Below are 72,089 nucleotides of genomic sequence, written 5' to 3'. Positions count from 1 at the left end.
TGAAATAGGTCAGACAGAAAAAGGCAAATACTGTATGATATCACTCATGTGTGGAATCTAAAAAAGCAGAACTTATAAAAACAGAGAGTAAAATGGTGATTACTATGGGCTAGGGGTGAGGGTAATAGAAGAGAGTTTGTTTAAGGGTACAAACTGTCAACTAGAAGATAAATAAGTCCTCCAGATCTATGAAATCACAGTATAGTGATTATAGATAACAATACTAGATCATAAACATCAGACTTGCTAAGACAGTAGATCTTAATTATTCCCACCAAAAAAAAAAGAAATGATAATTATGTGATGTATTGGAGATGCTAACTAATGCTACAGTGGCAATTATACTGCAATATAAAAATGTATCAGATCAACATGTTATTTACCTGAAACTTACACAATGTTATAAATCAAATGTATTTCCATTTTTAAAAGCTTATTCCCATCTATGTGTACTTTATAGCCAATGAGGCCTCTTCCCAGTATTTGTGAACTGAAGCATATTATTGACAGGATGATACTATTCAAGATTACCATTTGCATTCATGTGTCAGGTCCATGTGTGATGGACACTTAAACCTTTACAATAATCCTTTGAGGCAGAAATTATTATCCACATTTTACAGGAAAATCCAGCGCTTAGAGAGAGTAAGTAAATGCCCAAAGCCTTGAGACAGAACTGAGAGTCAAAGAAACTGCAGTCTCTACCACATGTGAAGCTTCCCACATAGATAAGTATGTACCGTAGTGTTAACTAGCCCTAAGAGATAACTCAAAGATGTACATAGGCATATACAAAAGAGATTACCCAAAAACTGGTTAAGAACTTGGAGTCTGGAATCAGATAGATACAAGTCCAAATCCTGGCATCATCCTTCAGTAACTGTGCTACTTTGGCAAAGTTATTTAATTTCTGAAGCTTCAGTTTCTCACTTGTAAAATGGTAGTTTTGGAATATGCTTCACTACTTTATCAGGTTGTGGAGAGAATTAAATGAAAAATAAGTATAAAATGCTCAGTACAGGACCTGGAACCAACACACTCAATAAATACTAGAGATCATAATCTTTATTATTATTTTTATGTGGGCGTGGTAACATCTGATTAAAATTAATATCAAAATAACAAATGTTAAGATATTTTATTTCTTATAAGCTGGTTTGTAAGATACTCAGAAGAACAGTGACATCATCTTTAGTTTATTCCTGACCTTGATGTTAATATATCTGATTTTAACCTTTTTTCTTTCTTTAATCATCAAGATTTTTTTCTTAGATTTTTTTTTACATTTTACTTTACATTTTTCTTTTTTTTTTTTTAGTATAGGTGACACATAATGTCACATTAGTTTCAGGTGTACAACTTAGTGATTTGACAAGTTTATACCTTATGCTCTGTTCACCACGAGTGTAGCTCCCATCTGTTCCATTACATCTCTATTACTAACTATAGTCCTTATGCTGTGCCTTTTACTCCTGTGACTTATTCATTCTGTAACTGGAAGCTTGTACCCCTCCTCCTAATCATTAGTTTTTAAGAAACATTCTCTTTCTTTCCTGTCCTTTCCTAGAGCTCCTAGAAAAATACTTTGTTCTATTGATCAATGGAACAGAATAGAGAGCCCAGAAATTGACCCTCAACTCTATGGTCAACTAATCTTCGACAAAGCAGGAAAGAATGTCCAATGGGAAAAAGACAGTCTCTTCAACAAATGGTGTTGGGAAAATTGGACAGCCACATGCAGAAGAATGAAACTGGACCATTTCCTTACACCACACACAAAAATAGACTCAAAATGGTTGAAAGACCTAAATGTGAGACAGGAGTCCATCAAAATCCTAGAGGAGAACACAGGCAGCAGCCTCTTCGACCTCAGCCGCAGCAACTTCTTCCTAGAAACATCACCAAAGGCAAAAGAAGCAAGGGCAAAAATGAACTATTGGGACTTCATCAAGATAAAAAGCTTTTGCACAGCAAAGGAAACAGTCAACAAAACCAAAAGTCAACCGACAGAATGGGAGAAGATATTTGCAAATGACATATCAGATAAAGGGCTAGTATCCAAAATCTATAAAGAACTTATCGAACTCGGGCGCCTGGGTGGCTCAGTCGTTAAACGTCTGCCTTCGGCTCAGGTCATGATCCCGGGGTCCCAGGATCGAGTCCCACATCAGACTACCTGCTCGGCGGGAAGCCTGCTTCTCCCTCTCCCACTCCCCCTGCTTGTGTTCCTGCTCTCGCTATCTCTCTCTCTGTCAAATAAATAAAATCTTTAAAAAAAAAAAAAAAAAAGAACTTATCGAACTCAACACCCAAAGAACAAATGATCCAATCAAGAAATGGGCAGAAGACATGAACAGACATTTCTGCAAAGAAGACATCCAAATGGCCAACAGACACATGAAAAAGTGCTCAACATCGCTCGGCATCAGGGAAATCCAAATCAAAACCTCAATGAGATACCACCTCACATGAGTCAGAATGGCTAAAATTAACAAGTCAGGAAACGACAGATGTTGGCGAGGATGCAGAGAAAGGGGAACCCTCCTACACTGTTGGTGGGAATGCAAGCTGGTGCAGCCACTCTGGAAACAGTATGCAGGTTCCTCAAAAAGTTGAAAATAGAGATACCCTATGACCCAGCAATTGCACTACTGGGTGTTTACCCCGAAGATACAAATGTAGTGATCTGAAGGGGTACGTACACCCCAATGTTTATAGCAGCAATGTCCACAATAGCCAAACTGTGGAAAGAGCCAAGATGTCTATCGACAGATGAATGGATAAAGAAGATGTGGTATATATATATACAATGGAATATTATGCAACCATCAAAAAAAAACCACGAAATCTTGCCATTTGCAATGATGTGGATGGAACTAGAGGGTATTATGCTAAGCGAAATAAGTCAATCAGAGAAAGACATGTATCATATGATCTCACTGATATGAGGAATTCTTAATCTCAGGAAACAAACTGAGGGTTGCTGGAGTGGTAGGGGGTGGGAGGGATGGGGTAGCTGGGTGATAGACATTGGGGAGGATATGTGCTATGGTGAGCACTGTGAATTGTGTAAGACTGTTGAATCACAGACCTGTACCTCTGAAACAAATAATACATTATATGTTAAGAAAAAAGAAGAAGAAGAAGATCACAGGAAGGGAAAAATGAAGGGGGGGGAATCGGAGGGGGAGACGAACCATGAGAGACTATGGACTCTGAGAAACAAACTGAGGGTTCTAGAGGCAGGGGTGGGGAGATAGGTTAGCCCGGTGATGGTTATTAAAGAGGGTACATATTGAATGGAGCACTGGGTGTTGTATGTAAACAATGAATCATGGAACACTACATCAAAAACTAATGATGTAATGTATGGTGATTAACATAATAAAATAAAATTTAAAAAAAAGAAAAATACTTTGATTGTTTTGTCATGGTGACCTATTCTCAATTAACAATTTCACTCATATGTGGAATTTAAGAAACAAACAGAGGAATATCGGGGAAGGGAAGGAAAAATAAAATAAAAAAATAAAATTAAAATAAAATAAAATAAAAACAGAAAGGGAAGCAAACTGTAAGAGACTCTTAACTGTAGGAAACAGAGGATTGCTGGATGGAAGGTGAGTGGGGGATGGGGTAATTGGGTGATGGGCATTAAGGAGGGCACTTGATGTAATGAGCACTAGGTCGTATATGCAACTGATGAATCACTAAATTCTACCCCTGAAATTAATAACACACCAAATGTTAACGAAATTGAATTTAAACAAAAAGGTAAAAAAAAATAATTTCACTATTTTTAGATAGGTAAAAGTTTTTTCTTTCAATAACTTGCTTTTATTTCAAAAACGCTTCAATTAATTTTTACTCCTCTCATTATTTTCAAAAAATGGTTCAAGTACTTCAAATTCTTTTAAAACTATTGAATGAATATATTGCCAATAGTCTTTCTAGAATGCTTTCCAGAAGGAGTGAGAGTGACATTCCCAACGTAATGCATGAGAGTGACCTGCTCCCAGCACCCCTGACAATAATATATTAGAAGTAAAAACTGTTTCTAATTTCATAAGTGAAAAATTGCATCTTGTTTTTTTAACTTGTATTTTTTTGATATCAATAAGGTTGATTTTTTTCATAGTTTTTTTGGTCATTTTCATTTATTTGTGAATTACTTAATCAAGTTCTTTTCACGTTTCTATTTGGATTTAGTGATTTTTACATTGAGATTTCTAGGAGCACATTACATATTGCTCATATTAACAGGTAGTAGATGTCTTAAGAGCAGGCAAATTATAATATTGTTGTAGCCTTATAAAAAGTTTGAATGAGTAAAATGAGAAGCATCTGCATTAATGCACATAAATTCACAAACATATAGAGTGTGTTTACCATGAGGAAAGGACTATTCATGCCACATTCATTAAAAACACATTCTCTGCTCTCAGGAAACATCTAATCTAGTTGAATATTAAAAACATAACAGAATAAAGAGCAATAAGAGATGCAATATGAAAAATGCTAAATGAATGTTCAAGTAAGCAAGGTGTGCATCAGGAGAGAAAGTGATCATTGTAATTTGTGTCTCATGTGAGTCCTTCTATACAGGCGAGGTGGGACTTGAGTGATTTTGAATGAAAGGAAGAAATGAGAGCAAAGCAAATTAGAGGAAATCATGAGAAAAAGGTAGGGATCAAAATCCATATTGCTTTTCTAGGAAACTATGAATAGATACCCTTATACTGGAGGGGAAGACCTTTAATGTCTGTCTAAAGAGTTTGGATTTTAATAAGCTTTCATCATAGTTGCAAATATGAGACCTGGTTTAGCACTAATGCAGTATCAGCTATCATAAAGGTTTGTCTGAAGAATGTTAAAAATAAAACCTGTTTTATTGTTTCCCTGCTCTTTAGATCTGATTCTCAGATGAAAGATTCCCTCTCAATTCAGTGGGACATTTGGGGGCCAAATGTATCCAATAGTATTCGTATCAGTTTATTTGCAGCTGCAAAGATAAAAAAATTTGCCACAGAGTGGCTTGAATTCACAGATGAGCATTCTTCTCACAGGACAAGAAATCTAGAGATGGGGGAGGCACTTGGCAGTGGTTCCAAGGCCCAGCTATAGCAGAACCAGGATGTCGCTGATTCTCAAGTTTGTCACCTCACTGGCACAGTAAGGGAAAAGGGAATTGAGAATGGATGTTAAAATGGCCATCCTCATGTATGGTGATTAACATAACATAATAAAAAAAAAAAAATGGCCATCCTCAGGCTCTGTCGTAATGATACCACATGAAGAAAAAGCTCAAGACATAGAGGCTTCAGAGTTAGCCCTGCTAGGTCACAGAAGAGAAGAATATGGATAAGAATGCTCAATAACTCATATTAACAGCTTTCCCACTTGGGTTGAATAAAAAACAAGTTTAAGGATTCAAATCATTCCTGTAATATAGTTAAGTAGGAAGAGATTTCTAAATTACCAAAGCACCAAATATTTAAAGTCTAAGGTACCAAAGAGCTAAGAGATTCTTGAAACGTTTTTATTCTCTGTATTTGTAAGTGAGTTCAGTGCTGGCAGAACCCCATCACTGCCTACATTATTGATGGGGATATCTGCAAAGAAGCAGATGTTTTGCCAAGAAAGGGAATATGAATCATTGTATCTAATAAGATGAGAATCTTAGGAAACAGTCTACACAGCTCATGAGTGAAACCAGCAATTAATCTTGACATGTTTTGTAAAAGGTTTGGTTGCTTAACATTTCTCCCAAGTAATTTTTTTAAAGTTTGCTCTAGGCAAGAAGGTAAGAAGACTGACATGTGGGAAACTGAATTTTTCTTTCCTCCAAAGGCCAACTCTACCAGTTGTATATTGAAATATGAGGTGCATCATGATAGGAGATTAGACAGAGGCGTTCACCAAGTGTGCCCTCAGTCCCAACTTGCTAAAGGAAGTGATGAAGCGGCGCCATAAGAGACAAGAAGTCATGACGAATTTATTGCTCCATTCTGATATTGCATATGTATGCAAAGTTTTATTTATAAAGGTAATTTATGTGGCACTTGAGTTATGTGGTAATTGCCAGACATAGTGTCTAAAACTACATAATGTCACGCTGGAATGTAGACAGAAATTCTCTTGTATTGATCTACATATGAAAGCCCCACAAGAGATTATGCTACAATCAAAATGTATCATTTGATTTTCCATATACTTCCTTGAAGGAGAGAAAATGAAAACCTGATATTTCTAAAAGTCATTAATTATTGCTACTCCCATTTCGGTCTACATTTTGCTAAAAATAAATTATAAAATCTTATATCAATAATTCAATGTGGCTCTCTTATGTTCCTTTAATTCTAAGCTTTTAATGTATCTTAAAATGTTGATATTATTATTTAATACCTGCTCGATTCATATTTAACAAAAGTTCAAATGGATTAAGCTCAGTGTTGATCAGAAACCCAGGTTAAATGAAGTCAGAGTCACATTGTCTATATTTGATCTCAGAGCCAATATATTTGTTGACAACTTTTCAATGAAAATTTGTGTTTTAAAGAGAAGAAGGGAACAGCTTAGCAATTTGAAACCCAGAAGTCTGTTCTCTCTCTTTCATATCCAGTGAATAGATTCTTACAATGAATAATCTGCACCGTTTAATTGTTTCCATCATATTGAAATTTACACACACCACTTTCTTAAGTTTACATATTCATTCATAATCAACAAAGCACGACAACTAGAACCATCTCTAGATTTCCAAAGACAACAACAGGAAAACAAAAAAAGTATTTAGGGCCTGGAATTCCATAAATATCCTCATTATTTATTGTTTTCTTTTCTCCACGCTTGCTCCACCTCTGTTCTTCTCTGGACTTCACTCTTATTTACCCTCTCATTATTTCCAGCTGTTACTTCTCTGTAAAGCATTTCACAGACTTACACGCATTACATAAAATTCGAAGAGAAGGACATTTCCTAACATCTTCAGTTGTCAGATGCATGTGAATTTAAAACCATCATGAGATACTACTATATACCCACTAGAATGAACAAAAGAAAGATTGACAATATCAAATGTTGGAAGGATGTGGAAAAACTGGCGCTCTCATATTGTTTCCGGAGAATGTAAGCTAATACAACAATGAGTTTGGCAATTTATGATGGATTTAAACATAAACTTTTGATATGACCCATGTGTAACTTCGGATCCTCTAAGAAGCAGATGTTATGACCTCGTTTAGAGATGCAAGAAATTTGTTTGGGAAACACCTCGGAACAATGAAGGGATGGGATGCGGAGAAGGTGGGGATAGCCCTCAAACCATGATACAGGTCTGACACCTGTGAAAGAGAGGAGGGAGGAAGAAAGGATTGACAGAATCACTGCACAATTCCAAAAAAGCAGTCAAGAGTACTCAAGTCAAACTCACTGGTCGGAGAAGACCCACATCTTACAGCACGGGCTCTCTATAGTTCCCCTGCTGTGATGAGTCACTGGCCAGGAAGTGTGGAAAGGCGTTGAGTAGCATGGCTGCGGTGCAAACTTGGTGGTGCAAACAGAGGGCGACAACTAATGCTGTCTGTCACTATGCTTCTCACAGCAGGAGGCATGAATAGTAGTTTCAGGGCAGCCATGACCCAGCAATTTCAATCATAGATATTTACCCAAAAGAAATGAAAACTTATCCACAAAAAGATTTTGTATAATTTAATAGCTTCCTCCTCTATTCTTCTCCAACACTTTATGGATACTCCGAGAACTTACCAGCTTGCATTAATTGCCAATTATTATGAATCTAGTTCCGTTTCTTGAATGGGAAGTTCTTAAATCATCACTTTATTTTATATCTTTTACTCTCTAACTGCATTACACAGTAGTTCTGAATATGCATGCACAAAGACTTACACACAAGTGTTGACAGAATATTTATTCACATTAGCCAAAAACTGAAAATACATCCAAAAGACCTGTATAATGGGACATCCATACAATGCAATACTATTCAGCAATAAAACAAAACTAACTATGGGTATACATAAAGAAAGCAGAGAAGTGGTTGCTGCAGAGTCTGGAAGGAACTTTTTGGGATAATGATGTTCTATATTTTTGATGTGGTAGTAGTTACATAGGGAGATGCATTTTTCAAAATTCATTGAACTATACTTTTAAAATGGTACGTTTTATTATGTGGGAATTATATCTCAAAAGGCTGACACTTAAAAAGTAAACTAGAATTTTATAAAATAACGTTTTTTAATATTTGCTTTTCTGTAAATATAGAAGATTCAAGAGACTGGTTGTTCAAAAATGCAAAAGATAAACAAAATAGAAATGGATTATTTCTTTACCTTTGGCCATACATTAAACGAATAGTAGCATATGGTAACGCAGGTGTTTCCATCATAAGTGATATGATGAACAAATAATTGTATATTTAAAGCAATTTTTAAAACTATCAATACTCACCTCTTAAATATCAGGAAAAGTAAGGAAAGGCCACAGAAGTCCCTGATGTAAAACAGGTAAGTAAAATTCACAATTATATTTTTTGAAAATCCTAACATGGCAAAGAAACACACAAGTTACCTGTTTTATTCATGAGTTCAAGGAGTCCCACTTTTGACTATAACAAAACACCAAGAGGTACCTCATTCCCAGAGGAGACAGAGAAGAAGAGGGATATCGTGCAGGTGACTGGCTTTAAAAAGAAGTTCTTGCGAGAGTATTATTAACAAAGTCAGTGCTATGGTTGAAAATATAGTTATTTTCACAGGGAGGAAAATGCAGCAACAAGCCTTTGCTGGCAACTTTATCCCCAGTCAGCATTTTATCAATACTAACTGAAGGACAAATGAAAACCATAAAAAAATATGGTTATATGTGAAAAAAAAAAATAACAACTTGAAATCTACATCCCCCTGGATGTGGGTCAGAAGTACATTTCTAATGGAAATAAAAAATGAAAGTGCCTGGGGATGCCTGGGTGGCTCAGTCGGTTAATCGTCTGCCTTCAGCTCAGGTCATGATCCCTGGATCCTGGGATGGAGCCCTGCATCAGGCCCCCTGCTTGGCAGGGAGCCTGCTTGGCAGGTAGCCTGCTTCTCCCTGTCCTCCCTGCTTGTGCTCTCTCTCGCTGTCTCTGTTGCTATCTCTCTCTCTCTCTCTCAAATAAATAAATAAAATCTTAAAAAAAAAAAAAAAAAACAAAGAAAGAAAAGAAAAAATTGCCTGACCTAAAGAGTGGTCTATGTTAATAAGAAACTCTCTTTCATCCTCTGCCTAGCAGAGTATGAAACCACCAGTACAAACGAGGAACAGAAACCAATGGAAAGATTATCTATGAATATTTTCATTGAAATCATTATATTGAAATTATTACACGAACCATTCAAGCAAAAATGATTCTTCTTATACAAATGACTTAGATAGGGGCACCTGGGTGGCTTAGTCAGTTAAGCATCTGCCATTGGCTCAGGTCATGATCCCAGGGTCCTGGGATTGAGTCCTTCATCGGGCTCCTTGCTCAGCAGGGAGTCTGCTTCTCCCTCTCCTTTCGCCCCTCCCCCTGCTTGTGCTCTCTCTTGCTCTCTCTCTCTCTCTCATGAATAAATAAAATCTTTAAAAAAACAAAAACAAATGACTTAGTTAAAGAAAACTAGATTATAAAATATTTATCATAATAGATCATAATGTATATTTCTTTTTACCCTCAAAATTCCTAAAATTATAGCAAATATATAATAACTATCATTCATTAGCTTTGTAGTGAAAGACAGATTGAATAAAAATGCAAATTTTTTCTTGAATCACTACGTGTTTTTTTTTCCACTTCCCATTTCACTTAGTTCTATCAGAATCAGTGTACTTTTGTATTCTTTTTTTAATTAGAAAATTCACAGTTGTATATGTTTTTGCACATCCCCAAATAAAATAAAGTGACATATATTTGTTTATTCAACATTTATGAAGCAACTACTATGTGCAAAGAAATGTGCTACTCATTGAAGATAAAACAATATACTATATACAGACATCTTTTCTACCCTCATAGAGCTTAGACAATTAGAATAGTTAGAAAAAAATAAATAAATTGTAGTAAGTGCTATGAAGGAAAAACAATAATCTGAGGACAAAAATGCTAGAGAGTAGTCAAGAAGGTTTTCTAGAGGTGGACCATTTAAACAGAGATCCAAAGGAAGAGAGGGACCTATTCAGGTGATGAGAACTAGGGTGAATTTCCCTGGCAGAGGTGAGAACATCTACAAAACTTCTGGAGACAAAGGGCTCAGACCTTGCAACAAAGAAGAAAATTAGCTAGATTGTAACCTTGGAAATGAGGAAGAGAGTGTTGTTAGGCAAAGGCTGGATCACAGAGGGATTTTTCAGTCCTGGTCAGAAGTTCCAATGTAATTCTAAGTGCAGTGGAAAATCAATGGAGGACTTTTACAAGGAAAATGATGTGGTTTTGTTGACATTTTGATAAAGTCACTTTTCCAACCAAGTCAAAACTGGGTTGAAAGAGAGGAAAAGCCTGTGGAGGACACCCAATATTAGACTATTGCCGTCATTCAGGAGAGAAATAACAGAGGCCTGGGTTAAGGTGATAGTGGTGGAACTAGGGAAAAGAGAATGGGTCCATATCTGCTTTGTAAAGAGTAGAAGCAGGATTGCTACTAGATGAGTAGGGCATAGGACAAGAAAGAAATCAACATCAGCTTCTAGCATCTGGCTTCAACAACAAAATGGAGGATGGTACTATTTACTGAATCAGAAATGACTGGGAGAAGAAAATGGGCTTAGTGGGATAAAGAACCAAGATTTCCATTGTGGACATACAAAGTTCAAGGTGACTATAATACATTCAAAAAGAGATGATAAGTAGACAGTAGAATGCATGTGACACAGGTGAGGACTAGAGAAATAACATGTAGGAGTCATCAAAACAAACTGGTGCATCAGACTTAATGAGATCATCTATGATAGAACTGTAGAATAGAAAAGTGAACCCAGCAGTAAATGTAGATGAATGCCAATATTTGTAAGTTTGGTAAAGGAGAAACCAGCAAAAGGAACCGATAGAGAAGGGTCAGTTATGGAGGAAGAAAACGAAGAAAGAGGCATGTCCATGAAGGCATGTCCTCTAAGCCAACAAAAGATGATAAGTCAAGTAGGAAAATACTAAAGTGAAGACAAAGAGTCATCTAGAAATGGTAGAAAAGCAAGTCATCAGTGACAAAGAGTCATCTAGAAATGCTAGAAAAGCAAGTCATCAGTGACATTGACTAGAGCAGTTTCAGTGTAGTAGTGATGACTAAAATCATGAGAAGTGAATGAGAGGTGAAAAAAAAATAGAGACGTGTAGATAGCTCTTTTGAGAAGTTTATTCAGACTAGGAGAGAGACTTTAAAAATTTTTGCTGCAATGAGAAATATTACCACATGATTGAATGCTAGTGGTAATAATCTAGAAGGAAGTGAGAGAAAATAATGTGAGGAAAATTGTGCCATCAAAGGAATGAGGAACTTGAGGCAGAGGCTGCAGAAGATTTTCCTCCATTGTGACAGAAGTGAAGAAAGAGAACATGGATCCTAGCATAGGCGAGTTGTAGTTCTGGAGAAAGGAAGATTGACAATTAGTGTTTAATGATTTGTTTTTCTATATTTTCTGTCCAATTCTCCCGAAATGTTTAAATATTAATATTTAACTCATCCTGACTTGGAAGGTTAGCTAAAGGAACAGATTAAATAAGCCTCAAATATAGCACTCATCCTTCTCTGTGGTAACTCCCTAAAAAATTGTCTCTGAGTACAAATGAATCATTTTTATAGAAAGTTAATATATATGGGTCACAACTAATATGCTTAAAAACACATGAAGTCTTTCCAAAGAAAATTACAGACCTAAGAGAATACCATTTACTCCTTCCTCTCTATGCAAGAGAAACTTAGGGCATGTTAAAGCACAAACATATATTATAGTTATCTGTTTCGTATATCAGTTGAAGGAAGCACACATTTTTGTTATTACTTAGTTGAATCCACTTAGATGACATAATACTGCAAATATCTATGATTTTAGAAGTATGGATAAAAGGTCATGGCAAAACAAAAATCACATGTCTAATGTATAGGTGTGCTACCAATCAAGGGCTAAACCAATCCATTTTTCAAAAAGGCTTTTTTTCAGTCATCCACTGCTGTATAAAACAAGTAGGGCCACCCCTCAAAACCTTGGAACCTTAGGAGTCAAGGAATAAAGTTTTGGAAAGTGATGGAATTACCACAGGATAAAACTAGAATGAGTTTTTAAGATCATCTAATTTCATGGTTTTTATGATTCCTCCCCCCCCAATTTTTTTTTTATTTTCCAGTGAAATATCATGTGAAACAGATGAGAACTGTGCTCAGATTCTGATGCTAGGCCTATCCCACATACTCCTGGTAGCCCTCAATGAATCTCCAAAGAACCATAAAGCCCCAAGGAGACAGAGAGAGAGAGAACGAGAGACATAATAGATCTGGTTGGTGACAATGGCATTTGGATTTGCAGACTTCAACAACCCAGATTCTCAGGCTGACAGATCCACCATGGGAGTCAAGTCATCTTGAGAGACTCTCAATATTTATATTGGCTCTAGGACATTGACCCCAAGAACAATACCATAGTGTCTGGGATGACTCCCGCTCATAGAATGTGTCCTAGAGACCACATGATGGGTTCCTGTTGTGCTCTCCCATTGAGATAATCCTCCAAATTGTGAGAAACCCAAACCAGCTCGGAATGAGCGAGTAAGCCATGGACCATACGTCACACAAGCACTGTGCTTTGGCACAAGGCAGAGTGATATTAATGGGACTTTTTCTTCATACTTTTCATAGAAAATGGGAAGTGCAATTAAATGATAAGAAAATAATAGTTTTCATTTTATGTGGCATCTATATTAAAATATATAAAAATTTAAATATTTAAATAATACACCACATATGGAAAATGGTCTTGTATATGGCCATATTTGGAATATAAAATTCACTTTAAATCTATACCATAAAGAAAAATTACTGAATTTTTAAAATTGCTCTTCCCGTCAAAAGATGATCATTGAAGGAACTGATCCTACTAGTTGCGTCTGCGAAAAACAATTCTAACACAAGGATTACAGCATTTTATTCAAGACTAATGCAGCTTTTGCTATATTTTGTTACTGTATGGTCTACAGTATCTCCCTCCCTCCCTCTTACATACACACACAGACTCAAAAATATGGTCCTTCAGTGTGAGTGTGGTTTGCTTGCTGCGCTGATTCTTAGTGACAGGGGACTCTGCCCGCATGGTATGCTTCAAAATGTCTCTCTTGGCATAGTATTTCTGCACCACACAGCTGCCCCTCTTCAGCTCCCTATCATTGAGAACAGGGTACATTTTTATAGGATAGATCTTCATTATCCATCATCATACTTATAATAAAACATAGTAATGAAAATAATATAGTAATAAAAGGAAGTCTACATAACCATATAAGACGTTGCAAAAAGAAAGAAAATACTAAAACACACATATGCCTTATTAAATCATCTATATAATTTAGTCACATACCAAAGTAGAGATGGTATCTGCATTGCCTATATGGTTGCCCAAATTTCCTTTTGTCTCTCTTATATGTAATTTACCTCTAGATGTTTTTCCATATTTGTTGGAGATGAAATTTCCAGTGTATACATGGGAATTATGGGTCCAGCAGGAGAGAAGGAAACCCCTCAGAACTTAGTCTTCTTCTATTACACATCTAATAGGGAACTCTGACTTTAGCACAGCAGGGGATAGTCCTTGAAGACTATAATTTATGTATTGATGTTCTTTGGAGACATTGTAGTTACTTCAGGAAAATGATATACCACTAAAATTGGCATAACTTAATACACAAAGATTATAATGATGTTCAATAGACTGACCTCAAGGAATGTGCTTTCTAAGAGAAAGGTGAAATTAAGAAATGATCTGGAAGGAGGAGCTTGGGTAGATGCAAAGTAGGAGGACCCTGAGCTCACCCCACACCACATTTACACCTAGATATCACCCACATCCAAGCCAATAAACCAGAGAGTGATCTGAAGACTGGAAAAACTAACTCCACAACTAAATATAGAGAAAAATCTGCATCTGAAAGCTTAGAAAGTTCAGAAAGTCAGAAGGAGGCTGTCTGCAGGAGGGAGGGAGCTGTGGGCTCAGAAAGGGCAGAGAAATGGGCCCTTGCACCAGTGAGTTCACACAGGGAAAACTAATCCCCATAATGTTTGGCTTTAAAAACCAGAAGGTCTGGGTGCCTGGGTGGCTCAGTCGGTTAAACATCTGACTCTTGATTTCAGCTCAGGTCATGATCTCAGGGTCATGAGATCAAGACCCAGGGTTGGGAGAATAAGACCCCTGCTGGGCTCCCTGCTCAGTGGGGAGTCTGCTTCTCTCCCTTTCACTCTCTCTCTCTCTCTCTCAAATAATAATCTTTTAAAATAAAACCCAGAAGGGTGGAATTCCATGAGTTCATAAAACCAGTGGGATTTGGAGCCTGGAGCTTTAAAAGTCATCTGACTCAGCACTGGGCAAGCCAGGAGGGTAAGTGATAGCTGGGTCACTTCCCTTAAAGAGACAGTAGCCTCTCTACAGAAAGGAAACATAAAAATGGCAATTTACACAGCACTGGGGGCAAACTGGAGACAGATCTGTTCATACTAATTTCAGAGCATGTTGGAGGACTTCTTTGAAAACAAGGGAGCTGGCAGGTGCCATTTTCCTCCTCTACCCCCCAGCATAAACACAATGCCACCTGTGGGAAGCAGGGCTGCCCATACAATTGTAGCTTTGGCCCAGGGCTCAGGGAAAATTTTATTAAAGCTGTGCACTTGCCCCACCAAGCAGTAAGGTGCACAGCTGCCTCTGCATGCCCTGGCCAGCTGCAGCACAGTGCCCAGCCACATGCCCAGCCATGGTCACATTCTGCTCCCAGCCTCATGCCATCAGCCACCCTGGTGCACAGCCTCCAGCCACCACAGTTCTTTGGGGGATCTGGCATAGGACTAGTGGCCCAATGCAAATTTTGCTAATACCTCCGCCCTGCTCCCAATTCCCCAGAGAGTATACTGCCCCTCTCCAGATCTAGCCTGCCTGTGTCCCACTAACACCAGAGAGAACAAACACATCCTACAACAGGCAGAGAGTCAGTGCAGACAACTGCACGGACAGCAAGAGTGACTCAGACACGACAGCAAGGCATAAACAACACAATGAATGGCTCAACCGAGAAATAAAAGAAGAAATAAAAAAGTATATAGAAACAAATGAAAATGACAGCACATCCAAAACCCCTGGAATGCAGCAAAAGCAGTTCCAAGAGGCAAGTATATAGCAATATAGGCCTACTTCAAGAAGCAAGAAAAATCTCAAATCAATAAGCTAACTTTATACCTAAAGGAGCTAGAAAAAGGACAACAAACAAAATCTAACATCAGCAAAAAGAAGGAAATAATAAGATTAGAGCAGAAATAAATGATATAGAAACTAAAAATCAATAGAACAAATGAATGAAACCAGGAGCTGGTTCTTTGAAAAAAATCAATAAAACTGACAAAACCCTAGCCAGACTTTTTAAGAAAAAAAGAAAAAGGACTCAAATAAATAAAATCACAAATGAGAGTGGAGAAATAATAACAAACACCACAGAAATAGAAATAATTGTAAGATAATATTATGAAAAACTATATGCCAACAAATTGGACAACCTAGAAGAACTATATGCCTACAAATTGGACAACCTAGAAGAATTTATTCATGTATAAATTCCTAGAAACATATAAACTACCAAAACTGAAACAGGAAGAAATAGAAAACCTGAACAGATCCATAATCAGCAAGGAAATTGAAGCAATAATAAAAAATCTCCCAAAAAACAAGAGCCCAGGACCAGAAGGCTTCACAGACGAATTCCACCAAAAATTTAAAGAAGAGCTAATACCTATTCTTCTCAAACTATTTCAAAAAATAGAAAAGGAAGGAAAACTTCCCAATTCGTTCTATGAGGCCAGCATTATCCTGATACCAAAACCAGATAAAGACACCACTAAAAAAGAGAAGTACAGGCCAATATCCCTGATGAATATAGGTGCAATAACCCTCAATGAAATACTAACAAACTGAATTCAACAATACATTAAAGAAATCATTCACCATGACCAAGTGGGATTCATTTCTGGGTTACAAAGTTGTTCAATATTCACAAATCAATCAACACGATACATCACATCAATAATAAAAAGGATAAGAACTATATGATCTTTTCAATAGATGCAGAAAAAGCATGTGACAAAGTACAACATCCATTCATGATAAAAAACTCTCAACAAAGTAGGTTTAGAGGGAATAAACCTCAATATAATAAAGGCCTGATATGAAAAACCCAAGGTTAATATCATCTTCAATAGGGAAAAACTGTCTGATCAATCATGACTAGCACAACTATAAATTGATACATTTCTAGAAGGCAATTTGACAATATAAATCAAAGACTTTACAACTATATACATTATTTGACTCAGCAACTACAAGTCTGGAAAAGAGTCCAAGGAAATAATAAGAGTAGTTTGCAGAAACCACTCAAAGTAGTTTATGTATAAAGATGTCCCAACACTGAGAAGCCAAATTAATAAATGACTAATCAGCATGTGGAATACTATGTAATTAGTAAAAATGATGAAAATCTATACTCCAAAACAAAGTAGGGAGGAAACCAAGTCAGCATGCTGAAAGCTGTTACAACAGCGTCTTACCCTCCCCCTCAACAGGCCAGTTCCTGACAGAGTTCTGGGGACACCAGGCCCACTAGACATCATTGCAAGCAGAAAAGTATTTGCTTGGTATTCTTATGTTGAAGTTTGTCTGCAGGAACATGGAACAATGTCTTTAGGAACTGTGTAAAAGTTTTATTGACTTTGAGGATTTAGGGCAGGAACAGAGAAGGAACTTTTTACTTTCCAGAAGACCTGGTGCCCAGAGCTGAGTGTCAGGCTCCATTGAGAAGAACCAACAAGTCTCGAGCACCTGGGTGGCTCAGTTGGTTAAGCGACTGCATTCGGCTCAGGTCATGATCCTGGAGTCCCTGGATCGAGTCCCGCATCGGGCTCCCTGCTCAGCAGGGAATCTGCTTCTCCCTCTGACCCTCCCCCCTCTCATGTGCTATCTCTCTCTCATTCTCTCTCTCTCAAATAAATAAATAAAATCTTTAAAAAAAAAAAAAAAAGAACCATCAAGTCTCCATTCATGAGAAGTTTATACCTCAGGAACATGTTCTATTGTTAGAAATTTCATTATCAGAAGTAATTTTGGGAGTAAATGAGTCTAGGTTACGATGGCAGAACAGGATGAAGTGTAATGAGTAATAATAATAAGAATTGTCAATCAAGACAATTTGCTACCACTCTGATAAAATGCTCCATTCTGTAGCAGTTCTAGTGTTCAATTTCCAGGGACTTTGTGAAGTGATCCTGATATCCATACATACATATGTGTGTGTGTGTGTGTGTGTGTGTACACATATATGTAATATAAATAATTAATATATGATTATTTAATAATTAATTAATAATTAATGTAATAAATATAAAATAAATAATTAATAATTAATTTATATATATTTATATATAATTTAATTTTTGTGTATTTAACAGATTTGAAGCATTGGTGAAGCAACAGTTTGTGTGAGCTAAGGAGGGGATTAAGAATCATGGTTCTGCAGTTTCATTTGCATGATGATCTGGTAGTGGGATGGCAGACAAAACAGAAGAGGCTGAAAATCCCCAGAAGATTTTTCTCATGAAAGAATCACATTAAAAAAAAAAAATACACCTCACTTGAAAAGAACATATGATGACTCACAGTTACCCAGAATCTGCCCATAACTTTTATGACGTCTCTTCCTCCACGAGCCAGTTCAGATAAAGCCAACTTCAACTGATAAATATGTGCTCTGAGATATACATATTAATGTAATTTTTGTCAATGTCAGCATATTTTTCTCATTGTTATTTCAGATTGACCTTTACTACAGAGGTTTATAAACTGAAATTTTATATTTCTCAACAGCCGATCACTCTGTCAAGGAGGTAAAAACTAACTTTAAATAAATACACAAGGTGGTATTATAATTAAGCATGCCCTAGGAAAATGCAGAAATTTTTTGTGATAGAAAGAAAATCCTTCCATATTTACCTGGGTTTTCAACATATCACAACAAATCTTCTGAAAACTTATTTGTGAGCCATTAGGGCCTCAAAGATAATCTTTAAAGATACCCCACAATCTATATTATTCTAAATAAACAAAGGCTGTCTATTTAACTTTTGTTATATTATTCACAATTAATGAGATATATATTAGAAATTCAATGGTAATGAACATCCACAAAAGTTCAGACTCTAGCAGCCATTAATACTCCCAGGAAGGCTAATTACTGTGTGGCCAGAAGCACACACAACACAATGACTGAGGTCTTTGATTGGAAGAATACTATACCAGTATAGGCTTGTTATTAATGCTGCTGGGAGTTTTACTAAATACTATAAACATGAACAATAAGATTGCTTACTTCATGAAGTTCAGAGTTCGATGGGGAGGACAGACATATGGACAAATAACTATAAGCAATGAGATAAATGGTGTAAGAAGATGAACAGGTGCTTCCAAATCACAGCATTTAGCTTTAACTGGTTATCTGGCAATAGTTCCTGAACTATAAAGATATTTGGTTGAGAACTAAAGGATAAGACTTTTCCAAACAAGCAGTGTAAAAGCATATGAGGTAGAAGGGTCATCATGCTCAAGAAAAAGCATGGCCCCTTTTGAGAATTCCAAGTATAATTCCAAGAGACTAGATCACTAAGGAGCTAAGGAGTTTTTTCAGTCCTGTAGGTAACAGAGCACTTTTGAAGAGTTTTTACACAGAAGTGTTATGGCATACTTGCACTAGCCAAGGTTCTCCAGAAATAAGAATACAGTAGCATGGGCAAATATATAGGAAAACATTTATTAAAAGGAATTGGCTATATGATTATGGAGACTGGCAAATCCAAAATTTTCAGGGGGAGCGGGCAGCAGGCTGGAAACCCAGGAGAACTAACATTCTAGTTCAAGTCTAAAGGCCATTTGCTATAGAGCCAGGAAGAGCTGATGTTGCAGATGAAGTCCAAAGGCAGTTGCTAGAGAAGTCTCTCTTGCTCCAGAGAGGTCCACATTTGTTCTATTCATGTCTTCAACTGATTGGATGTGGTCCATCCACATCTTGGAGGACAATGTGATTTACATAAAGCCCACCAATTTAAATGTAAATCTCATTCAAAAACACCATCACCAACACTGAGCGCTGGGTGTTGTATGTAAGTGATGAATCACTAAATTCTACATCAGAAACCAATATTACACTGCATGTTGACTAACTGGAATTTAAATAAAAATTTGGAGATATAAACAACAACAACATTAACAAGGTTGTAAAAAACAAAACAAAACAAAAATACCATCACAGAAATATCCAGAATAATGTTTGATCAAATATCTGGGTAATCCACAGCCCAGCTAAGAAACTAAGAATTAATTCTTAACAGAATTACACAAAGAATTAACCATCACAGTACCATATCTCAAATTTCAAATCAAGATGGAAGGAGTTATACCATGTGAAGTAGACCACCCAGCACCTTTTATATATTAGTGCACAGCCAAAGTTTAAAATATGTTTCTCTTGGGGTGCCGGGGTGGCTTAGTTGGCTAGGTATCCAACTCTTGGTTTCCTCTCAGGTCATGATCTCAGGGTTGTAAGATGAAACCCCACATCAGGTTCCACACTGGGTGTGGAGCCTGCTTACGATTGTCTCCCTCCCTCTTCCTCTGCCCCTCACCCCTGTGCATGCACATGCTCTCTCTTCAAAAAAAAAATGGACTGATTTTTTTAAAACTCTGCTTTTTATTATGGCAGCCACCTAAAATCTCTTTGTAGTTCTGGTTATCAAGAGTCAGTTTTGTTACTTGCCACCAAAAGCCAACAACCAATATAATATTATTCCCCACCTAGCAAAAAGATTTCTCTCTCATCCTCTATTAAAATCTGACCTTCATGTGCAACTCAAAGTAAGCCTTTATTGACTTCCATTGATCTCTTTCAGTTTGGAACCCACCTAGGAATAAATCTGATACAACAACACTTTGTAAATACAGATGTGCATGCTAATACTACTCTGTAATATACAGTTATCCAATATTTTAGTATTCTTTCCCCAACTATACTCCCATCCACCCAACTCTACCATATAACATGGTTCTGGGTGTAATGATAAACATTGAACATATATATATATATATATATATTGAATTGAATCATCACTATCGAATACACGTTATAGGGGCACCTGGGTGGCTCAGTTGGATAAGTGACTGCCTTTGGCCCAGGCCATGATCCCAGGGTTCTGGGATGAAACCCTGAGCCAGGCTCTCTGCTCAGTGGGGACCCTACTTCTCCCTCTCCCTCTGCCACTCCCCTTGCTTGTGCTCTCTCTCTCTCTCTGTTAAATAAATAAAATCTTTAAAAAATACGAATTATAATTGTGTATAATTTATTCTATATAAATATTCTCATCATAATAGGAATCTTATTTTGTAGTACACTGCAAATATCTTTAGCAGAGGACTAGATGTTTGTCCTTTGCCAAGGTAAGAACACTTTCAAACTAGACATCATGTTACAGCAGTAAATTCAACCTTATCTCAAAATTTATAGATTTTCTTTAAAGCTTAAACCTCATAAACAAAAATTTTGACCACATGCTACCTTTCACATTCTCCGGTCTGATTGCCCCACGGAATGCTGAGATACAGTAACTTTTCAGTTACGTTAAGACCACTTGCCTTGCCACCCAGCCTAAGATCAGCAAATAAAGAGTTCTGGACAGAAGCCACAAGATCAAGGTAATAGAATCTTGGACAAGTTAGTTCTTTTCTTTAAATTTCACTTTCCTTGATTGTAAGATGAAAATTGATAATTATTCTAATCTGCAGTGTCATATTAAGGACTAAATGGGATAAAGTTACTGAAGTGTTTATTGCAGGCTGTGCTGCAAACATCAATATATTTGAGAATCAGGTTGAGGCAAAACAAACTCAGGAGTTTTACTTACAGAAAAGCCTCTTGGACTTGCTCAAAAAAAAAGTTCGTTTCTTGTACATAGTTTTTACAAACCTGGTTATGCATTTTCCACCCTACAACAGATTAAGAGTAGCAAATTAAAACACTGGTAGGGAAAATCTCCAAGCAACCATTACAGTGGCTGGCTCACAGTGACTCATCTGTAAGTGTTTATTGGTTATTGTTGTCCATGTCAGAAGCAAGGAAGCTGAAAGCAGGACACATTTAGAGTTACCTTGCTGAAATTGAGGAAGCACATATAAAAATCTATTTTAAAAGAAATATCCACAAACCCAAAAAGCAGATATCATGCAAATATAGCCCTGGACACTTATATAGACTTGAGGGCTTCTGAATATTTTTTGAGGGCCTCAGAATATTAATACACAATATAAGTGTGTTGACTATAGCATAAAAAGCAGAGGGTTTAAACTTAGGTTCAAATCATAGGCTGTGTCTATTATCTATTGTCTCTGCAACCTCAGTGGCCCCAGCTACAAAAGGAGATAACAGTAACTATTTTGCAAGGTTGTTTTGAAGACCAAATTTTATATATATATGAAACATTTTTATAATTTTGTGCAGTACATTTTGTACAAGGAAGGAAGGAGGTGGATTACACAATTTAGAATGATTTTTCATTTAAAAATTGTCTTCCCATTATAAAAAAAAAAAAGCCTCAATTATTTGGAAACTCTATTTAGGTGGTATTCCTCATTCGCTGACAATACCGGATAAATAAAGCACTACCTATGAATTTAAAATGCATACATCATTTTTAAAATCATCAAAAACATAATTTAAGAGCAATGAAAAAGTGGGAAAGTGGGAAAACATATTCACAACATATATGAGAGGGATTAATAACTTTAATGTATAAAGATCTCCTAAAAATTATGAGAAAAAGTTGGACCACCATCATGAACAAGCAATTTAAAAAGAATTACAACTGGACTCTACATATTGGTTTAAATGCTAATTAAAAAGTGAGATAATATTTGCACCTATGACCTTGATACGGATTTTTTAAGTTATTGTAATGCCCAATATTGATTAGGATGTGGGGAAACAGGCACCTTTACACACTGCAAGGAAAAACAGAAACTGGCAGTCAGCCTAGAAGGCAAGTTGGCAATTTATATTAAAAGGCTCAAAATGCTATTTACTCTTTCATCCAGAAATACTAGTGAATGTATACAAGGAGTAACAGAAAAGAATAGTCATCTCTTCGAGAGATTGGAAACTCCTAAAGTCTTTGTTCAACTACTAGGGAAATAGGTAAATTATAATTATGGTTTATTCACGTAAAGGAGTATATATGAATTTACACAATCCTATGAAGTACATGTACTGTCCTAAAAACATAATCATAATATAATGTTAAGGGAAAAGGTACAATCTACATACTGTATATTGTGCACTGCAATAATAGTGTATACTTTTAAAAACTATATGCAGAAGTAAAAGTTTAGGTGAAAATTTAGAATGATGATGGGTGATTCTTAGTTCCTTCTTTTTGCTTTGTTTAAATTTTCTGCTTTTTATATTTTACCTTCACCATGTATTGCTTTTTCAATGAGGTAATTGAAACAAATGTGTATTAATTTTTATAGAACTTGAATATAAACAATATCATTTATTAGAAAATAGATAGGGAATATCTTCAACAATCTTACATTTACATAAGATTTTGTTTGTAATACTTTTCCATGCATTGTTGTCTTAAGGCTCTGTGACATATCTATTATCATCCCAATTTTAAGGATGAAGAAACTAAATTATTTGAGCAAAGTCATCCCATTGATAAATGACACGGCTCTGTCTTAAATGCAGCTCTTCTGAGTTTAAGGCCATGGTCCTTTCCACAGCACCAAGAGCTGCCTCCCACTTACTCCCTGCCTGGCAGGAAAAGAAGTCGACTGAGCATTAAAATACAGTATCTTTAGCACTTCTATTCCAAATGTCTGTAGGCGCAAGCCAGCAGATCATTATTTTTCATTTCATTGAGTTTTTTTAATGACAAATTTTGACTGCGAACTCTTTTCAGACTGGAGAGTTCAAATTAAAATGTCAATTTTGATTCAGTGAAGATGCTTTACTTTCAAAATATTTAAGGAAAATATTTTCATGAAAACCAAGATAATTGGATGTTAGAGTATATAAATGTCATGATGAGTTCCACCATTTAGTAAAAAGACTTCAGGCCTTATTGGACAAATCCTGAAACTTTATAATGCAGGAAAACACTCTCGTTACAAATAGACATGTGCCTATGTATATTCACATAAATATTTTAAATGTATGCAAAAGTTCAAGATCCTTATACTACAATTTGTCAGTGTCTATGACAAACAATCCAATTTGTTGACAAGCAGTCTCCGACAATTATTGCCAGATAGCATCCATTAGACTTCTGGATACTAATATAGCTCTCATTGATGAATTGCTATGCATTTTGCTAAGCCTCATTTCTTTCCATATATACATGTTAATTCCTTTGTAGTCATTTTATTTTACAGGAGATCAATGAAGACTTTTGAGGTTTACTTTAGTCTCTAGCCAAACAAAACAAAAATTTTATAGATCTCTCATTACGCAGAAAAATCTTACAATTTATCGTAACCAATCACCCTACTCCCCAGTGATCAAGCACTTCACCAAAACCTATTAGAGCTACACCTCACAAGCAGTTTTAGTTTTAATGTAATTCATCCATAGTTAGGTACAGATCTCTTCAACCGGGGATCGCGACTGGCTTAAGAAAAAAGGCTTTTGCCCAAATCTCCTTTACCTCTCCTTTTTTCTGTCTTCCAGAACCAAAAACAATTCTGCCCCACCTCTCTCTCCCTTTGCCTTCACTCTTCTCTGAAATTTCCAGTGAAGATAAGAAGGAAAAGATGTCTTTATTCCTTCCTCTTCTGAGAACTCCCAGAGTACTCTTCCCCAGGCCATAGGAAGTTAAATCAGAACGAGAAGATATAAGTTGATACTGCTGTCCTAGACGGGCACTATTTTCTCTCCTCTCTTCTACCTTCCCTCTTAGCATTCATCTTTATTTTTCTGCCTCACCAAATACAAGCAGCTCTCCTTGAGATCTCCCCAACATGACTTTTCGCTAAAGGAAATTAAGAGGCTTTCCAATGACACACCCTGGATCATCACAATCTTTGTTGCTTGTTTTGTTTTCACTACTTGAACCACTGAAAGACTCCTCCTCAGCCATACACACGCCCTAGCAGGGATATTTTATATGTCCTACTTGTAAGTGGTCTTATTGCACATGTAAAGTAATTCCAAAAACATAATTACAAATATTTTATTTTTAATGGATTCAATCCAATTGTCAAAATACTTAAAAAAAAGTAGTCTGCTGAATTTAACCAGATTTCCTTGGCCATTGTTTTTAGACATAGTAAATCATAAGCTGACAGATCCACTGGAAAGCAAAATAAAGAGGGCTTTGGTAATATCCAGTTTCAGAAGGTTTCTCTAGGTCAAACCAAAGTTCAAGTTAACAATTATTTATAGAGTACTTATATTCTAACACTATTCTAAATTCATTGATGTTATAATAGAAAAATAAGACAAATTAGTTGAGAATTCAGGAGAAATACACACAAAAAAATTTAGAGAACAATGCAAAACTGTAATATAGATATATAAAACATATAAATATATGTTTTAAAGTGTATAATTAAAAGGTAATCACCAAGGCAAAAGCCAGAAGTACTAAAGAAACTCTCATAAGTGAAATATTGGTAAAGAGAGGTTTTGTGGAAGATACAGAATGCAAAATGGACTATGTGGCTGAGAAACATTTCAAAAAAGTCCATAGAAAGGACGCAGAGGTGTAAATTAACAAACATGTGTGGAACTAGAACTAAAAGCTGTAGGAAATAGATGACCTTATTCACATGTTTCACATACATCCCACACTGGAAAATTCAAAACGGCTGTAAATTCTCTTCTCATCAAGAGCTAGAGTCTGTCTGGACAATTCCTGAATCAGGGCTGTTATCATGGCTTCCTTTGGCCAGTGGGAACTTGGCAAGCATGACACAAGCAGAGGCTTGAGAAACAATTGCACCTTGTATAGCCTTTTGCTGTACTCGGTACCCTGAGACTACCATGGATGGGAAAGAACCCAAGCTAGTCCCCTGAAGGATGAAAGATGAAATACCTCAAAGAGAAGTGAGGTGACACAGACAACAATTAGTCCCCTCGCCAAAGCCTGCCACCAGCCAGGGATGCAAGGGAGGCCCGCTGACCACAGAAACACAGGTACACCCAGTTGAGATCGATAGAGCCAGTCCAGACAGCATGCTCCCAGTCCACAGAATTCAAACCTATACATGCACACACACACACACACACACACACACACTTTTTATTTTTTTCTTTAAAATTGCTATCATCCACTTCACCAAATAAGTCTCCAAATTAGTCACCCAGTATTCAGTTTTTCCTTCCAAATTACCTTAACCATTACTGTCAGATTAAGTTTTCAAAAAAGGACAGCTTTGATTCTCTCACTCTTCTGCTCGCAAACTTCTACTAAGTATTCATTCATTCATTCATTCGTTTAACACATATTACCCACCATCTGCTAGGTGCCAGCCACTAATCTAGATGCAGGAAATACAGCCTTAAAAATGTTGTACAAAGTCCCTGTTCCACAAGACTAACAAACATTCTAGCTCATCATTTTCTACAGTAAAGGCTCTCTAGTCTGGCTCCACATAAGATCACTGGGACAGATTTACAATTATGTACTGAACATAAACAATAAATGACAAACCATACACGATTTAAATGGTCATCCACAGGGAGAGGAAGCAGAGAGGCTGATGGGACAGGCTAAATTACTTTGACAATAATTTGTTTTGTAAATGTAACTTTGAAACCATGTAAATATTGCACATAATTACAAAACAAAATTAAATTTATAAATTAATCTCTAAAAATTAAAATAAAATAAAACAAATGAGCCTGAATATGTAACAAACTGCTGGTATAATCAAATAGATGAACTATTCAAAGTAACCTTAAGACAGAGCAAATGCCTATACATCCTTAGTGGCATATACACCAAGAACACAAAGATTAAAAGAACAGCATTTCAGCAGTAATATTATTAGAAAAGGTGTTAGTAATTTTTAAGGGGTTTTTGTTTGTTTAATACATCTGAAAAGAATGCATATACAAGGAACTGAGACATGAGGAACATTGGTTCAACAGTAATGAATCTACAAGAATTAGGATTTGGGGAAGGGGGACAAGATTACCTAAACATTTTAAAAAATTGGAAATTGCAACCAAACTAAGCGAATAAAATCCCTACTAACACATAGTTATGAAGTCTTCATAAGACTCCAGGACCTTTTTATTAAACTACAGAGCCTTAACTAGCTACTCTAGAGTTCCTCATATACAAAACAGAAATAAGGGGATTCTCCTGACTGGTCCCCATGTTGTTAAATGTTCTCCCCAACCCCAGCTTCTTCGTGAAGCAGGTCTCCATCCTCCCAACTTGAAAGATGATGTGCATCATTCCATAGACCTCTGTCTTCTGGCGCCATCCCTCACATTTTCTCCATTTACCAGATCTTCAGCTGTGTTCTAGGAACACCATATCATATGCTAGTAAGCTGGACATCTATGCTAAGCATGTAAGACAATGACTGACAGTGAAAAAAGATGTTTTTTAATTATGTATTCAATCCATCTGGTGTATTTCAAAAGGTGAAATACTTTTCTTCATTGATCAGTGAAAGAAGTTAGAAATTAATTTAAAAAAAAATAGCAAATGGCAAATCATTCTTGAAAGTCACAGTCACATATATAGTGCACCCTAGAAAAAAGGAGGGGCAAGACAGGTTCCACCCACTTTCATGAGTTTCATCAAATACTGGACCTACTTAAGGGTGGAGAGAAAAGGCAAAGTTCAAAAAGGAGTATGATATTAAATGAGGCATTTACTATACTCTTTCTAATAGCCCCAGGTGGGGAACAAGTTTTCTAAACTAGATCTAGGAAGCAGAATGTGGAATCAATCCGTCCTTCTCCCATTAAGGGCTGCCCCGTGGTTAATGAATTTTAAAAACATGACTAAATAAAAACAAACCCTACACACCCTTCCTGCCCCCGCTAAATAAATAAATAAATAAATAAATAAATAAATAAATAAATAGAAAAAATAAAAAACCTAAATGTCCCAGATTATTCTCCATAATGTGGATGGAGCCTGGGAGCAGCTTCAACAACCCAAATTAGTCTGTTACAGAGTCATCACAAGCATGCCTTGCTTTTAAGCCAAAAAAAAAAAAAAAAAATTGAAACAGCAAAACAAAAACTAGTATTAATCACTTTTCTGACAACACACAATTACTCAAACGAAGGAGTACTGAGAGGCAGAAGGGGATCATACCTACGGGCCTCGTCTCACACGAGTGCATGTGGGTAGGTGCAGGGCATCTGTCATTATTGCAAAAACGAATTTTAATCTTTAATCTTTAGTTCGATTTAACATTACCTTTAGAACAATGCTGACACCAGCTGTGCAGAAAGGGCTCTGGGCGACGTTCACAGCAGCACGCAGGTACCTGCGGCTCTTCCACGGTTCTGGAGGCTCCAGGGCAGCCAATACTGCTCCATCAAATACATTCTTTAGGCCTTTCCATGTGAATGCAGAACAGTCCATATACTCGACTGCCTTCAGGTCACGGGCCAGCTTTTCAGCAGTCTCTGCGGTGATAGGCTTCTGTTTGTTCTTGGCAAGTTTCTCAATTGTAGAGAGGTCATCTCCGAGATCAGTTTGAGTCCCACCAAGCAAGAAAGGAGTCTTTGGACAATGGTGACATATTTCCGGCACCCACTTTTCCTTCACATTTTCATATGAGGATGGGGAAAAACAAACTGGAAATACATCTGTTTGTGGAGAGCTCAGTGGTCGTAATCTGTCAGAATCCTCTTGCCCTGCACTATCACAAAGTCCAAGAGTATATGGCTCTCCACCAATCCTGTGACTGCATAGTTGTCAAAAACAGTAGGCTAATACTCAGATGGAGATCTGTTTGTTGTGTGGGATATCAGGAGACATGTTTTACCAACGGCACCATCGCCCACAACAACACATTTAATTGTCTGTATTGCTGAAACAGTTTTGTATCCACTTTAAATATTTCAAATTCAATGATGTCATCAGGTGCTCCACCAGGACATTGGTGGGACTACGCAGGGTCCCCTCGGCTCTCGTGTTGTTAATCTGAAACGTCCATGTGTGCACTGTAGGGCAAATAATTTAGCATAAAACAGTCTCATGTTAATATTCCTGATGTCATTGAGAACTGGGATTTGGGGGAAAGCTAGGGAAAAAGAGATACCCTGTGGTTCTGGCTTTGAATTAAAAGTATCAGTATAAATTTGTGATATGATGGTACCTTAAAAAAGAAAATCTCCCTTAGCTCTTTGTATTGAAGAGGCTCAGAAACATTGCATAAATAGCAATGAGAACCACTAGTATCTAGACTGCAGTCTTAAAATATGGTTTCCTACTAAAGAGCTCTTTGGAGGAATAACTGACTGTAGGTTTGGGGCAGGAAATGTATGTGATGTATGTGATGATGCTGGGACATCTTGTCTTACCAAATAGTAAATAATATTTTAAATACTATTAGGGTTATGTTAAAAGAACTCAGGAGCCAAATTGAACAGGTTCCCACCAAGCAAAGAGAAAATAATCTGAGCATCAAAAACAGTAACATTGCAATGGACTAGAATACCCCATACATGTTTAAATTCATATTAATAGCAAGTCAAATAATTACTCTAATAATTGAATTCCATTACATGATGCTAATGAACAAATTCATTATTTTGAAAACTGATAAATAAGGGAAAGGATCATGTATCTTGCCTTTCCTATTTAAATTGTACCACTTTTTATGCAACTAGTAGATGAGAGAAAATGTCTCTACAGAAGTATTCCAGCAAGTTAATGAAGGTAAGATAGAATATCATCATTTTGCAGTTTATATTAAATAAATGGCTCTAGGCATTGATTATCAGTGGTTGCTAACACCTCAATAAGAGAGACACATAGATATTATATGCTCCTAATGAAAGAACACACCTAGAAAATGGTCTTGCAAAAAACAAAACAAACAACAACAACAAAACAAAACTCTGGAACCTAGATCTTATTAAACCTCTAGATCCAAATATCTATAAATGATTAGAAAATATGTTACATGATACCACAGGAATGTAATCAGTAAAATGCAGGGTGAGGGAAACTGTAGGACAATCTAGTTTCTTGAAGAAAACTAAACGAAAAGAGAGAGAAATAGAGAGGAAACACATAGATTGAAGGAGACATATCAACCAATCATAATGTGTAGACCTAGTCAAAACTCTGATTCAAACAATCTGTAAAAATTTATATGCATACACACATTTATGAAATAGTAAAAAATCGAATGCAACTGGCTATTTCATGATATTTAAAAATTACTGGTTGGGATGCGTGGGTGGCTCAGTTGGTTAAGCATCTGCCTTCGGCTCAGGTCATGATCCCAGGGTCCTGGGATCAAATCCTGCTCGGCAGGGAGCCTGCTTCTCCCACTGCCTGCTGTTCCCCCTGCTTGTGGGCATGCTCTCTCTCTCTCTCTGACAAATAAATAAATAAATAATCTTTAAAAATTATGTTTTTTTTAAAGATGTAATCATTTCTTTGTGGTGAGAGAGGGAGAGAATATCCAAGAGACTCCCCACTGAGTGCAGAGTCTGATAAGGGGCTCAATCTCAGGACCCTGCGATGATGATCTAAGCTAAAACTGAGTCGGATGCTCAACTGACTGAGCCACACGGATGCCCCTAAAAACTTACTGTTTTTTTTAAGTGTTTTAAGAGTATTATGGCACTTTTACATCCTTACTTAGAGATACATACTGAAATGCTATAAATGAAATTTTGAGGGAGGCAAGATGGCAGAAGAGTAGGGGACCTCATTTAATCTGATCTCTTGAATTTAGCTAGATAACTATCAAATCATCCTGAACACCTATGAATTCAACCTGAGATGTAAGAAAAGAATTGCTGGAATTCTATAAATAGAAAAGCACCACTTTTTGCAAGGTAGGAGGTATGGAGAAGTGAATCCAAGGGGATATATAGAAAGATAAACAGCAGGGGGAGGGAGCCTCTGTAAGCCGGCTACGGGAAAGTGATAGAGTCCCAGAGTGCAAAATCTGGACCTTTAGAAATCTGAAATGTTATAGATGAAATTTTATAATGTATAAGATTTTTTCAAAATCATATAGAAGGTGAGAAAATTGGTAGACATACAAAGGAAATACAACTGGTACAGTTACTGAGATTGGGTGGTGGGTGCATGGGTGTTCACTACAGTGTTCTGCTTACTTTTATATATATTTAAATTTTTCCATAATAATACAATGGAATATTACTCAGCCATGAAAAAGAATGAGAGCTTGCCATTTGCAACAACATGGATGGATCTAGAAAGTTTACGCTAAGTGAAATAAGTCAGACAGAGAAAGACAGATATATGATTTCCCTCATATGTGGAATTTAAGAAACAAAACAAAGAAAAAAAAAACAAAAAAAAGAGACAAATGAAAAAACAGACTCTTTAATACAGAAAACAAACTGGTGGTTACCAGAGGGGAGTAGATGGGGGGGGGGATGGGTGAAATAGATAAAAGGGATTAAGAGTACACTTACTGTGATGAGCATTAAGTGTACTCTTATAGTGATGTTAAATCACTATATTGTACTTCAGAAACTAATATAACACTGTATGTTCATTATACTTCAATTTTTTTAAATTCCATAATAAAAAGTAAAAAATATATATATTGATACATAGGCCCCATGCTCAGAGATTCTAGTTTAATTGGCCTGGGGCTTAGGTATGAAAGAAAGAGAGAAAAGGAAAGAAGGAAGGGAGAAAGGGAGGGAGAGAGGGTGGAAGGGAGGATGAGCCACCTCTCTGCTTGATCTTAATGTGTATGCAGCCTGGGCTAAGAACCACTTGTCTACCCTCCAGCCATTCCATAATTTCCAGTTACTCAGCCATGTCTGTTTCTCAGTGGTTCTATCCGAATGAACTGGGATCCATGTTAAACATGCTGACTCCTGGGCCTCATTCCAGAGGGACTTTCGGGAGGGTAAGGGGGGCTTGGGAGTATGTGATTCTGCTATAAACCTATGGCGAAATGCACATCAGAGGGGGACTTCTCATTGTTCCCTGTACACAGCCCTCACACTATCATTCATGTTTTTGTTCATTTTATTCCTTCCTTCTTCCACCTGAAATGTCTTCCACTTATCTTTATCCAAATCATACCTGCTCGATGGCCAAGTTCACAAATCACCCATCCGTGAAGCCTAATCCCTTCAGCTGAAGGGATTCTTCCTCCTGTGAACTCAGTTTTTCGCCCTTCCACGGGTTTATATCTGTTTATATATAATGTTTCAGCTCTCTTACTCAACAATAAACTGCCATAGGTCAAAAAGCCTTTTTTACATATCTTTATAATTTCACAGAATTTAGACATACTTAAGAGTTCAATAAGCTTATGCTAAATCGATGAAGTAATGAAAACATAACAGCTGAGAGTGTCCAGGATACTTACCCAGTAAGCTCTCTTAAGCACTAGTTAACTTCCCCATTGCACCCTCAGTATGCCAAGAAGCTTCTCTAGGAAAGGTGGTACTGGGAGGAAGGCAGCTTAAGATAAATGGCTATCAGCATTTCTCAAGAATCAGCCAAATAAGCTATAAAATCTTAACTACTATCTAAATCAAAAATGCCATGCTTACCATTTTTACAAGCTAAAGAGATTGGTTTAAAGGAAAATATTCCGAAGTACTATTTTACATATAATAACCGTGTCCAAAAAGTGTTGACTATCCTGAGAGGCCACGTTTTATAAAAATGTAAATAAATATGCTTTTATGGATAAATATGCTTCAATTTTATGAGTCTTCTAAAGAAAAGGGGTATGTTTTCCTTCAAGTTCCTGAAGGAAAGGGGGAAAAAAAACCTTTCAAACTTTGACTGGGAGGCTTATCTTTATAAATTAATGCATGGCGCTCATTGAGTGCCTGCTGTGCTCAGCAGCTGATCTGATTCTCTCGCTCAGTCTTCCATGAGTTAGGATTACCCACAGCTTGTCAAGGAGAACAGTGAGACCCGGAGAGGTCGGCTAACTGCCCAGGTCACTCAACTGGCAGAAAGGGGATTCAAGCCCCCATGGGCTTGATTCTTTCTTGCTGTAGACCTTCGTTTTCCTGGAACTTTCCTGTCTTTTGGGAGGAAAACCACACATGGCCAGGGAAGGGAGTGGGAAAAAGAAGGGAGGGTGGATTAGAGGATGAGAAACAAGATGGAGGGCTTTTCTGTCAAACAGATCTAGGTTCCCATCTTACCACCTTCTCTGTATTGGACTTCTCTGATCTTCAGTTTCCTTCTCTGTAATAACATGAACCATTTGGAGCTGTTGTGAGGACTGTGGAAAGTGATACATATGAGGATCCTGGCTCAATAAATGGAAGGTATTGGTAAAAACAGCTGGTGTGGTCAACTTTGGTCTTATCCTGAACAGGGTGTTCTTGTAGATTTCCCTTTACTGGGTTATCAACTATTTCAGTGAAATGAACTGACTGACTTTTCACCCTACACAGATTTTGCTGCAATCACTATCTAATTTGTTATTGTTCTTTGGGGAGTTTTCTTGTCAAATATCTTAAAGCATTATATATGTATGTATGTATACACACACACACACACACACACACACACATACACACATATATATATAATATTCAAACTGTTGCAGATCTTTGTCGAATCCCAAACCCACCAGCTAAGCTGCTCTCAACTACCTCACCTCCCATGATCTGTCATATAAGCAGAAGCTCCACTCTGTGCACAAATCTTGCCCAAAGGGATGAGACCCAGGAAGGGTCAATGCAGTACACCTGTCACAATCAGCCTCTACAGCAGCCTTTCTGCAGCTTGTTTTACGTTACCCAGGCATAATGATCATTATTTTTTCCTAGAGCAATCCTTTCTAAAGGCTCAGACCTGACAGAAGGGAATGGGCTAGGGAGGACCCTGGGACATGCAGGATGACATTTTTCCCTATTTCTCTCTCCCTAATTAGATTGGTTTTATCCTAAACCAATGGGTAGATGTTGATCTCTTAGGATACCCAAGTTAGAGAATATATATATATATATATATTTTTTTTTTTTTTCCTGGAATCAATTTGTATCATCCATCCAGAAGGTAAATAGGGGTTTTATTTTATTTTTCTTTCGGATTTATTTATTTATTTGACAGAGAGAGAGAGAGAGAGCACAAGCAGGGAGAGCAGCAGAGGGAGAGGGAGAATCAGACTTCCCACTGAGCAAGGAGCCTGATTCGGGACTCGATCCCAGGACCCTGGGATCATGACCTGAGCTGAAGGCAGACACTCAACCCACTGAGTCACTCAGGTGAAATAGGGATTTTATGGAGTGTCTGATTCCATGGTTAAATTCTGAGGTGACCCAATACTTAGAGATGCAAATTCTTCTGCCTTCAAACTGGTGTGAAGCTTGAGCGATTGAGATAGTAGTGAAGGGTACCGAAAGAGATTAAACACCACTGATGAATTATCTTTTTATTGACCAATTATAGCCACAGATATTATTTATGGAAAAATGTTTATAATCTCTACATTGCTTGTGAGAAACATAAATTACTAACCAATATAATCATTTCATAATTGTGTACAATCTTTAGTCCTAAAAACAATTACACCTGAATTGAAGAAGAAAGTAATAAAATTGTCTATTTGTAACTTAGAAATAACTTTATAAATATTTTGACAGAATGATCCAGATACCCACACTAATGAGCATACATGTTTTTCCTAGCAAATAGTGTGGTTCTCATACCTCTACAATGCTGAGAATCTCTTGTTCTCTGGGGGAATATTTCACATACTAATTTATTCTCCCTTTATTCACAGAGAGCTAAAATTGAAGAGGCTACCCTTTTAATGTAGTACAAACATTTCTTAAAACTTAAGATCATATTTTTCTAAAAGATATGTTCAGATGTTTATACTTTTAATAATATGGCTATTTTAAACATAAACATAAAAAACATAAGACATAAATACAAGATTAAAAGTATAATCTTGTTGTGGAACCAGCACTAAAAAAGGATTTTTATTGTTAAAATCTTCCTGAAAGCACTCTGCATTTATGAGATTAAGCTGTTGTGAAGTCTGTTTTATCTATCCCTGAAATTATTTTGTCAGTCTTTTTAACTATCTAAGTATTTTTTACAGTTAGAATTAAAAACCCAAACCTATCATTAGTATTCTTATAAATCCTTAGCAGAAAATCTGTTTACCAAGGAAAAGAAACAGAAAATTTCTTCTTAAGCAGGGGATGCGCTATAACCAGAAACAAAGCATGAACGATGTAAATTACACAGTTTTCCAAATTTTTATTTTCTCTATTAGAATGATAGAGAGGACAAATTATAGCCAAATATGCAAGGAAAGCTTGGTCATGTTTCCAGTACAAGGGATTAAGCTTTCTTCAGTGCTCCTGTACCATTCTACACTGGTTGCTGAGTAGCATTAGCATAATCCTGAATTATTAAGAAAATTAGAGGTCAGATTTACTTTACAGGAGAATTCGACCTCTCTGAATCAGGACTGAGAGGGTCATAGCATTCCAGATGTGAGCCTGGTGGTAGGTGTAAAGTGCACCACATGGAGAGAATGTGCACAGTAAGGAAAAAGACAAATTACCCAGAGCTATTACTGTCATTAGTTCCATCAGCCTGGGAAGCCCTCCCACCGCATTTTCAGAGCAGTGTGTGGAGAGGGCCTGGGGCTTATCACATCTCGCAGGGGGTCGTCTTCTGCCGGGCATAGTCACATAGCTTGACATTTCAGTTAAAAAAAAAAAAAAAGTCTGGGCCTTCATCCTCCATGCAGGCTTCTGTCTCTCAGCTCTACAACCAGTAGCTAAAATAAAGGGAGCCAGCCCACTGAAGGCTGCAATCATTTATCTGATGGCAGAATTGCTAGCCTTTCTAGAGGTGCACACTGTTCTTTCACAGAATCAGTTTTAAGCCAGGGACAATAAGCCTGGGGAACTATATTGTACCAGGGGCTCCTTTGGGGGTTGTTTCATTAACCTTTTGAATATTTTGCCATAATTAAAAGGTTAGGAACCTATGCCATGAGAAATGCGATGAAATAATAGAACATACACAATAATGTTAGATGGACTATTACATTTAGACTGTACAATGGTAACCAATGAGAACGGCGTAAGGGACCAGTTGATGTAACAAAGCCTTTTTCCCAGATGTTTTTGATTCTGGAAGTACACATGGATAATACTTATTATGAGATATTAAGCAAAAGAGCAGAATACAATATATACTTAGGCATATTATATACGCAACATATATACACACAGTAATCATAACTAGGTAAGAATTTGTGCTTGTGGCGAGTTGTATGCAAAAGAGAAATGGGTTGGGCTAGGGTGGTATGATTTTTTTAATTGTCTTTTAATTATTTGTTAAATCCTTTTAATGGTGCATATTCTCCTCAGTTAAAAGAAGCCATAGGAGCAAAACGTATACAAACATTCTCATGAAGGAAATAGGAACAACAGAAAGGAAAACAGATGTAAAAATATAAAGCATCTTCCACCTTGCCTAAAATCAAGAAAAAGCATAAAGACTCGGCATCCATCTCAACAGGGAACCAAGAAAAAGATGCACAGAACCAAGTAAGTTTATCCAAGAGAATAATACTTTTCTTATACCCTTCATAATAATAATAATGGTAATGCCACATACAGAGTTTTTTACATAGTAGGCAAACATCAAACTAGCCCAACAACCCTTTCTTAAATACATGAAAAAGTGGTTCAGAGAAATGAACATGCCCAAGGTCAAAGAGCAAGTATTAATATCCAAGACTGCTTGACTCCAATATGAGACTGACGCGCTACCTACTGCGCTAACGAGGCACCTTGCTTGACTCCAATAAATTACAGCATTCTCTCTCTGTCTCTCCACCTCCCCAACCCTACGTCTGTCTCTGTCTCTGTTTGTCTCTCTCTCATTATTTTATTAAATTCCAGGCCTCATTCTGAAATAGCCCTATTTTCTGTTTCTTCCTTGCCTTCAGCCCTTAATAAAGCAGTGCAGTTCTCATCTGACTTTGGCAGGTCTGATAGTCACTCATACTTTAATGTATATACAGTAAATAAATATTTGAGTACCTGTTCTGCATTGTGCTGGTTCTGGGGTTACAAAGCTGAAAAAAATATATACTCTGGGCCTCCACAGGCAAGTGGGGGATACAAGCATGCAAGCACGCAAAGGCACACAGCTGGGGCACATGACCTCGGCTTCTTGAGGAACTGGCATCTGAACTGAGAAACCAAAGGCTGAGTTGGGATTGGGCAGATGGATGGTGCATCATAGGAAATAATCCCTGTAGAGGGCCAAGGGGGGATAATCAAAAGAAGACAAAAACAAGACAAAACAAACATGGTACATTCCAGAAATTGAAAGTGACCCATAGAGCTGGACTTAGAGAGCCAATGATAACCACACATTGTTGTACCTACGAGTCTTATTTTCTGAAGACCTGAAGGGTTTGCTTTCCAAGGAAAAAAATGATTCATGATGTCAAAAAGCAACACTTAAAACTTTTTAGGTTTTCCTTGATTGTGTATCAATAATAAAAATGGCTTTGTGAATAAACACATCAGAATTAAGTGTTACAAATGCAATTAATTTAAATATAATTGTGTCTCTAGCCACATATTCTGAGTCATTGGGCAACTTCTCTTGACTGGAGATTACTTTCCTTTTCTGCAAAATGGGATACATTTATCTTACATGTTTGTAGATGAGAAAGAGAAACAATATAAGGCTAGCACCTAGTCTGGTGCCTGGTACATAGAAGACAACTATTAAATGGTAGTTACAGTAGAAGAGTTTAGAGACCCAAATGCCCGTAAGTCTCATTTTTGTGACAAGAAGAAGAAAGTGCCATTTTCTCATCAGCCTCACACTTGGTTCCCAGTCCTGACTGGCTGTTCAAAATATAAGATTATTTCACTCACACCAAACTTCAACCAGGTTAATGATTCTCAAGCCTTCCTGTCTTTCCCTACTTCCTATCGATTCCTGTTTGATATAAGAATATGTGCTATGGATCAGTGGCTATAGGTCGCAACAGAAGCCTTGATTCATTCAGGATACAGCCTCTGGGGACAGATAGGACATTACTAAACTAAGAAGAAGGTGTCACAAAAGATCTCATTTACTGCCTCTGTCATCCAGTCACCCATCTGGCTTATGCATGGCTTACTATAGCACTAATTAGTTCAATGCCAAGAGGTTTGGGGACTCTTGTAGAATTCTAACTTCATGAATTTATCCTGTGTTTTTTTTTTCAATTGTTAATTGCATTATGTCTTACAAAACCAAGACCTTCACTTAACTCTACAACTTTCCAAAACATGTTGCTTATGTATTCTTGCTAAGCAATAGTGAGTGATTTCAGGCTGCCATTCTGATTTAGTGGGTGGTGGGGAAGGAAAGGATTCTCATTAAATCTCAAGTATAAAAATAGATTTATCATCATTAATTTTGAAGAAAAATGTTTTTTCTCTCTAGAAGAAAAACAATTTTCTGAAAACAAATGTAGCTTGGTTTGTTGTGGCATTTTTTTTCCCATAAAGACAATCAAGACTTTGTCTTTGAAAAAAGACAACCAGTGTCGGGTGATTGCAAATTAATCCAGCTATAAGAGGTAAATTATGTTTCCGCTATTAATAGACTTTGTACATGATGTGCATTTTAGAAAGTACACAGGGTAAACACAAATGCTAATTTTTTCAGAAAAAAAATATAGATTAAATTGGAAAACATTTTATGTAACAATTCTGGATTCCACAAGGAATAGAGTAACTAAAACCTCTACGGTTATGGGGTGTCTTCGTTTTATTGCCTAATGCACTTTAACGTAATCCTAAAATTAGAGCCCGGGGGAAAAAAACGGAATCCCTATCATTCTGAGGGAAAAACAGCATTAAAGAAATCACCATGACTAAACATTTTTAAAACAAAGTATTTCAACTATCTTCACCGAAGTCTTTTGCATTGTCTAGTCGCACTTTTCCATACCACACCTTGTGCATTTACCCATCAGTTGAGTGCTTCTTCCCTTTCTATTTCTTTTGTGTTGGCCCTCAAATCAAGTAAGCCTTTTTTCTTCTTCCTCGATTCATGGCTACCCTTACCAAAGATTTTATGTTTTATCCTCTTGTGTAGACTCTAAAGTATTGGGTGGGGGATAATTGATCTTCTAAAATTATTTTGAACTACAAATAATAACTAACCTCGTGTGCTTGTGTGTGTTACTAGATTTGGTTTTTATTTACTTGGGCTTGCAGTACAGGCAAGCCTACAGTTGTATATGCCCTATTATTTCACACAGAGCAAAGTAAAACTCAGAGAAACCATAAATTATTGGGAAGATCCCATTTCTAGAGAAGCAGATTATGGCAAATTTTATCACCGATTTTCTCTTGCCGTGGATGCCTTGGAGATGCAAAGCTGTATGCCCCCTGTTTCTCCAGTGTCTTCAGACTGGCCAAGCATCAGCTGGATGATGGCTCACAATCCAAAATGCAGGAGGATTTTGCTTCTTGCTACGTGAATTTCTAAGGCCCAACTGATTTCTTTACTTCCTGTCATTTTCACATGTGTTGCTTTTTTTCAGAGTCTTTTCAGCTCAGTTTTTAATATAGTATGGTAATAGAGAGCCCAAGGAACATCACCTTCTGATGAAACACATATTTTAGCCTAGTGTCAATAAAACTAAGCAAATTGTTAACCTCTCAAATAGTTTTACAACATGCCAATAGACCTTTTTTCTCTTAGATTTTTGCCTAGTTTCTTATAATTACTGGCTAATTACCTCTCCACACTCACTTTTTTCTGACAGCTTAGTTGTAGCCTCTGGGATTTTAACGTCTAATTGATTTGTCTGCTTAGGTTGTGGATTCTTGAATCTTGCTGAATTCAGCAAAGCCAGGCAACCAAAGGGGTTAAAAATATTTTGTAATTCTGTCCTCCAGAGCCTTTCTAAAAGGGTTAACAGAGGTGCCAGACTCTGGTTACTTCTTCAGTCATTCTTCACAAATGTGGTAACTAGACTCAGTGAATACTTTGGCTATCAGAATAGAGCTCTATAGGCCCACTGCACTCAATAAATGTCCAATAACAATGGTGAGGAGTTAGATGAACTATATTTAAAGTATTTCCCCCCCTAATTCCCCTCCTAAATCTGGCTTCCATCTTTGCCTCTTTATGGTATCCAATGATCTCAATTCAGCCAAGTTCAAAGGCATTTTCTCTGTCCTTATCTTCCTTGATCTTTCTGATGTATGGGGCACAGCTTTTCATACCTGCCCCTTTGAAGACTTCTGGCTTCAGTTCCTGAGACATTTCTATTGTCTTTTATTTTTCTTCATCACCATCCTGATCTCTTCACCTATTTCTCACATTTATAGGTCTTTTTTTCTTATACCTTCCCAGTCACTTTTCTTCCAACACATCTTTGATAATTACTATATTCATTGTGTCCTCTTGCTTTTTGTTTTTACTCTTCACAGATTCCTTTGTTTCACTGAGTCATATAGGTGAATAATGTACAGATACCCTCTGACATTGATCCATATCTTTTTGTACAGTCCCAGATACATCAAGGGCACATCAAAACTCAAATATACAGTTTCAATATAGAATCAATGCAGTATATACAGATCTCATTTTCACTTTCTCAGGTGCTCACCACTTCTTCAAAAGTCAATTCTTCAGAGAAGTCTTACTTAATTACTCTTCCTCAAATTCTCTGTGCCCTTTATCTGCTTGACTTTTCTTCCTAGCATCTGTCACTACTCTCTTCGTATTTATTTGCATGGCATTGGAAGGCAACCACAAAAATATAGGCTTCTTGAAGGCAAGAACTTTTTGCTTTGTTCACTGCTGAATAGCCAGCACATAGAACAGTGCATGGCAAATAATAAGCACTAGATAAATATTTGAGTGAGTTAATGAATAAGTGAGTAAGGAAGTGAACACATGCATGATTTATTCAGAATCTGTCATTCTGGTTCAGAACCTTAGAGTTATCCTTGATTTCTTACTATCTCAAAGCTCTACTCTATATTCTGTTGTATGAGGGTAAGGCTAAGCTAATGTAATAAATGGGGCCACTAATAGTTCAGTGGCTTAAAGAAGGTAAAAATTTGTTTCTCAATTCGAATGTAGGCTGAATGCTTCAGGTGAGTAGGCAGCTGCATTCCCCAAAGTTATTTAGAACATTGGTTATTTCCATCATGTTGTTCCACCATACCCATAGGGCACTTTCATCATCTGCCCAATTAAAGCTGGACTTTCGTGGGTTCTAGCTAATGGGAAGGCAAAAGAGAACATAAAGGAAGCACATCCCCAAGGCTAGAATAACCTACATTATTTCTGCCTAGATTCTGTCGGCAAGGATGAGGTCATGTGCACCCACCCTCCAACCTGTAAAGGAACCTGGGCTACATGGCCAATCCATGTGCTTATGAAGAAATGGAAAACAAATGTTGATGGGCCACTGCCAGTCTCCTCCACATCAGTCAATTTCTCAGAATATCTCTCAAACCAATGCTTTTCTTTTCTTCTCATGCTGCCTATAAAAAAAGTCCATCCTTTGCCTGAAACCGCTATGCTCCTTGACTTGCTTTTTTTCTAGCCTTCAGTCTTTCATCTCACAAGCCTATCTCATTCCAAAAACCAAATGACTTCTCCAAATTATAACTATTTTTAGTTCCTTGTCTCAGAATGCTGTGGTTAACAATTCCTACCTATGCGAAGTCTGAATTATTTGTTATGGATTTCGGGGCTCATCAGCCTCCACAACTTCACAAGGATAAAGGGTAAAAAGATAAAGGAGTCCAGCACATATTACATATACTAGTCCACATTCATAGGTCTGTCTTTCCTAGAGTGTTTTTTAGAAAGGAGACTTAAATTTTCAGTTATATAACATCACAATATTTTTTTTTTTCTTCAAGGCCCAGGGTATAAATGACTTTCAGATCAGTAGTTGATGATGGAACTTAAAAGTCACAAAATAAAATTGTGACCCGGACTTGGCTTAAAAACAAATCTGTATCATGAGATCATTAATATAAGCAATTAAATTCCCTCAAACAATAGTTTCTCTATACACCTTCTGTTAAAGTCCATTTTTAAGGCAGAAGTACTCATTATGTGTTCTGAGGACCTCTAAAGGGGTATCCCTGAAACTTTTTCAGGAGGTCTAGGAGGTCAAAACTCTTTTCATAATAATGCTAAAAAATTATTTACCTTTTTATTTTCATTCTCTCACAAGTGGACATGGAGTTTTCCAGAGGCTACCTGATGTGTGATATTGCCACAGATTGAATAACGAAGCAGATATGAGAATTAAGCTCTCTTCTATTAAGCCAGATACTTAAAAGATTTGCAAAATTAGAAAACTCTGCCACTCCTCTCACTACTTTTTTTGTTTTGTGACCTATACTTATTTTTCATTAAAAAGTTATTTATGGTAGGGCGCCTGAGTGGCTCAGTCGTTAAGCGTCTGCCTTTGGCTCAGGTCATGATCCTGGGGTCCTGGGATCGAGTCCCACATCGGGCTCCCTGCTCAGCAGGAAGCCTGCTTCTCCCTCTCCTCCTCCCCCCACTTGTTCTCTCTCTCTCTCTTTCTCTCAAATAAATAAATAAACAAAATCTTTAAAAAAAAAAAGTTATTTATGGTAATATGTTATTTTAAATGAATAATAAATATTGCAAAGTCCTCATTTTTAACTTATCATACAGCAAATATTAATAGATATAATTCAGATAAACAAAAGCTTTTTGAGATCCTCAATAATTTTGCAGAATGTAAAGGGGTCCTGAAATCAAAAAGTTTGAGAGTCACAGCTTTCAGGGGATAAATTACAGTTTTGCTAATTTATTGCATCCACTGGCGTCACCATTCAGCATCTCTCCTCAATTCCTGGAAGTAAGGAGAGTGGGCATCACTGAAAATGTCTATAAAATAGTTTCCATTCTCTGATCTAATATAGTCCCCACTGAAGTCATCAAGGACAGAGCATTGCTTCTTTGATGTTCTGCTCTTAAACGTATGAAGGAAAGAAGGAATTGAGAATTGTGCTGAGAAACAGGTATAGAGGTCATTAGGAAAAGGGGCTCTGTGGACTCTCATGCATAACTAATGACTGTAAAGTGCTTTACAGATAGAAAAGTGTCATGTCATGGCAGAAACTACCACTATGCATCTTTTGCTCTAGGAGAAACTGCCTCCTTTCTTGATACTCCTTATGAAGAAGATTTAAAATATTCTTAGTCTGTATAGTGATTCTGGAAGATTTCAACTTGAATAACCAAAACAACATTCATGATGAATAACATTCGTCATTTATACTCTTGGACCATCACTCAATTCTGTAATGTTACAGATTCTATTCTGATGCTAGCCACTTAGCTTTGCCCTAGAGAAAACTCTACACCATGGCCAAAGGCTGCCATAATACACATTACAAATGCATACATTTATCCACAAGAATGATTTCATAGAGTCCATCACCACTACAAAATGAAAACAAATAAACAAAGCATCACTCAAATTCCAGTAAATAATTCAATGGAAACAACTTCCTATACGTTGAGTCAGCATTATATAACCAAGTTTGGTCCCAGGTCTCGGTATAGAGGAGCTATTGGATTTGCCTGGAAGGAGTATTTCTGAACTATTAGTTAAATAGGGGTTATTCCAAAAATTCTAAAAGGTGGTGGTGGGCGGGGGGTGTTTCCAGGCCTTTTTAAAAAATAATACATCTATTTTTAAAGTCAGTTCTAATCCAGCCACTTCATATGCTCATTTGCACCTGCAAGACTAACATTATCTGGGCTTAGACATGATGGAAACTACTTTTTAGGTCATTTAGCCCTAGCATACTTGCTATAAAGACATTGCTGGGTGAAGTATCTCCAAGCCCTGTTTTGCACATGACACATAAAGACATTTTCCATTAACATTAATGAGACCTATGAATCCATTGATGGGATAATAGAACTAAAAGGTGAGGTTTTATTGGTGATATACCATCTTTCATCCAAGTGCTTAACTTCTCGTAAATAGGCAGAAATTTGGCTGTGCATAAAATTCAAGAGTGACTACTGTCTCTGAAGTTGTAAAGACTTCAAGGATACATCATAGTTTTAAAAATATGAAATGTACATTGATACAAATGCAGAATTCTAAGTAGTGATCTCTAAAATATTTCCATGTATTACTGTAGAAAATGAAGGATTTCAGAATTTACTAAGCATTTTCATTCTCCAGAAACTGGTAATCTATATGTTCCACATTTAATCATTTTAGACATCAGCATTCATTGTTAGTGGAAGCAATTATTGCATTTTACAAATAAAGTCACCCATCTTGTTTTATGAATTAAATCTTAAATGTATTTGGGTTGACAGGCTATTTTAATTTCAAGTATTTCTTTTTGAGAACTGATATCCCAGAATAAAAATTTTTGACTACTGATATAAAATGTTAAATAACTAGCAGGTATATATTGTGAGTTTAAAATGAGATTTTTCACTATTTGGTCCATAAGTATTTTTCCCTTTATTGCTTAAGATACACTGTTCTGTTTCCTGCTAGTCCTCTCCTAAAATAAAATACACTTTTTGCTTTGCTAAAGTTATTTTTAAAGTAAACTTCCTGTACATACTAAAAAACAAATTAATAGTTGTTCTAATAAGTAATCATTGAAATTTTTAAGACAAAAAGTGTTTTTACCTAGGTGTGGGCATTTTTTTAATGAAGGAAAAGAAGACTTATTTAAAACTAATTAAGAATATAGGTAACTTATCAAAATGACTGCAGGATAGAACCTGCATAAGTAACATTTTGCCAATCATACCTTTGCTGTGCACTGAACAGCTAGTTTACTGCTGCTATTACAGGACTATGAGCAAATAGATACAACATTTTGTAGAAATATTAATTAAAAAGTTACTAGGAAAAAGTAAAATCCTTCATAGCCCTTAAAAGTTAATTCCCACCATATTTTACTTTATCATATTCAGTGGCCTGTCTAGTATTATCTCCATATACCTGCTAAGTATAACAAGTTTCAAACAACACATTGTATTTGTGACAGGTCAAAATAAACAGCAACCCTTACCCATGAGAACAAGACAAGTCAGTGCCTGAGTACAGTTAAGAATTATTTTCTGGAGAAAGAATATTTTTCCAATCTCCTTACTGAAATTCGTCAATTTCATGAAACTTGGGTTTTTGTCTTGCTTTGTCTTTTTTTCATCTAACACACAGTTGTGAGGCTGAGATTAGGCAGGGAAAGCATGATATGGATTTGTGGTGCCTCCAAAGCTGGGAGATGGTGGTGTTTGTATTACCACCACATTAAGCACATAACCAAATTACTCTCACCCACATCTATGATTAGTTTTCAAACAGAGGCAATATTATCTATTCCATGCCAGTGACACACACATACACAGAATGTTGTTTGCAAACTACAAGAATAGTGAATAACAAGATGTAACTAGAAACTCTCCCTCCTTTCTGAAACAAGAGAAAAATCCCATAGGGAAGGACCAAAATTATAATTAATTTAACCTCAATTAATCTGAAATGCAAGCCACAAATCCTTGATTATAAATCCCCAAGTTTGGCTATTTGTCCTTCTAAAAAAGAGCACTGCAAGCAATCCCTGTCCCAATGGTCCCCTTGCTCCCAAGTGATGGCAGTGCCAGCTTCTCTGTGGTAGAAGCCAGCTGGAGGATCAAGGAAGACCCATGGTTTGCCCAATGAAGCGGTCACGAAAACACTGGAGAGTCATGTCACTTCTTTGTGCTCATGGGGAAAGAAAGGGCGCTCCGCCGCTCTGGGACACCCTGTCCAAGATGGTGACGCATCTTTCTCGGTCTACTGAGAGGTGGGGGGCGGAGGGAGCAGCTTATTACTGCACTAAATGTTTTTATTGATCGCCCTTGAGTCAGAGCTCACTGACCCCGCAAACCATAAATGGCTATAGCGCAGAACTGCCATTTCCAGGCAGCAAGAAGATATACCGGATTAGTCCAAGACACCTCGCCCTAGGCTTCCTCCACAGTCCCTCCACCCACTCCGCCTCCGGGGTTCAGAGTAAAGAAAAGGGCAGCAGCGGGTTTCCCCGGAGGCTCTCCCGGGGGGCCTGGATAGAGGGGAGGAGGCAGGACTGAGTTGCGGAAAGCGCTCTCCCTCGCGGTGCAGGAGCGGACAGCTGGGCGCTGGTGCACACCCCCACCCAGAGTTGGTGGCCAGAACGCGAAGCGGCCGGGGCGCGGGTCCAAGAAAACAAATGACTGTTCTGCAGCATTCCCATTAAACAATAAAGCAAGCTGTAAAGCCTCAGGTGCTGTGTTTGTTGTGCCGTCTGTGCTGAGCGGTGGCTCCGGCAAGGGTGAGCGGAGCGCATTGGGCCGGGGGAGCGCCTCTTCGGCTGATTCCAGGGAAAGATAAGGAGCCGCCGAGCCACCAGCTCTGTCTAGACTCGCGACCTCACAAGTCAAGCGCCTTGTTTGGATTAGCCCTCCAGATCTGCCAACCTGATCAACTCCTGAAAGAGAAGGGCCCAGCAACACCCTTTTTTCCTCTCACGGACCACGATTGTCCCTTCTTCAAGGGATCAAGGGTTGACTTGCCTGCAGGAGTCGCGGGGCTGGTTAGACCAGTGTCGGTCCCCGCTTCTTAGCGCCCACCCACAGGAAACGCACCAGAGGGAAGAACCACCAGGAAGATCGGCAAAAATAAGTAGCCATCTCAATCAAATCCATAAATAACACCACCCTGAAATAAACACGAACTTTCAATCAATGGAATGGAAAGAGGATCCCAGGCAAGGAGAGGGCTAAGTAGAATCTCCCACAGGACTGTCTTAAAGTGCCTTTTCCCCCCCACCTGGCGAAAAGCAATCTTAATCCACATCTTTTTCTCCAAATCTAGGCGTCCTTTTTTTGGAGGGGGTGGGGGGGGGAGAAGCTTTTCTTTTTAGAACGCTTTGCTTATCATCGCCGAGCGCTTTTCCAAAGGATAATTAGGCAGAAAGATTTGGAAAATAAATTTATTTAAAAAAATAAAGAGTCAAGTAGTCTTAAGTGTGGCTCTGGGGAGAAACTGGTTTCTCCAAGGCACAGAAACTGGCTTCTCAGAGCTAACAGCTTAAGCGCCATAAAAATTAAAGGATGTGATAGTAACAATGCTCACAGCAAACACTCAGCAGCGTTCCCTCCCGCCCCTCCCCCTCCTTCGCTCCCTGTGAACCAACTTCTCTGTCTACACTTCAGAAGTCTCCGGGAGGTGTGGAGAGATCCTCCATCACGACTTGGGACATTGTAAGCTGTGAAGTTTATGTTTGTGGCGCCTGGGCTCAAACAGCCATTCAGTGGCTTGCTCAGTTATCAAGAAAACAACAATCAGAAAAGATCAGTAAACAGAATCGGCTGCCAGCGCCCTGAATTAACCACTTGCATTTTAGTTTAAAAACATTGACCCACACTGTACAAGTTAATTGTTTTTATTTTAAATAGTTAATGAGAATTCAAGATTTGGGGGCATTTTTGAAAGTAACACTTTTTAAATAAATGCGCACACACAAAAAAATGCTTTACCCTTTTCTCCCTGCACGTCCCTCCAAAGAAAATTTGACTTGCCTTGTTGTTGTGACTAATCTTTAATTGTTGATTAGCAGAAAGGAAGTAAATAGGCCTTAATGAATAAAACTCAAGCATAATTTGGATTATAAATCTCCCTTACAAAAATTGACTAAACTTTACAAATAAGAAAATAAGTACTTTCTGCTTAGTTTACTTGTACTAGGGGTGGGATTAAAAACCCAAACTGATTGAGTTCTGTCCAAATTTAGCTCTTCTGGTGGTTTGGACAGAATTTTTAACTTTTTCCTTCTTTTCTTAAGAAAATGGAAAAGACTAAATAAATCCACATGGGATTTACAAGAGATATTTCATTGAGAACGATCTTATGGCTTAAAGATTCAAGGTGCTAGGGAAATGCCAAGTACTTGTAGGTACCTTAAAAGCACATTGTCTTATAGCTAGTAGTCGAAAGACCAAAAAAGAGGTCAATGCAATGAGTTTAACAAGCTTATTAGGGTGAATAGCAGCAGAGTATTACAAAGTCATCCAATCTTGAATTCCAAAAAACAAAAAACAAAAACCAAAAAAACAAAAAAACCTGTGAATTGGTAAGTGGGTACACACACCCACGAAGAATGTCAAATAACCAGAAATGTTATTTCAATGAAGAAAAATGTCTCTTCAAATATGATTCTAACTTAGAAAGGACCTTTTTTAATGGTAAGGAAAACCAGGCCCATTTAATGAACAGGAAAGAGAGACAGTAGACTGAAATAGAAGATGTTATTGCTCTGAAACAATGGAGGGGGGGGAATCCTGAGTATCGATATTGATATGGATTGCCTGATTTAAGGAGAGCATCCTGGATGTTTTTAGTTGCATTAAGTTCTAGCTTGCAGAAGCTGAAGGAAATGAGTCATAATGTCCAGAAGGAAGAATTCAGAGTAATAAGGGGAGGGAGGATCAAAGATAATAGCAAACAGGAGGAATTTCATTAGAAGAGCACAGCTCAAAGCTAGGTCTCCAGAGGTGTGCAGGGAAAAGGAGAGTATGTGCAAGAGATGGTTTGCAAACAAGGAGACATTTCAGCTACACATTTTAGAGCACATGCTGAGGAGTCTAGAGGGGAACACACCTTTCATATGAATAATACAAGAACTAGAATGCTATCGACCCATCAATCCATTCTCAGCCATCAGGCAACAAATATCTTGAATCTAGCGAGTGAAACCAAATCGTTCATCACTCCTCTCCCAAATTACTGTACTTAAATTCAAGCTGTGGACCTCAGAAAAGTCTGACATCTATATATGTAAAACATCACCTCCTTCCCCACCCCCCTAATCTTAGGAATAAATGTCAGGATGAGAAAGCATCACAAAGATGTGTGCCTCACTTAAGTCCCTCCATTGCATTCAAATCCTAAATAAAATTTTCCCATCTAACCTCTACAGAGTCCACCAGAGGCTATGGCTGGGGAAGGGCATTTAATGGTTTCCAAACCAGGGCTTGGGCGGTCAGTAACTTTGCAGACACCAATATTCACGTTAGACCTGCCATCTTTGCAATTATCAGTTAGCCATCCCAGGTATGATGGGGAGAAAAAGGAAAACTGAAAAGGCAGGCAAATAGAAATAGTGAACAGAAAGGTAAAAGAGCCAAGTCTGATGGGAGACATTAGAGAGAGATGGGAGAGGGGAGAGATAGAAATAGATAGAAGATAGATAGATAGATAGATAGATAGATAGATAGATAGATAGATAGATAATAGATAGATAGATGATAGATAGATAGATAGATAGATAGATAGATAGATAGATAGATAATAGATAGATAGATAGATGATAGAGAGAGTGATCTTTCCAGGAGAGGATCTGTGTAAGATAAGACGTAACTCCTGTTTTTCTCAACAGAAGACCACAAGCCATTATTACCGCCGGCCAAATTATTACCCCTCTGTGAAGAATTAGACACAACAATCAAAGTAATCAACGGGCATGTCTAATGCACTGTAACATTTTCAATGCAAAGTTTGTTTTCTCTCTGCCCCCACGTTAGAGCCTGTAATTAACCCGTTATGTAGAACGATGCCAAACAAAAGGCTAATTGAGGCTCGTTTCCCGACTTGCGGCAGGTTTGGAGAGGGTGAAAGCAACTGAAGAGCCTGGGAGCCGCGGGGCTCACCCGGTCTCCAGCCGGGCCTCCACGCTGCCCCGTCAGGGGTCCGAAGGGGCACGCGCCACAAGACACACGATTAGGGTACGTTAGCTCTCGTATTTATTAAGAATTGTCAGATACTTAAAACGGCATGACACTCGAGCATACAAATGAATCCAGTTTCTAAAGAGTCAAAGTATCATCCTGGGGTGGAGAAGGAAAGGCGACAGGGTGGAGCCCCAAATCCTAACTCTACACCCGCAAACGAAGAAGCACCAAGAAGCCTGCTTTCGGGCAGGGCCCTTTATCTATCCCTTGGTTCTGGCTCTCACACAGGAACTACTGCTAAATGCGGGGGCGGGGGACTGGGGGGGGGGGGAGTGTTAGAGCGCAACTCAGACCGCGGAGGGGGGCCTGCAGAGCACCCGACCCGGCCCCCAACCCAGAAAAGGCTTTTTCCAAAGGAGCCTCCGCCGCGCTTCTCTGCCCTAGCCCGACATCCTTCCAAGGTTTGGGGAATTAGAGTTGGGGGAGAAAATGGAAAGAAGAGGGGGTTGGAAACAAATTGGGGGTGGGGAAGAGAGACAAGAAAAGACACACGCTGACTGGTCTGGGAATTGCTGAGAAAACTCTCTCCCCTCTAGGCCTGCTCTTCCTGCGCAAATAAAGCAGCATTTCCCAATCGGCTGACAGCCGCCACTGGTAAATAATGGTCATACCTCACTGACTAGGCAGAAAGGCTCTCTTATTTAGCAAGAGCTTATACTTGAAATATAGGTCATTTCAACAATCCTAAGCAGGAGACTTTGGTATAAAGCACTTACTCCCAGAAAATAAAATAGTGACTCAGAATCAAAACCCATTTTAAGCAGGACCCTCTTCCTATTTGGGGTGGGGTGGATCGGGCAAGAAAAGAGACAGGAGGAAGGAGGAGAGGTAGGGAGCAGAACGGGGGGGGGGGGGGGGGGGATAGCATCTCATTTTCAAAAAAAAACAGGAACATCATCACAGCTGAAAACCAAAGGCTTCCAACCAGTTTTGATTAGACTATTAAAATGCAAACTGGCAAATTCGACCTTAACTATTTGCAATAAAATATCATACCTATTGTATGTCAGTTTACCCCATTCACATGCAGTCCTTAATTTCAGACATTTTAATGGCTTACTTGTAAACATATAAAACAGGGACCCTGGATCATTGCATTTATTTATTTATCTATGCCAAACGTTTATTAGTGAAATAGTCCTGAAGATATAATTCTACATATGGCGCTTTGATTTCACATAATATTTAAGAAAAAAGACAAAACACATAGAATTAGACATATAATTCAAAGACCACGGTATAACCTTTATCTTTTTTTTTTTTACTTCAGCAAACAAAAAATAATGTCAAATGACATGAAAAGTGGCAAGTCTTTCGACAATAAATAATAAATTACTTTATAATTTTTGCAATGCAAGAGCAAACAAAAAAAAAGTTTCCTTTTTTTTCCTCTTTATTTCCAGAGAGAGAAAACAGTCATTTTAACCAATAACTATACACATCTTTGGGGGAAAAGTTCGTGGACAGACACAAGTCAAACACAATCCCGAGACGCTTGTGGCAAAATAGAGGTAACCTTGTTGCAATGCTTTATAAGTTGGTTTTTAAATTTGAATTCAAAAACCTTTAAAGTCGCTTCAGACTTCTTGATAGAGGATGGATCTCAAAAAAAAAAAAAAAGAAAGAAAGAAAAAGAAAAAGAAAGAAAGAAGAAGGGGGAGGGGCAAAAGTAAAAAAGAAACCAGCTACAGGACATGCTAAGAGACCCAGGATTTCAATTAACCCCTTGTTAAAGTCAACTAAAAACATCGCAAACCAACGCAGCTCCACCTTCCTGAAAGGACTCTTTCAGCCAAGGAGGCCAGTTTCTCTTCCTGCTCATTTGCTGGAGCTCCCGTTTGGCAAGGCAATGACCAATATAGAAACAGCACCATTCAGAATAGGATGGACTAGAAAATCTCTATTTCTGCTTTTCTCTAGATGTGCAGTGAAATGAAAATGCTTTTTTTGAGATCCTTGAATATAAATCCTCTACGTTTTAAAAACGTCTTTTTTTTTTTTTTTTTTCAGTACTCCTAAGGTCATTGGATAGCGTATGTTGGGTTTGGGTTTTGTTTGTTGTTTAATTCTAGTAAAATCCCATGATTGTCTTCACAGTGTTGCTACCATATCACCTTGTCATTAAAACAGACTTCGTGCATTTCATGGAGCATTCATTTCTCGATTCAGTTTTCATTGACTGGGTCGTTAAATACTTTTGTTTCGGAGTTCAACATTATACTTTCCCACTTTCTCCAACAGGGAAAAAAAAAAATACATCTGAATGAATGTTCCTCATGCCTCAATAGGACTGGCTACCATGCTGTTAGGTGTATCTGGGAGCTGAGAGGACATCGACGCCACTTCACTGCCAGTGGAATTAGAGCCTGGTCCTCCTTCTGAAAAATTCACCTGCATGGAAGGTTGAGAAATGAATAAAGGAGGCTGCGATCGTATTCTTAAAAGGATTATAAACTTGTCATATGTGTATATGTACGTGCGAGTGTTTGCGTGCGTGGATGGATATGCAGATAAAGATATCTACATATATAACTGAATTTTAACAGGCTTAAAGAAAGCCCACAAAGAAAAGAACTTGAGAAGAAATCTTATTGCTTTCCCATCTTTCAAGAGATCTCTGTTTTAACTGAAACTGAATTCCCAACATTGTGTTGCATTAAATTATTTAAGAACAAATGTGTTTCCCACTGTAAAATGGCATCGCAACTCTACCATGCATGCTCGAAATAAAATTATCCTGCTGGCTACATGCTGCCCTGGGAGCAGGCGAGTTCTCAGTCTCTAGGCATCAAAGCCTCTCTTCTTGAGTTGGAAAATCCATAACACACGCTCAGATCGTGTGACAGGAGATTCAGAGGAGGCTCCACAGAACAATGATTAACTCCTCAGAGGGTTCACAGCGTGGGCTTTCTTCCTTGTTGTTGGTCCTACTGCCTTTTGGCCTTCCTCTGTCTTTCTCTTTCTCTCTCTCTCTTTAAATCAGGCTCTTCCTTCGGAGAAGAGACCCATATATTATAACGTCATCGCATTATAAATATCTGGCTCCTTCTTTTAAACCGAAAGTATTGTGTTGCTGTTGGAAACCTCCTTCTCCACTCTGCCCCCACATCCCCCTCCTGTCTTGGCTTCCCTCCCACTGCGCTCATCTAACACTAAAGTTTTAGAAGGTACAAACACTTGGCTGCCCTGAACCCTCCTCTTACTTGCCTTCTATGATCCAAGTTTTGCTCAAATAACTCATAAGATTAACCTCACTTTAAAATAAGTTCTTTTTCCTAATTCCAGAGTCTACCTTCCTTTCTATTCTATTAAACTTTCCCATGGTGAGGTCAAGGGACTTCTCAAATTTGCCCAGCCTCTAGACTGGCCCACTTACAAATGTAAACCTAGGCCAAGTCCTTGTAACCACTGCCTCTGGCCTATTACCTAACTGTTGCCACAGAGAAAGAAAATGTTCCCCCAGTAAGTGTGAGGGTAAAAAGCTAACGTCAACTAAAGTTTTATTTTCAAAGAAAGGAACAAGTTTTTAGAATAGATCTTATTTTATAGAACAAGATTCTATAGGACTGTTGACTAAGAAAAAAAGTGATGTGCATATATGCCATATCACAAAGTACATATGTTTAATAATCCTATTTATCTTGATCCTTAAGCCTTTTGTAGGCATAAGGTGAGTTAACATATTAATGCGAAAACAGGTGTTCATGTGCTCTCTCTCTGACTGGTAGAACTCATGTTCCTTTGGCTAGACGTGCCCCACAGTATGTGACTGTGTATGACATCTGAACTCATACACTTCAGATGTTAAAGTAGTCCTGCATTGCAGATTAAGTTGGTCCCAGAAAGGGATATTAATAACAAAAGGTATCCATCATGTCTTTAAATAACTGAACTCTCTATTGATACATTTGAAAATTGTGCTCAGACAGGTGCCTGCTGCCCATTGATAATAACATTGATTATGTCTTACAACATCGGTTATTAATACAAACACCTTGATTTAGGTCTTTAAATATACTATTCTCTAGGAGCTGAGGAGGGAATAAATTTACTAATTGCTGATCTAAAGTCCCTTCCAGCTCTAAAAGTCTAACATGTTTGGTTTTGCAACCCTGTACCCCTTCCCATGCATGTCTAGGTACTTAGATACCTTGGAGGTTATCCCTCAAAGCAGGCCCAGCTGATAGAAAATTCAACCTCTATGGTCAAATTAGGAACTCACAGAAAAGACTCACAAGAAGTTTGGTTTCCTTGAGCACTTGCCTCATCTACACCGAGCCTTCTTCATCTCTCCCCAACCCTGGAGCCAGGGAGGCAGGCTCTCCCCACCTGAATCTTTCATTGTGTGACAGTTAAACCAGAATCTTCTTTTTGTTGGAGATTCAGCCTCCTCACTCTGAGAGCTGACACTTACCAGTTGCTGAAAAGCAGGCTGATCTATGTCACTCTGCAAGGCGAAGTCACTCAGTACTTTCCAAGGCGGCTGGTAACTCTGCACCTCCACTGGGTTTGCCTGTAAGCCACCATCGTGTCTCTCTGGACTGGCAGCCACCATGGGAGTTCCTGTCATCCCCTGGATATTCTGTGAATAGGGCCCCCCAACCCCAACATGTTAATGACCAAACTCCCTCCCTCCATTGTCTGCACAGGCTAAGCAAATACACCCTGGCATTATCTTATCTATATAGTGGCCATTATTGACTCAGTTAATCTGCTGCATGTATGGATATTAGCCAGAGTTCAGTTTTGTTTTATTTTATTCTGTTTTTCTGCTTCTGTGCGTGAGACTAGTAGGTCTGCTTGGACCTTATTAAACTAAATTCTATTCTGACTTTCTCCTTTCCCTTCACATTCACAGCTCATCCCAATTCCTCCCATCTGCCTTCACAGGCTATGGCATCACAGGGGTAGAAAGCTGCAGCCTCCAGACATGGTGGGTTTCCTGGGCAGTTTCAGTTACACTTTCTGCAGGCACTTCTCTTCACAGCGCCAACCCCCACCCCCAAGCATTTTGGTCTGGCCGCTATCGTGTGCTATTACACACTCACCAACTTGAAAAGTGCCCCGGCTCAGGCTTGGCTGGCCTGCCAAGTTTAATGACAGCGGGGGTTTTATGGCATTTAAAAATAGGGCTGAAGCGGTAAAAAGAAAAAAAAAAAAAAAAGAAGAACCTCTTTAGTTTAACTCAACCAGAAATCCTGTGGAGTGGGTGCTGCCATGGGCCTGGGATGACAGTGTATAGTAATATCTCCGGAGGCCTGGGCTTGACCTAGAGCAGACGGTGCCCTGTCTTCTCAGGTCACCTTGGTGGACCTCACCGGTCTGAAGGTGCTGAGGCAGGCCTTGCCCAGAGTCACAGGGCATACCCAGGGGGTCGACAGCCAGGGTGACCCACCCACCAACCCCTGAATTAGATAGGGAGGCAAGGAGGTGTCTCTTACTCTGGTGCCTGCGGAACTGACACCCTGAACCCTGGCAAAACGGGGCCAGGCCTTGATGCCCCCTGCCGGTGCAGTGCAGGGGTGACCCTGTCCTTCCGGTGCCGGAGTGGGGGCAAGGTTGAAGGGCACAAGCCCACCCACGTGGGCTAGGGGTGGAGGTGCAGGGCTCAGCCGGCAGGCGGCCCTTGCCCGCATGGGTAGAGGAGGTGAGGGGCTGCCGGCTTTTGCCCTGGAGCAGGATGGAACTCGCTTGCAGGCCAACCTGGGCAGCCCCTTGCACCTTGCGTGCTTGCTCTGCTCCCCCCTCAAGTCCCCTACCGGCCCCAGGGCCACTCACAGTTTTGTCATTGGGCTGCTGCTGCTGGAGCTGCTTCATCATGATGCTCCGCTTCTTGTCCTTGCACCGCTTGTTTTGAAACCAGACCCGGATCACGCGGGGGCTGAGGCCCGTCATCTCCACCAGTTGCTCCTTCATGAGGGCGTCTGGCCGGGGGTTGGCGGCATAGCAGGTCCGCAAGGTGTGGAGCTGCTTCTCGTTCAGCACAGTCCGAACGCGGGTGGTCTTCTCGGGCTGCTTGTGGACATGGGGCCGCAGGGCCGGCTGCCGGGCGGAGATGGGCTCGGCTGCGAGGCAAGGGCTGCCGTGAGCGCGGGCCAGGCAGCTCGCCCTCCCGTACTGCTCCCAGACAATGGCCAGTGCTTTGCAGCCTCGACAGACAAAGCAGGGGCAGCAGAGATGGGGACCAGGGAAGCAAAAGGGAGAATAATATCTGGCTCTCTAATCTGAGAGGTCAAAGCTGAGTAATTCCGGCCCAGAACACAGCCTCCACCCTTGCTCTTGTCAACACAGCCTTAGCAAAGGGGCCCAGGTCTCAGGGGCAGCATCATCCAGCATCGTTTCTCCTCCTTCCCTGCCTGTCCTCATACCCGGACTGGGCCCAGGTTACACGAGTACCCACTACCTCCAGGCTCTTGGACAAAGGCCACAGATGGTACAAGGGGAAATGCAGAACACCCCAATATCAGCCAGAGACACTGTACCAGCTGGGAGGTCTCTAATGCAAAGGTCAAAGAGAATTCTGTCAGAAAGCCTTGAACGTCAGTCCAGAGAGGGCAAGCATGTCAAGGGGCTAAAGAAATTCAGTATTCTGGCCATAACTCCAGTCCTTGATCTTTCTTACTATGAAATCTACCTGGCTGTTCCTGAGATGGGCTGACCGCATGCAAAAGAAAACCGAAACTGTTGAGCTGCCCAGGCTCTAGATAAATGACAGCTGGGAAGTGTTCTGTCTCCTGACTTTCTCCCAATATTTCCACCTCTTCTGTGTTTCCCCACAAGCAGAGCGCAGGTTGCACAGAACAGAAATTGCCACTCTGGCTTTGCCTCTGTGCAAGCTAGTCACACATCCCCCAGAATAGAAGTCTTACAGCCTCTGAGAAAGCGGAGTGGACAGATCTGTGTTTCCTCACCTTCAGTGTTTAGTAAGAATTGATACTTTAAAAATGCACCAGGTAGATCTATTCCTGAGGGGAAGTAAGGTTTGGAAACATTGTCTGCCTTCTAAGGGAAGGCCTCCTCGTGGCCAACCTTGCCCTGTTTCTATTCTCCTTCTTAGGGAAAGGGCTCTTGAAATGTATGGTACAAATCCTTCACCTTCCAGGACCCCTAGGGTCAGGTCAAAACCTATTGGGTCAATTTAGTGTTACAGCGACAGGCCTGAAGATGAAATTCTCACCAAATCACATAGAATGAATGGTTTAAAGAGGCAGACTCCCTTTAAATGGCAATTATTGCAGATTAGCTTGTTGACAGTTTTAAATTACAGCTCTGTGCAATGGCCTGCAGTTATTAAGACTGTATCTTTTCACATCCATTCTTTCACAAAAGGATAAAAATAAATTCTAAAAATGTTTTAGAGTGTGGGGCAGTTGTAAGGAAAAAGGATTTGAAAGGCTAAATGACTTAGGGCCACCTAAGCTTCCTCCATTGGGTTAAAGGAGGAAGCTCTGGGGGCCCGGAGCCCCACCCCTTTAATTAGGCAGCGGCAGGAAGAATACCTGGCAGGGAGCTGAAGCCCATTTTCAGTAAGCCCGGGTTTGGAGGCCAAGGTGAACTGGAAGTACTGTCTGGATGTGTGTATACATGTATGCACAAGTAGTGTACATTCATGTGTACCCATATTTAGACACGCAGATGTCTGGGGGCGGGGGGAGTCTGTGGACACCGTGAGTGCACTGAATCTTGCGCAAAAGAGCGAAGTACAGTGCAAACTGCTCCTAGAAAATCTCCTTTAACAGCCAGCCGAGGCCTCAGCAACTGCCCTGTGGCTACCAAGGTGGCCGCGGTGGCCCACGCAATGGCTGGGGCGGTGCTGGCCTAGCCCAGCGCCAGCCTCCCGCAGCCATCCTCCCTCCCGGCAAGGAGTACCTGCCATTTGCAGCGGCCGCGCCGGGTGCAGAGGGCTGAGTGGGTCACCGGCGCCCAGGCTGGCCCTCTCCACCACGTCGTGGTCCGCACGGCAGAAGAGCCCGTCCTCCCGAAGCGCGAACTCGTCCCCAGGGATGAGCTGACGGCTGCAGGCCACGCAGCGGAAACACTCGATGTGGTACACCTTGGAGCGGGCGCGCATCACGAAGTCGTTCTTGCTGAAGCCGATGCTGCACTTGGCGCATTTGATCCCGTACAACCTGCGCGCCGCCGGGCAGGGACAGGAAGAGAAACACAGAAAGAGGGGATCACTTCAAGCCGGCACTGCCCTGGCCCAAGATTGTCGAGGACCCCGGCCATACTGCCCTGGGACGCTGAAATCAGCAGTAGCCGACCAGCTGGGAATGGGAGGAAAGAAATCATTAAGTTTCTCTCACTTCTCCTCCCTTTCTTTTACCCCCCTTTTCTTTTCCTATGAACCTCTGTGTCTCCAACCATAGCTCTTAGTTCAGAACACCCCCAAAGTAAAAATGTTTGACATGTTGGAAACCTGGACCTCTGTTCTAGCCCAGCCCCAGGGTAACCCTTGCAGCTTTTGGCAGAAAGGAGTCAGGGGGGACTCTGGTAGCCACTGGCCCCACACTTTTGCCTTCCTATCCCCCAATTTCTGCTGCTAGAAATGTCTTTAAAACTGCTACAAGAAGTCCTTCCAAGAGAAAAAGAGGTTAGGGGAGGAGACTGTCACCCCACTCGTTGGTAAATATACACAGATGCACAAGCAGAGTAACAAAATGAAACCTCTGAGGGTTTCCAGATTCTCTTCTGCACAATAAGCATGTTGCAGTTTTTCCCCAACTAAAGATTTTTCCTCGGGTAACGATGTTAACAGAAAGTTTCCTCTCCATTCTTCCTTTTATTATTATCTTTAAAATGTGCTCCTGCTCCCTCAATCTTTTTCAAGCTGCTGAAGCATCTACCTCTATTTCAGTTTGCTTGAGACCAGGACCAGCCAGAAAAATGAAAAAACCCACTTCTAAGGTCTTCCTCACGCCTGACCTTTCCTTACCAAGGGACAATCCTTGTAGGTTCCACCTAGGCGGCACTGCCCTGGCCCCCTCTCCATGTATCAGTAATAACAGAAGTGGGGGCATTCCTACAAACAGAGAATGGAGGTGGGGGGAAGATCCACACATAATGGGAGGAGGGCACCTCACTCCCCCAAGGGGAGAAGGGCATTCAGACCTAAATAGTCTCTCTGTTCTGCTTTTACAACTACAGGAGTTCAAAGGGACACACACACACACACACACACACAATTGAGAGAGAGTGAAGGAGAAAAGGCAAAGGCAATTGGCTCCTTCTATAAATGTGTATGTGAAATTGGCTACATGAAGGTCTGTATGCAGTTGAGGAAAACACTATCTCCACTGGAGGAAAGATAGTCCTAGAGGTGCAAAGTGAGCTCTCCCTCTCCAGAATCTTGAGTTCACACACTAATCAAGTAAACAATGAAAACGGCTCATTTGTCAGAGGTTAGAAGGTAGATTCAAAAGTTTTTCTTCCCTCCGCCTACTCTATGTGAGATCTTCCATTTCATAGGATGAGGACTTTACCTTGCCTGTGACCAAACAATTTGGAAAATCCCTCCCCCTTCCTCCCGTTCCCCACTTCCCCTATTTCCTCCCACTCTCCTTCCCTCCCCACCCCCCATCCCACAAAGTATTAATAAACCCTTAGACACACTGTTCAGTTTTACTTATCAAGATTATACGCTCTATTTCATGATTTTACAATAAGAAAAAGTGCTGGACACAAAGTGAACAGGTAAAAATTGTGACCACATATTTAATTCTTAACTAAACTTTAATATAAGTTCTCAGCTCCAGAAATTCTATAAACTTACAAAAGCTAATTACTTGTTAATAGCCACTGGAGAAATTTTAAAAATATATAATATTTTTATATTATTTAACATAATGGTGAAGGTGTTATCTCTTCTGTTTGTTATTAAAACGATAAAATTTTCTTTAGGAATTCTACTGACATCCTAAAGCAGAAAATGAAATTTCTGACACATATATACACAGGTAGAGAAAATTTGAGATTTGTGAAGCATGAAGTTGAGACACAAAATAAACTGAAAGAAAAAAAAAAAACCCTCAGAAAGTCCCCTATGTGGTTTTAGTCTCGTCAGTATGGGCAATTCGCTCATTTTATCAGTTACCAGATTTTAATGTGAGAAAGGAAGCTGTTCAATTATCTAAATATACCAATTGTTCGTAGACAGATGATGGGCAATTTGATCTGCTCTGTCTAATTCATCAGCTCAGATAAGATAAGAAAGAAAAGATAGTCAGATGTCACCAAAGGGTTAATATTTAAAAAGATTAAATTTCCGGTCTTTTTCGCAGGGAATATTTGGATTGGTTTTGAAATTTTCCAAGAAAGGACTCTTACCCTAAAAATAAATGGGGCAATATTTCTATTTGCACTTTCAAGGTGCATTTCTAAACATCCTTAGGTCAAACTTTTATTTCGCCTATTGCATTGACATCTCCACAAAATTTGTTACTAATGAGACACTGAACTATAAAAATAAATAAATGAATAGGGAAAAACACTGCACAATACAATAAAAACCAACCTTTAAAAAAGAAAGTTTAGAAAGCCCAGATTATCCATCTTTAAATTTCTGCTTGTTTTGGAAGGGGGAGGGTGAAAGAAGAAAATAATTTGAGCACCACAAATTCCAAGAGCAATTAAACAAGCTTCAACACCACACAATTTATGAAAACCACTATTGAGTTTGTGCGGGGATTTTCCCCTAAAAAGTGAGGTAAACAGAATAGTTTAATTTACATAACATACTTAAAGAATAACTTTTGCACACTGGACTCCACTAAGGCATACTTCGCAAAAAGACAAAGCCACATCAAGTAATAAAAAAAGGAGTAGAGAGAGACGGGGAAATCTCACAAAATTAAAGAAGCAATATAAATGGCGTACCTGATATAATCTCTTTTACAGTAGGTTTTCCCATCTCTAACAAAGCACGTACAGCTCTCATCCAAATACTGATTACACTCCGCACATTTCAAACATGCCGCATGCCATTCCAAATCCGGAGAAACCCTCAGAATATACTGATCGTGAATTTGATTGCCGCAACCAACACATAGGGAAATCAGACGTTTTTCTGAAATGAAAATAAATACATGATTGACTAACCGTTTACTTCCTACAGAGATAAACACACTTTTAGTGTCGTTCTCTTATAGGGCGTACTCTAGGAGTTTTGTTGTTTTTTTTTTTTCCCCTTCTTTTCTTTTTTTTTTTTTTAAGAGTATTGCACTTTGGGATGGTAATTGAAGTGTGCCATCAAAACCTTGACTCATTTTAAAAAGGAGGCGGAATATATGTAAAATGCAGATTTGAATAGTCTACATTTTTAAGCCTAGCACGCAATCAAACCCGTTCATTTTGTATTTCTTTTTCCTCCCTCCTCCCTCTTTGCCGTAATCATTGGGAAAGATCATGGATAAGTCAAGTCAAAGAAAAGGTTTTGACTAGAAGCGTTAAGTGAACGCTTATATTTTCCATGAAGCACGCTCTTAAATAGCACAGAGGACTGGATATTGTTAGTAAGAGCAGACATCAATACAGTTGTCACTCGTTCTCTTTTGCAAGTCTAATGCTAATTCACATCTCCGGGTATTGTATGTACAGGCAGACCTTTGCAACGGAATAACCTCGGAGAGCTCAAGGTTCCCGAGGAGGAAACCACCGCTTTAGCACCAGAAGGCTAGGGTTTTGGAGGGCACACAGGCGAATTCAAACACAAGGTACGATCAGTTTCCCGAAGATCAGAACCGACAGCAAGCATGCAGGCGTGGCGGCAACAAGAAAAAGCCACCTTTTCTCTCTCTCCAGGCAATGACTCCAACTGTGAAGAGCCCTTGGCACCCGTGCCTGAGAGAGACCCCCGCACAAGAACAGCACACCGAGCCCCACAAGGTAAAATAGCCTCTTACTTTTTGGTGGATCTCCCATGTCTCCCATATCTGTAAGAGGGAGTAATGTCCACAGTGAAATGGTGGTTGTACAGTTGGTGAACAGCCCACAGAGAGGATGCTGGAGCTGTGGCTAAGTGGGAAATAGTGGCCCCTGGGGTTGCCAAGGCTGAGAGAACCGCTGCCCGGCTGCGCCGCGCCCTCGCGGATCTGGGAGTCCAATTTAAGCCGGCGGAGTTGGCGGAGCAGAGGCGCTGCGGCGGCGGCGGACTCGGCGCGGCTCCGGCACCTCTCTTCCTTATCTCTTACTCAAACTTCTCAGCTCCAACTCAGCTCCATCGCCATTGGTCTGACGCAGCGCGCGGGGACGTCAGGCGAGCGCCGCGCCCATTGGCTGTGGGGCGCGCGGCGCAGCTGTTCTGATTATCATATTTCAGCCTCGCCGCCGCCGTGCGCCACTGACCGCTCGGCGAGCCCGCGGGAGAGGATTAGGGCTCCCGAGGCAACTTGCTCTGAGCTCAGGCCGCTCTCTCCCGAAGCTCGGGCTGCCCAGCTGCTCTGGCTTTTGGCCTTCCTCTCCTTCTCCTTCTCCTCCTCCTGCCCCCCCTCCCGTGCTCCTTCCCGGCGGTGCCGTCAGCGCCCTCGCCTCCTGTCGCGCTGCTACTCCGCCCTGCGCTCCTGGGGTCCCCGCAATCCGGCTGGCCGTGTTGCGCGCGGGGCACTTTTCTGCCGCCGGTGGCGAGTGGCTGGTGGGTAGGTCTTCCTGATGACGAGGTCCTTCCAGGCCTCTAGGAAAAGGGGCGACTTGGAACAGGCCGTTTGGCTCGGTTTGGTCTCGCGCTTTAGCGCTCAGCTCCGGGCCTGGCCCGGCTTGGCTGCCCGGGAGGGTGAGTTCCCGAACTGGCTGCGCCTGGCGCGCTGGGAGCTGCCTGCGGGAAGAAGAACCGGGAATGGGATGAATAAACCCACAGGAATTGTTCTCTACTGCTACCCCACTACCCCGTTACCACCGACCTCAGATCTCCAAAAAGCTGGGGTGGGAGGAAAAGAGTGCTTCTTGCCTTTAGCGGAGAATCAGGTTGGGAGCACACAGGTAAAACTAAGTTGACTCCGCGGACTCCTCTCTCTTCTAACAGTCCTTGAGGTCTGCTTTTGCAGTTTAGCCCTAGAATTTAGAAGCGCACTAACCCAAAGCCAAAGACTGAAATGATCTTCCAGTAGCGGAAAGTTTGTAAAGCGATTAATAGATAATCCTGTCCAGTTCCTCTGTCTGCTGGTGTCCTGCCCTTTGTTTTTAAGCAAACGTGTGCAATTTGCTCGTGGTGTTTTCGGCAATTATAAGGACAGTTCTCCATGTCTGTAGTCTAGAGATTTTAAAAAATGTGTTAGTTTAAGAGCGTGAGGAGGGAGGGATCAAATATTGAAAGGCAGTGAAATACCTGTTTCACTTCACCGGGTTTGTTTATCTGATAATTTTCTCTCGGGAAACAACCTGGAGAAAGACGAACGTTGGCTCCAACTCGCGGGTAACCTTTTTCAATAATTTCTGACATGTTCCCGTCACCTTTTACAGTCTCCCAAAAACAAAGTCACGGGAAAGTCCACGAAGAACACCCACACGTCTCCCAAAGCTTCTGAATAGCTAATCCTTATCTAAAGTGACTGCCAGTTTTCTCTTAAAAGGTCCACAAACCCAAGCAGTAGAAGGCTTAATTTCGGTGTCTTGCTGCCGCGAGAAAACCCAGTTGTGTTAGGAAACTCCTTTCTTTGTACTTTTCGCCAGATCCAACCCTTGATAAGAGCTGTGAGCTCTCAGCTGGCCTCAGTATCTCAGTTTGCATGGATATGCTTTTCCAGAGTGCAAAAAAACCTAAGATGTTTGAGTTTCCTCCTGACCTAGTTGGGCTTTACCAAGAACACGTATCTGTTTCGTTTTGTTTTCTCTCAAGGAAGAGTTTTAACCGGATCTCATGCCTTCTATTTTTATTATAAGTATATCTGTGTGTGTGTGAAATTGAAAGTTGGAATAGACATAGGTTGATAAATTTATCCAATTTTTTGTTTAAAAATCTGTTTTGTTTAAAGTTTCTAGTCTCCGGTATTATATGCATGGAGCCTTTTGTCAGGCTGCTTTTGCAAAGCTGCTGCTGGTAATCAAAACACGAAGCCAAGTCTTCCCGGTATAAGGGCATGTTTCCCTTACAGATAACCAAGTTGACTCTAGTTTAAAAAAAAAAAAAGAAAAAAAGATACCACTATAATGCCAGAAAGTAAGTGGAGGATTTTAACCAATCAAATTCCATTATGCCACCTTTATAACATGGAATTAAACAACAGAAGCTGCAGAAGCCTGATGACATATTTGAGATCCACAAAGCGCCCTCACTATCCATTCTCCTTCAAACCAGTCACATACACAGCGTGGTTATTTTAACTTCCTAAACTGATAACCTATTCCAAAGAATTATTGCTGATGATGGTAGCAATTCCAAATAGAAAAGCTGGCATGTGCCTTGGAGGAAAACGTTCACTCATGGGCAGTTTCATCATAATGATGAAGACACTTTTTTTTTTCCCTTTTTTTCAGCCCACACTGTTATTGTAATCAAGTATTTATTTTCTTAGTAAGTTCCTAAGCTGATAGAGGTAAAGATCATGCAGAAGATACTCCCTGTTAAAGGGAGAAAGTTGAAGGAACCCAATAATATGTTGTTCCATGATGGATGTGTTCTTGAGTTCTGTGTCTACTGCTAATACATTTTGCATCAGAATCAAAGTTAGGGGAGCAGCCATTATTTTTTCACTTCACCTGAAAGTTTAAATGTGACCACAGATTATTCTCCTCTTTCCTTAGCTGATTGCTACATGTGCATTTAATGCATCAAATATATCGGTTAAAAAATTGTGTAATGTTTTTATAGAATACAACAAACTGTGATTAGCAATATTTCCCCCAGTACTTGATCACAGGAGCGACCTCTTGTGTTCAAAGGGGAGATTAGACCCTTTCCCCTCTCCTGACAAAAATGGACTTATTTTGACCTTTGCATGTTCTGTTAGGTCAAAAATACATCTTTCAGAACAGCAGTTGTGTGAATCCCCTTCTGTGAGCTCCTCTATTGATGAGAGAAGAAGAAGAATATTGGTAGTTACTAAGTATAGTCCCCATTACCTCCAGGCCACCCCAATATACTTCACGGTGTCTTTGAATATAAAAGGTATGCTGAGATTAAGTAAGTTCCTCTTGAGTCTGTGGCGTCTGCCAACGTACACTTGTACACACCTTCCAAAATGCAGCTATTACACTTAAAACTCCTGGTGGGCTCTTAAGCCTATGTGTTTGTGTGCTGTTTCTTTCTGTGCTTTAAAATTTAAACATTCCACATCAAACTTAATGCCAGATAGCCCTGAATGAATATGTTCTCAGGCTACTTTTCAGAAATCTAAATAGGTTTTAATTGCAATTGAAAAGTGGCATTACACATTTAGAATGTATTTATTCCCCAACAAGTTCTGGCAGATATAAGTGAATTTTAGCTCAGTTCTTTGGAAAATTATGTACAGTAAAGGAAAAAGCTTTCTCCTTCCCCACTAACCAAGATTGGGAAGGAAAGGGCGTTTTGATCAGCTTTCTCTGAACTATGAATTTGTTTGGGAACTTATTCCCAGGGCGGTGAAGCTCTCTTTAGCCCACATCAGAATCGGGTTTGAAGGAGTGGAATAACAATTGTTCTTCCAGTTTCCATGAAAAAAAATTATATATATATGTATATATATATATGTATGTATATACATATATACATATATATATGACGGAAGGATTTATTTTTTCTGATATTCAAAAAACATGTAATTTGGAGGTCAAAATGAACGTATTCACCTCAGAAAATAGGTATAGAATATATGAATACGTACTCCATTCCCCTTCTCATTTTTACTTTTTCTGTGTAGTCTTAATCATGTAGAAAAGGCTACATAACCATCAGTATCTTAAATCACATCCAAGGGTCAGATAAAATTATGTGCGTTTAAAGAGAGTAATGATTAACCATTTCTATTCCTCCCAGAATGAGGGTATAGGTTTTTATAGCCAATTTGCCCCTCTTCCAGTTGTTTTTAGGTGGTGGCTTACTGAGGATGAATCAAGAGAATCTACACTCTAATTTCAGAGGAGAAGGGAAGAGATCTTTCTGTACCATTGGGTTTGAAATGATTGTCTCTCTTTCCTTTAATTGTCCATTAAAAAAATACCAAGCAATGATAATAATAAAGGCAGTTGTTAACAACAACAACAACAACAACAACAACAAACCTTCAGTTGTGATTCTAGTTTTATTGACGGGGACTCCTGCTGTGAATGTGGTTTTGTTGAGTGTCAATTGCTTTATTAACCAGTTAGAACAATCTGGGTGAATTAGCAAGAACCTTCTTCTGCAGGCTGAACTTGTTAGCCTTCGTTTCTGGGTTCAGGTAGCTGTTTCTGTCACCAATGTTCCCGATATTCTTTACTGGCAGAGGCAGCCCAGGGAGGCAGCGTTCATGTGCGGTCTGCTGCTCTGTTACCAGCCGAGATAGAATTCCACGCTCCCGGCAGCGGGGAAGCCACAAACCTCATATCATTCTTGAGAATGCGAGGTTCGCTGTTGATTGCAGGAAGGAGTTCGACCAATAGAGGACAGAAATTTGCACCCTTCATTTAAAATTGTGCCTCTGGAAGTATTATGATCACACAAAAGCGGCTGGTAGTGTCAGGTGAAATCTTTTTCTTCCCTTTTTTTTGGGGGGGGGTGTTTGTTTATTGTTTTTGGAACTGTAAATGACTAGGAACAGGTAATTTTTAACTGGACCATTGTTCTGCGTGGAACCCAGGTTGGAGCCAGTGAGTGCTGTGTGCTGACTGCGAGGTTCTGGCCCAAGGACGCACTGAAACCTACATCTCGCAAAGCTTTCATTAAATGTATCGGATTCTTGCGGGGGTAGCTGGGAGTCTGGAGAGGAGAAAAAGCTTTATCTTCCAAGTCCTGGACGATTCGGCTGAAAGCTAACATATCTGCGCTGAAGCTAGCAAAGCACCCACGGGCCCACCGGAGCTCTCAGGAAACCGGGAGCAAGTTAACTCGGTCTAGTTGATCAAATGACATTCTTTCTGAAAGAAATGACACCCTTTCCCCCACTACAATTTTGTCCCACGGACATCTCTGAGTTTAGCGCCAAAGGATTGATTTCCACCGCCCGCTGGAGGTTTACTGGGAATGAGTGGAGGAGGGGAGGCGAAGGTACCTTGGAGGAGGTCAAGAGGAGGAGGAGGAGGAGAAGGAGGAGCAGCAGAAAATTACCAGCCAAGCGGGGGAGGGAATTGGAAGCCCGGAAATCTATTAGGATGCCTCAAATAACCTTCCCTTACCCTCAGAATTCAGCGCTCAAAAATCAGCCTCATAGCACAGTGTCCTGGGCTGGAGTTCTCGGGTGGGTTGCGGAGGTGATGTCAAGAGTTAAGCTACTTTCTATGACTTAAACTGGTGGTTACACTGTGTCGGGGCTGTTTAGTGTAGCTGAGAGATGTGTGGGTAGGGGGCTGTTTTTAAGGGGAAGGGGCAACCATTGGTGGCATCTACAAGTAGATTCTGAGAGTGGAAGGGAAGGTGGATTTGGGGCTGGAGAAAAATCTTCAAATCTTGGTAAGTGGCTGATCAGTTCGAGAGAGAAGATTTCAGCGAAAATTTTGAAGGTGGCCGTCTGCTTCGACTGCGGACGTGAGTGAGAGGATGGAGCTCTGGGCTTGTATGCGTTTAGAATTACCTGCGCCTCCGGATCCAGTCTGTTAAAACTCATCAATTCTCTGAGACTTCAGGTTGAGAGACGGATTTGCCCTGCTACTCTACCTGCTAAATACCAAGAAAAGGGGCTCTGGAGACGACCCCTTCCAGAAAGAATGTCATTTGATCAACTCAACTGAGTTAATAACTTGCTCCGGAAAGGGTCAAGAACGCCTACCCTTCCCACCCGCGCAGTTGCGCGGCGCCGAGGTCAACTTCCCTACCCCAGGTAGCCTCTCAGCGAGGGCCCAGGAACTCCTGTCCTGTGGTTCTTTTCGGGCTCAGAGTCCTGCGATCAAGTTTCTGGTATTTCCAAGAACCTACACCCTTCTGTGTTCAAGCACATATGTTCAAGAAATTTAGCCTAGCCCGGGCCCCGGGAAAAGAGAAGCGTGAAACAAAGAGACGCAACCCCCGCCCCCTCCGGATCCCCTGGGTTTCCTCCCTCCAGGATTTCCAATTCACCAACCTTCTAGCTGGACCCTCACCTCCACCCCCCAGTGTTCTGCGCTCAAGGGCATTTTTCGATTCCATCTTCCCTTTGGCAAAGGAGGAAAAATCGAACTGAATCTACACCCCTTGCCCTCCTGCTAGACTTAAGGAGAAAATCAACGTCATGCGGACCTCTCTCCTTCTAGGTTGGAGAGCGCAGCCCCTGGGGAGGCCACTCAGTTCCTTAGTTTGAATTTCCTTGCCACCCACGTTTGGGACCAGAGCCCGGGTTGGCCTCCGATGCGCTTTGGTGGGCCCAGGTGGGGACGTGAAAGCAAAGGTGAATGAATCCTGTCGCCCGCGGCTCCGATCACTAAAAGAGGAGGGGGTCCCTGCGTGCCACCTGGGGGCTGTCTGCTGGGGGACCTTCCAACCTCCTAAAGGCGAAGAGTGGAGAAAGAAAGCTCAGCCTCCGGCTGTGGCCTCAGAGATGCAACCCTCTGGGAAGGTTAAACTTTCAGTCTTAGGTTGCTCCCTTCCTTTCCGCTCGTGCTTCAATACCCCGGGTTTCCCCAAAATGCATACACTTGTGGAAATGAAAGAATCAAGGTACCATTTTAACTGCTTCAAACTCTGTCAAATCACCTCAATATGCCATCTCCAGAGGCTCAACTTTCTCTGAGTGCCTACATTCCAGAAAATTGTAAGGACAAACATTCCCTCTTCATTCGCCTTGTTGGCGGCGTCGGGAAATGACATTATAGTTATTAGTACACAGTATTTAAAAAAAATAGTTTAATTCTTAATATCATCCTCAAAATATAGACACCCCAAAGTATTAGTTGTCATTTTTTTCAAGTTTATTCTCTTCACTTTGTGTTGCAAACGTTGAATTGGAAAACAAGAGAGAAACCCCGCAGCGTAGATTCACTTCGGTGCTCTACTGTCAGGCGGGGGAGCCGCCTGGGCTGATTAGCAGAGAGAGGGCTCCTTTGTTGATTTAAGAGTTCACCAGCCAAGACGTAACAATTACCTTGATGTCTTTTCTCAGTTGTCTATTGTTGACTCATGTCTGCAGTGCCTCCACTGTACAAAATTTGATCCAAAAGAAGAAAAACAAAAAAATTTAAGTGAAAATATAATAATGGTAATAGAGGTCTATTTTAACTGGCTTTGTTTATGGATTGTGTATATTTCACACCCATCTATATGAAAGATATCAAAAGTGTATAGCACATTTTATGTATAATTTATATGTTATAATTATATGCTAATGTAACATCATTTTTATCTTATAAGTTAATGCCATAAAGAAAAGTTTGAAATGCTATTTCTTATGCACATAACACCCTCTGTCCAAGAAAATAATTAGCAGGCTTAAAATTGATATTCGGAGGTGTTTCTATAGAGAACAAAATCCGAAACTTCGAGAACAGAAATCCCATCAAATATGATGGTACATAACTAGGTTGCTACAGATTAATACCATAAGAAAATCCTCTCCTGTTTTGCACAGTCTCATTTTATTTTAGCTGTGCACTTAAAATTTGTACTTTTTCATTTAACTGTTCTGAAATCTCTGATCACAGGATATCAGCAAGAAATAAAATCTGAAAAAATCATCAATAATGCTTAAGGAATTACTATAATTAAATATTGTGCTTTGACAGTATTGTGCTCATCTTTATTTAAATGTAAATATTGATATATTAAAGTTAACATAACTGTATAACAAGATAGTATCACCTCATCATAATTTACAAGAATTAATATAAAGTAAAAGAGCAAGTGTAAACTTCTTTCCATAGTGGCTAGTTAGGGTTTATTATCAAAATATAGTAATAATAATAAGATTCATATATGTAACAAATATGTAGCTATCCACTCTCCTATCAGAGTGTTCAATCTAGTTATAAAAATATTGAACTATTATTATAAGATGTATGGTCTCACTTGAATGTAGCTAAATTGATGTTTTGCCATATTTTAAGAATCCTTTCCCTACTCCCTAGATACATGTAACAGCCTAGAAAGATCACTGCATCTTGAACTGTAACGCTAAATCAGAAATTATATTATTACCCATAACTAGCATCCTGCTGACTTTCACTTAAATATCAGGACCCAAATTATTTTGTATCTCACTTCAGAATGTGGTACAATGTGCTATTTCATCTTCTTGGCCTCATCTTAGAATTTATTATACATCCTCCTTTTTATGAGTCCTACAAACCATTGGTGATAGTGATGAGAAGCACTGTATATAGTTTCACTGGCTTTGGATTCTTGTATGGTGTATGAAAAAGAAAAATCATATCTTTTAGGTCTTGATGGCATATTCCTTCCAATCCTGAGATGTTGATTTAGCTGTCCCGAATGTCACATGATATGCCTCTCCATAGTCCTATACTCAAGCCATTGCAGAAATGCTGACGTGGCTTTGGTGTGCTGTGCCAGGGCAAATATATTCTTTTGAATTATGCCAGCAGTGAGGAAGAAACATGAGTACAGATCTCAAAATGGAAGAAAATGTGAGTGGATGGAAAATTACTCTTTTTGAATATGGTGGTAGAGGAAGAATTGAGTGTGCATGACTTTATCAGCCATCAAAAAAGAGGATGAAAATAGGTGTTAGACTAAGATGAGGAAAGTATTCAGTTTTGAGAAGAGAAAGAGAAAGCTTATTGAGGAAAGAGACGAGTGGGGTCAATGTCAAGAGAAACAAAGGAAAGGAACTGGCCTCAGTGACCCAGTTCATCCTGATAGACTGTGCATTTAAGGGCAAAATCCAGATCCTTATTAGTAGATGGAAGTTGGGAAAGTAGATGAAGACTAGGAAAAAGTAGACTTTATATAGTTATTTTTATAATCTGGCATTTAAAACTTTAAAACTCCAATTTAAGAGGTTTCTTTCTTTTTTTTCTTTTTGAGAAGTAGACTGGCAATTTTTAAAAGTTGCTTTGCATCCTTAAACATATACTAGAATGCTTACAAAAGTAAGCTCACTGTTGGTAAACGGTAACAGCACAGAACATGCAAACCAAAAGTGCTGGAAATACCATAAGATGGATTCCTCCATTTTTAAAAAAATGTCTATGTAAAGTAGGCTCCTTTAGCAACAAGATTCAGGACTCAGAAAGGAGAAAAGACTAGATCTGAGAAGGAATTTTTAAAAAATGGCTTCAAAGTTTTCTAGAGTTTTTGTTAGCCACTGTTTTCTCTACAGTTTGGATTATACCAGAAAGTGTAATTCATATATTTGGAACCGCTCCCTTAAACCACAATAAAAGCAGAAAGATGTGAAAACACTCCCTGATGCTCAAACTTAAAGGGCTGCTGGCAACATTGCTGTGACGTTAGCATTTCTGACCTGGCTTCACGTTCTCCCAGACCGTTTCTTCGGATGTGAGAAGAACGTAAGCCAAAACCACCAGGGAGCATTCTTCGCACCCGTGCACTTGAGAGGGTTTGGGTGTCCAAAATGTTGAAAAGGTCCGATACAGTTGTTCTCATAGAATCTATTCTGGAGGTCACGGGGTCAGAATGTCTGCACATGTGCACGAACCGACAGGCCCATAAAAGCCTGAGAGGAGGCAGCAGTGCCCCATAAAAGGTCACACCTAGCCAGGATCCAACAACATTTGAAAGGCGTCTGCTATAGAGAAGAAATATGAGACTGACAGCATTGGTAGCGGCAGCGGCAGAGAGAGATGGATGGGGATTAATCAGGGTAAAATACTGAGCAAAAGAGACAGCAAATTCTGCCAAGCATGAATACTTCTCTACTCACATGTTTCACAAAGTACACTCTTTAAAGTACAAGCCGATTGGCCAAGGTCAGGTTGATCTTTGCTAGGCTCAAAGAAGCAGCTGCTGAGTGTATATCCTGGCCAATGGGGAACACCTAAGGATTTTTAATGTTAAAAAAAGGAAAATTAGTTGCGGTTCAACAGTAGAAAAACTCCTGATAGCACAGGTAATCAAAATTGCATTCCTTCTCTGGGCTCAGGCCATAAACTTTGGGGGTAGTACCCATTTATGAAGATTATTGATTGTCATTAGCCTGTGGGTCTCCAGAACTTTTTAATGTATACACCCTGTGTTTCTTAGATTTAGCATCTTGCCTTATTTCATCATCTCTCCTCACTGAGGCACCTTTTGTATAAGCAAAACATGTTACATGACAGCCTTTGGAAGACCGAATAGGTAGCCCCACACAGTGCAGTTTACAGGACTCTAAGCAAGGGCACCACAACTGAAATAGCATCTCTCGGTTTTATCAAGGTGCACTGACTAACTGGTAAAGATTTACTTCCTTGACACTCATAAAGGCTCTTTAGTCTTCAGGTATTTTTGTTTCGTTTTGTTTCTTTTTAACTTATATACTGAGGCTTTCTGTAGGTGATTTTTACCTGTTTCTTTCCTTCTATATGATTATGAAAGTTTTTTATAATAAGCATGTTATGCTGACAGTAAGAAAGAAAAAAAGGAAGATGTTAAAAAGGAAACAAAAAAGATAGACCTAAAAAAAGTGATATACAATGAAATACCACTTAACAATGAAAATAAATGAACTATGGATATGTGCTATCACCCGGATAAAACTCAAAATAAATATACTGAATGGAAGAAATCAG

General features: G+C 39.4%; 1 protein-coding gene and 1 pseudogene across 1 annotated transcript; both read right to left on the bottom strand.

Moving 5' to 3' along the window:
- Positions 1-27,725: 27,725 nt before the first annotated feature.
- Positions 27,726-41,024, bottom strand: LOC116639082 (annotated as a pseudogene).
- A 10,575-nt stretch (positions 41,025-51,599) lies between these two features.
- Positions 51,600-61,253, bottom strand: ISL1 (ISL LIM homeobox 1). The gene is made up of 6 exons (XM_032415132.1): positions 61,226-61,253; positions 60,201-60,390; positions 57,195-57,454; positions 55,104-55,390; positions 53,740-53,907; positions 51,600-51,716 (listed from the first exon to the last, which is right to left on the bottom strand). Exons 1-6 carry the CDS (start codon positions 61,251-61,253, stop codon positions 51,600-51,602), a joined length of 1,050 nt encoding a protein of 349 aa, XP_032271023.1.
- Positions 61,254-72,089: the final 10,836 nt, after the last annotated feature.

Source organism: Phoca vitulina, unplaced genomic scaffold (assembly GCF_004348235.1).
Source record: "Phoca vitulina isolate PV1807 unplaced genomic scaffold, GSC_HSeal_1.0 scaffold17, whole genome shotgun sequence".
NCBI lineage: Eukaryota > Metazoa > Chordata > Mammalia > Carnivora > Phocidae > Phoca > Phoca vitulina.
Note: the sequence above shows the minus strand (reverse complement) of the source record. Positions and strands in the feature narration are given on the sequence as shown.

What these genes read in the sequence shown, in the direction of transcription:
- ISL1 (XM_032415132.1), bottom strand. Translation starts at nt 61,253, where the DNA reads ATGGGAGACATGGGAGATCCACCAAAAA. An exon ending in CATGGGAGATCCACCAAAAA is followed by an intron (nt 60,391 to 61,225) that starts GTAAGAGGCTAT and finishes TTTTCATTTCAG; the next exon opens with AAAAACGTCTGATTTCCCTA. An exon ending in AGCCTGCTTTTCAGCAACTG is followed by an intron (nt 51,717 to 53,739) that starts GTAAGTGTCAGC and finishes CCTTCCATGCAG; the next exon opens with GTGAATTTTTCAGAAGGAGG.